Source organism: Heptranchias perlo, chromosome 11, assembly GCF_035084215.1.
Source record: "Heptranchias perlo isolate sHepPer1 chromosome 11, sHepPer1.hap1, whole genome shotgun sequence".
Taxonomy (NCBI): domain Eukaryota; kingdom Metazoa; phylum Chordata; class Chondrichthyes; order Hexanchiformes; family Hexanchidae; genus Heptranchias; species Heptranchias perlo.
In genome coordinates this window covers 55,876,759-55,930,932 of record NC_090335.1, presented here as the reverse complement: position 1 = coordinate 55,930,932, position 54,174 = coordinate 55,876,759, and the positions used below count along the sequence as shown (strand labels likewise).

At 43.4% G+C, this 54,174-nt stretch overlaps 1 protein-coding gene across 1 annotated transcript; it reads left to right on the top strand.

Moving 5' to 3' along the window:
• The first annotated feature begins 18,473 nt into the window (after positions 1-18,473).
• Positions 18,474-51,018, top strand: LOC137327366 (NXPE family member 3-like). Its single transcript, XM_067993088.1, has 5 exons — positions 18,474-18,640; positions 19,714-20,501; positions 37,287-37,360; positions 44,113-44,322; positions 48,799-51,018. Exons 1-5 carry the CDS (start codon positions 18,524-18,526, stop codon positions 49,350-49,352), a joined length of 1,743 nt encoding a protein of 580 aa, XP_067849189.1. The 5' UTR covers positions 18,474-18,523; the 3' UTR covers positions 49,353-51,018.
• Positions 51,019-54,174: the final 3,156 nt, after the last annotated feature.

Genomic DNA, 54,174 nt, shown 5'->3' with positions numbered 1-54,174 from the left:
TTAGGATAGTTGAAGTCTCCCATTATCACTACTCTATAGTTCTTGCACCTTTGTAATTTCCCTGCAAATTTGCTCCTCTATATCCTTCCCACTAGTTGGTGGCCTGAAGAATACACCTTGTAGTGTAATGGCACCTCTATTGTTTCTTAACTCTAACCAAATAGATTCTGTCCTTGACCCCTCAAGGACATCCTCTCTCTCCAGCACTGCAATATTCTCCTTAATCAATACTGCCACCCCCTCCTTTTTTTCCTTCCCTAAACACCTTGTATCCAGGAATACTTAGTACCCAATCCTGCCCTTTTTTGAGCCAGGTCTCCATTATCGCCACAACATCATATTCCCATGTGACTAATTACGCCTGTAGCTCACCAACCTTATTTACCACGCTTCATGCATTTACACACATGCACTCTAAACCTATCTTCGACCTTCTTGTATTCTCTCTTAGTCTGATCCCACCTAATATTGTATTATTTCTTATTCTAGTGCTACCTGTCTCTCCCAATCCTATGTGCATCTTGTTTCTCCTTTCTACTGCTACATCCGGGTGCCCATCACCCTGCCAAATTAGTTTAAACCCCCCTCGCTCCCAACAGCACTAGTGAACCTCCCCGTGAGGACATTGGTCCCAGCTCTGTGAGGTGCAACCCGTCCTTCTTGACGAGGTCCCTCCTGCCCCAGAACTGGTCCCATTGTCCCAAGAATCTGAAGGTCTCCCTCCTGCACCATTTCTCTAGCCACGCATTAACCTGCCTTAACTTCCTATTTCTGTACTCACTATCCTGGGGGTCACCATTGACCAGAAACTTAACTGGACCAGCCATATAAATACTGTGGCTACAAGAGCAGGTCAGAGGCTGGGTATTCTGCGGCGAGTGACTCACCTCCTAACTCCCCAAAGCCTTTCCACCATCTACAAGGCACAAGTCAGGAGTGTGATGGAATACTCTCCCCTTGCCTGGATGAGTGCAGCTCCAACAACACTCAAGAATCTCGACACCATCCAGGACAAAGCAGCCCACTTGATTGGCACCCCATCCACCATCCTAAACATTCACTCCCTTCACCACCGGTGCACAGTCTCTGCAGTGTGTACCATCCACAGGATGCACTGCAGCAACTCACCAAGGCTTCTTCGACAGCACCTCCCAAACCCGCGACCTCTACCACCTAGAAGGACAAGAGCAGGAGGTACATGGGAACAACACCACCTGCACGTTCCCCTCCAAGTCACACACCATCCCGACTTGGAAATGTATCGCCGTTCCTTCATTGTCGCTGAGTCAAAATCCTGGAACTCCCTTCCTAACAGCACTGTGGGAGAACCTTCACCACACGCACTGCAGCGGTTCAAGAAGGCGGCTCACCACCACCTTCTCAAGGGCAATTTTTAAAAGCGTGGTGACTGTTAATGACTGGGAAGCAACAAGAAATTAAATTTTTAAAATGTGGAATGTCAAATTACTCTTATTTTTATTTTTTTTGATCATTAAAAAATTTTTTTTTAATTAAAAATGTTATTTTTATTTAACTTCTGTAAGATTCATTAGATTGAATCATGTGCTTGGCTTTTTATAAGATAGGTTAAATTTTTATTTAAACGAACATACAGAAGTTTACTTTAAATGAACGATTTGTACTTGCCTGTTTGTGGAAGTGATTTCTCTTCTTGCCAAATTCTGTTCGCGTGGCTTCCGTTCCCACAGTCTCTATCGACACGAAGGAAACTGCGCTGAAATCGCAACACTGAACTGAAAAAAGTTGAAAAGGGAGCAAGTGGACGTTGGAGACCACGAGGTAAGTTTTCCCGTAGTATTTATCCGCAGGATTTGCGGACAGCCTTGCCGCGCCGGTCGGAGCAAGTTCCGGCCCAATAATCCGACTGGATTGAAGTCAAGAACAGCATCTATATTGTTTCTTACATTATTAAAAAAAAATTGTAATTTGTACAAAACCAGGAAGGAGGAAATGACCCTAGCTTCATCAGTCCTGTTTACCGTCATTCTTCACTGGTGCTTCAGAACAGAACATTGCAGTGGGAATGTGTAACCATTGAAAAGTGACATTTGTACATAAAACAGTGCTTTCAACAGAATTGTTCCAATTGTGGTTGTACTTTGACAGGTTGCAGATGGTTTTGAAGTTAATAAGGTTACTAATAGATATAACCAAATTGTATCTGAAATTGCATGAGATCAGATGCAGGACGGAATCGGAGCTACCTAAAAGGTGGTCATCTCTATTTCACCCCTTGTTATCTGAATTTTGGACTCTCAAATGATGGTGAATATGTAAACGGGCAATCCAATGTGTAATTCAGTCACCGTTTGTAAAGTTACTATTCACAAATTTTGTCTCCTTATCTCCTGAAGATATTAACTCATGTTGTGATATGATTGCATGGTTCCTAGCCATTACAGACACCCCTTCCCTTCACCCAGTATCTCTTCCAAGTGGAGATTTTTTATATATGAGCCTGAACAGTGATTTCTGGCAAGTTATTTGATCTTGGTGGACATCACATTAGATGTTCTCACCTGACATCCACATGCACAGTTTCCAGCAGAACTAGTGAATAGTGATTGAGGGAGGAACCCAAACTAATTTGTTTCCCTTTCCCCAGCCCAGAGACATTGCTGGGATGGATTTTTGTGGAATGGCGTAGCCAGCAAGTTAAGCCAAAATTTACACCTATCTTCCCCTCAGCAATTTATGCTGAAAGATCCTGAGAATCTCATTAGCATGCGCCAGAAAGTAAAAACCGGCTTAAAACAAGCAGAAATCAGCGTAAACAATTGGAATCTAAGGAAAGTGTAGAACTTACACCATTTTCCTTCTTTAAGTCCCTCTTTATTTATGAAAATTAAAGTTTGACACCATTAAACCATCATTTATGCAAATTAGGCACAGCATGTTAAAAAAAACGCAACCGTGAAAACTTATAAATTTTTAAAAGAACTCATTCCAATGCCAGAAAAACACATTCAAAGATACAGAAAATACAATGTAGATCTCAGTGAAGAGAAATTTTAAAAATGCTTTAAAAAATCTCCATAAAACAATGGAAATATGACTTTAGGACTTGCTATCCCTAAGATTTTAGATGTAAATGTACAGCCCGTCCAGAACTGGCTAAATGCAGGAAATTCACGTGAGCTGCTCCTTGGCATGGGGGCATGGAGCTATGTTAATGAGCGGCAGAGGCTTTCAGTGGAGGTTTTGCAGAATCGACATGACACGAAAGATCAAGGAAACTCGCGTGTAATGTAAAAACTGCCGTTAATCACTTACATCAGATAGTTTGCGCTGAAAATCGGCATTACACCCCATTTACACTGTAGTTTCAGCGCAAGTTTCCAGGAAATTCTGGGCCAGCGAGGCAGACTGTAACTCCCCTACCACACACTTTGAGAACTGAGACCAGCAAACTGAGCTCAAATCAGGTAATCAAACCTGTCATCTTTCTGGTCTTAACCATATGGTGCAGTTGGTCACTTTACCAGTGGGGCAGCCTTGCTTACACATTTTTAAAAAAAAGTAATTCTAATGTCCAGTTAGCGAGCTTCTATCTACATGAAAATGCACGGTGAACTTTTTTTAATACTTACAAATGTGACTGGATGTATATTTGGGATCATTTTCCTTGGGGGAGAGGGTTGGAACCTTGTCCGTGTGAATTCTGGGTGAAATGCTGTGGGCGATGGTCCATCCTGCCCAATTTTGCGTCCATTAAAATGAATGGACAGAACATCTGGATGGTTCACTTATTCCTCTGTTCACTTATTCCTCAACAGCAACAAAATTAGCTGAGCCCTTTAAATTTTCATAATTACCAAAATGCCGAATTAAATAACTGTTGAATTGGACAAACTAGTCGTTTTTTTTTGAAAAAAGACTGAACTCAGTTCTTAAATCGCTGAATCACTGAACAAAGATTTTTTTTCAGCCCATGGGAATTTCCAAAATGTCACACGTCGAGGCTCAGAAGCACAGAGGAGTTTTTTTTTAATTTTTAGGTGTAACATGAAAAGTCCGTGTAAATGTTTGCTGGTGATAAGAGCGGGGAGGGGCTACTGAAGTCACATCAAAGCTCTTGGTTTCTTCCAGACATTTTTAGAATTGAACCGGTCTTGGGCAACGATGAAAGGGACATGGTTGTAAATTACAGGTAATTCAACACTGCTGGGGACACATTGTTCAGGCTTCCAGCCCTATGCCCTAGTTAAAGAGGTAAAGTTTTAATTACTTTTTAATGTGTATATATAACATATGTGATGATGGTCACTTAAACTCTGGTGTCTCTGAAAACAAACACTGACGACCAAATAAGTCAGTTTGAGTTCTCGAGAGAGTACAGTTGGATGACGAACCGGTTGATCCGAATATTATTTAATACATTTAAGGCATAGTTTAAATCACCGGGCAGATCAAACATCAACTTCTGAGTGTCTGGGTCCAATCGCTAACTATTAATGTTTTAAGACAAAGCCCGACATTTTCATTTCTGATGGTTTTAAAATTAACTACAACTTCCTCGTTGGTGGTGCAGTTCAGTGATCAGAGTCTGGGAGGGAACAATTATATTCTCATAAAGCAATGGTTTTCAAACGTTTCTGTTTGGGGCTCTGCTGCCACTATATATGCTATGCGTTTTCAGAACCCTTCACTCACCTGACGAAGGAGGTAAGCTCCGAAAGCTTGTGATTTAAAATAAAACTGTTGGACTATAACCTGGTGTTGTGCAAGTCCTTACATTTGTCCACCCCAGTCCATCACCGGCATCTCCACATCATCAGTATTAACACAGTTGCTGGGATTCCCGGCAAGTATTGAAACAGCCCTTGCCTTAGCTTCTGAAAGACAGGGTCAGCTACTCAAAGGAGAATGGTGCAATTATCGTGGAAAACACATTTTATTGGTGTACAGCTATTTGAATAATTTGCCAGTAAGTCAACAAATCTGATGACAGGTGGAAATTTGAGGAGCTTGGGGTTCCGCTGGGATTCCATCACTGACCTTCTAGGGTTCAGGGTCTCCAGTTTGAAAATATATATGACCTCCAAGACAGGAGCGGAGCAAGAGCCCAGGCAGATACAATATAGCGTGATTGTTATTCGTCGTTTCAATAGAAAACATATTTTTCCCCAACAAGTACTATATGGGCCCCCTAACAGTCGCTACACTGTAGAGCAAAATATTAATCAGGAAATAAGGGAGGCTTGTAAAAAGGTAATGCAATAATCATGGGCGATTTTAATTTTCACATAGATTGGACAAATCAAATGGGCAAAAATAGCCCTGAAGAGGAGTTCATAGAGTGTATTAGGGACAATTTCTTAGACCAATACGTCGGGGAACCAACCAGGGAACAGGCCATTTTGGATCTGGTAATGGGTAACGAAATAGGATTAATTAATGATCTTAAAGTAAAGGATCCCTTGGGAAGCAGTGATCATAACATGATAGAATTTCACATCCAGTTTGAGAGCGAGGATCTTGGGTCTGAAACTACTGCATTGAACTTAAATAAGGGCAATTATAAAGGAATGAGGGCGGAATTGGCTAAAGTGGACTGGGCAAACAGATTAGATGGTATGATGGTGGATAAGCAGTGACAAACATTTAAAAAGATATTTTATGACTCACAACAAAAATATATCCCTGTGAGGAGGAAAGACTCCACAAAAAGGCTGAACCAACCATGGCTAACTAAGGAAGTAAAAGATGGTATCAGGTTAAAAGAAAAAGCATACAACATGGCAAAGATTACTGGTAAGCCCGAAGATTGGGAAAACTTTAAAAACCAGCAAAGGATGACTAAAAGAATAATAAAGAGGGAGAAAATAAATTATGAGAGTAAACTAGCAAGAAATATAATAACTGACAGTAAAAGCTTCTACAAGTATATAAAAAGGAAGAGGGTAGCTAAAGTAAACATTGGTCCCTTGGAGGATGAGACTGGGGAAATAATAATGGAAAACAAGGAAATGGCAGAGGAATGGAACAGATATTTTGTATCTGTCTTCACAGTAGAAGACACTAATAATATACCAATAATAGTAGAAAATCAGGGGCAAAGGGGAGGGAGGAACTAAAAACAATCACTATCACTAGAGAAAAAGTACTAGGTAAACTAATGGGTCTAAAGGCTGACAAGTCCCCTGGACCTGATGGCTTGCATCCAAAGGAAGTGGCTACAGAGATAGTGGATGCATTGGTTGTAATCTTCCAGAATTCACTAGATTCTAGAAAGGTCCCAGCGGATTGGAAAACTGCAAACGTAACACCCCTATTCAAGAAGAGCATGAGACAGAAAGCAGGCAACTATAGACCAGTTAGCCTAACATCTGTCATTGGGAAAATGCTAGAATCCATTATTAAGGAAGTGGTATCAGGACATTCAAGGAGAGTCAACGTGGTTTTATGAAGGGGAAATCGTGTCTGACAAATTTATTAGAGTTCTTTGAGGAAGTAACGGGCAGGGTGGATAAAGGGGGACCAATGGATGGAGTATATTTGGATTTCCAAAAGGCATTCGATAAGGTGCCTCATAAAAGATTACTGCACAAGATAAGAGCTCATGGTGTTGGGGGTAATATACTGGCATGGGTAGAGGATTGGCTAACTAACAGAAAACAAAGAGTCGGGATAAAAGGGTCATTTTCAAAATGGCAATCTGTAACTAGCGGGGTGCCGCAGGACTCAGTGCTGGGGCCTCAACTATTTACAATATGTATCAATGACTTGGATGAAGGAACAGAGTGTCTTGTGGCCAAATTTGCTGATGATACAAAGATAGGTGGAAAAGCAAGTTGCGATGAGGACACAAAGTGTCTGCAAAGGGATATTGACAGGTTAAGCGAATGGGCAAAAATTTGGCAGATGGAATATAATGTGGGAAAATGTGAAGTCATCCACTTTGGGAGGAAAAATAAAAAAGCAAAATATTATTTGAATGGAGAAATACTACAAAATGCTGCGGTACAGAGGGATCTGGGTGCCCTCGTACATGAAACACAAAAAGTCAACATACAGGTGCAGCGGGTAATCCGGAAGGCAAACGGAATATTGGCCTTTATTTCTAGGGGGATGGAGTATAAAAGCTGGGAAGTCATGCTACAACTGTACAGGTTGCTGGTGAGACCACACCTCGAGTACTGCGTACAGTTCTGGTGCCCTTATTTAAGTAAGGACATACTTGCATTGGAGGCAGTTCAGAGAACGTTCACCAGGTTGATTCTGGGTATGGAAGGGTTGTCTTATGAGGAAAGATTGAACAGGTTGGGTCTATACTCATTGGAGTTTAGAAGAATGAGAGGAGATCTTATTGAGACATACAAGATTCTGAGGGGACTCGATAGGTTAGATGCTGAGAGGATGTTACCCCTCATGGGGGAATCTAAAACTAGGGGGCATAGTCTCAGAATAAGGGGTCGCCTGTTTAAGACGGAAATGAGGTGGAATTTCTTCTCCCAGGGGGTCATGAATCTTTGGAATTCTTTACCCCAAAAAGCTGTGGAGGCTGAGTCATTGAATACATTTAAGGCTGAGTTAGACAAATTTTTGATCAGCAAGGGAGTCAAAGTATATGGGGAAAGGGCGGGAAGGTGGAGTTGAGGTAAAAATCAGATCAGCCATGATCTCATTAAATGGCGGAGCAGGCCGAAGGGGCTGAATGGCCTACTCCTGCTCCTATCTCTTATGGTCTTATGGTCTAACAATTATCAAGCTCAGTTATATGCAAGTTATATCATTTTAGTGTGTCTGCCTCACCAGTCAAATGCATTTAATGGCTTGAAGTTCCTGTATTTGCATGGTACATATGAACTAAACTTTCCACAGAAAGTTAGGGCTTGTCCATTTCAGTCTAAGCACCCTTTTAATGATGTGACAAGTGTTCATTACTGCCAGTCAAGCTCTCTAGCACTGAAAATTAACTATTACAAGTGTGGTGTCTCATTCCTTCAGGTTTTAATTTTTGTAGGAGATTTTTAAAAATATTTTTCCTTTGTCTTTTTTTCCTCTCTCCGAACCAAATTTTTATTTCCCTCTCTTTATGTACCTGATTTGACATTGAATTCACCATTCTAACTTACGCTTCCTTCTCAGTTCTTGCCCACAAGTAACAATCCTTCAATCTGATTGGTTATGGAGATACACAGTTGCTTGCTTTGTTCACTCAGACCCCAGATGACCTGTAGAGGGTGCTGCACCATTTCCATTTCCCACTTCCAGCCACTTGTGGTGCAAAATATCTTGGAGATTAAACGGGCAAGTCTAATTAATGGTCGGCGCTGTTTGTTGACCGGCTGCAGCAAATTCTGGGCTGATGTCTTTACTTAATTTAAATTGCTGTCATATAACACTGTCAGCTATCCATTATATGATATGTTTTAGCTACAAATTCATGTTCCAATGAGATAGTTTAGAACAGATTAAGGACTCAGTATACTACAGGTACTGGTCTTAGACATTGTAAGTTCAATTCAGACTTGACGCCAGTTTGGTTGCGATTAATCCATTATTGAATTTAAGCAAGTATCAACATGCACAATGTTTAAGGCAATAGTATTACGAAGAAGAAAATGATACTACCCACCTTCTCCTTTGGGTAATGAACACAACCCACAGAATGTCTTCCGGTCTCCACTCCTGTTTCTCTACAACTTCAAATTATCTACACTCCTGACTTATATTCAGTCTGTAGGTTCCATTTGTTTCTACAGTGGCTTTATCACTTGTTCCAGTCTCTGGAATGTTTGGGCCTTTCGTAACAAGGTCTGGACTTTCTCATTGTCTGCTTCCAAGCCTTCAGACAGACATGCAGTGTAAGCAGCTTGATGCATCTTTTGTTCAGTTATACTCTTCTGCATTATGGGTAGGTTCTAACTTGACCATTCTCTGGATTTTTGCTGTTTATATGTTAATGCTGAATCTAGGGCTCGATATTGCCAGGGCTGCGGGTTCGCAGCGGGGGGGCTACCCGCGCCCGGCGAAATCAGTCTGCCCCGCACGCGATCGCAGCCTAATTGGATCCACTTACCAGGTCTCCCGGGTTCCCCACTGCTGATCTGCGCGGCGGGCGGACTGCGCATGTGCAGTAAGATCTGTCAGCTGGAGGAGCTCTATTTAAAGGGGCAGTCTCCACTGACAGATGCTGCAACAAATAGGAAAAAATACAGCATGGAGCAGCCCAGGGGGAAGGCTGCTCCCAGGTTTAATGATGCCTCACTCCAGGTATCATTAGATGGGGTGAGGAGGAGGGGGAGGACAGAGATCTTCCCCCCGGCGGGCGGGAGGAAGCGGTCTGCCTCTGCATCCAGGAAGGCCTGGCTCGAGGTGGTAGAGGAGGTCAGCTACACCACCAACATATCGCCCACCTGCATACAGTGCAGGCGGCGCTGCAATGACCTCAGTAGGTCTGCCAAAGTGAGTACACTTACTCATTCCCCTACACTCCGTCTGCCACATCACCGCCCACATCTCCTTCTGCACTGCCAACACTACTCTGTCACATCACCCCTCACACCCACTCAAACCTCATCCTCATCTTACCTGCACTTACTCACCTCGCCAGTACTCATCCCGCCACTACCACTCAACCCAATCCTCATACAATCTCATGGCTCTCTCTCATACTCACCCTCTCGTGCATCTCTTTCATAGTCAGCCTCACTCAACCTGCCACTACCTGTGCTGCAGCCACAGGGCATGCATGACATATGTATAGAATCATAGAATCATAGAAGTTTACAACTTGGAAACAGGCCCTTCGGCCCAACATGTCCATGTCGCCTAGTTTATACCACTAAGCTAGTCCCAATTGCCTGCACTTGGCCCATATCCCTCTGTACCCATCTTACCCATGTAACTGTCCAAATGCTTTTTAAAAGACAAATTTGTACCCGCCTCTCCTACTGCCTCTGGCAGCTCGTTCCAGACACTCACCACCCTTTGAGTGAAAAGATTGCCCCTCTGGACCCTTTTGTATCTCTCCCCTCTCACCTGAAATCTATGCCCCCTCGTTATAGACTCCCCTATCTTTGGGAAAAGATTTTGACTATCTACCTTATCTATGCCCCTCATTATTTTATAGACTTCTATAAGATCACCCCTAAACCTCCTACTCTCCAGGGAAAAAAGTCCCAGTCTATCCAACCTCTCCCTATAAGTCAAACCATCAAGTCCCGGTAGCATCCTAGTAAATCTTTTCTGCACTCTTTCTAGTTTAATAATATCCTTTCTATAATAGGGTGACCAGAACTGTACACAATATTCCAAGTGTGGCCTTACTAATGTCTTGTACAACTTCAACAAGACATCCCAACTCCTGTATTCAATGTTCTGACCAATGAAACCAAGCATGCTGAATGCCTTCTTCACCACTCTATCCACCTGTGATTCCACTTTCAAGGAGCTATGAACCTGTACTCCTAGATCTCTTTGTTCTATAACTCTCCCCAACACCCTACCATTAACGGAGTAGGTCCTGGCCCGATTCGATCTACCAAAATGCATCACCTCACATTTATCGAAATCAAACTCCATCTGCCATTCATCGGCCCACTGGCCCAATTTATCAAGATCCCGTTGCAATCCTAGATAACCTTCTTCACTGTCCACAATGCCACCAATCTTGGTGTCATCTGCAAACTTACTAACCATGCCTCCTAAATTCTCATCCCAATCATTAATATAAATAACAAATAACAGCGGACCCAGCACCGATCCCTGAGGCATACCGCTGGTCACAGGCCTCCAGTCTGAAAAACAACCCTCTACAACCACCCTCTGTCTTCTGTCGTCAATCCAATTTTGTATCCAATTGGCTACCTCACCTTGGATCCCGTGAGATTTAACCTTGTGTAACAACCTACCATGCGGTACCTTGTCAAAGGCTTTGCTAAAGTCCATGTAGACCACGTCTACTGCACAGCCCTCATCTATCTTCTTGGTTACCCCTTCAAAAAACTCAATCAAATTCTATAACTCAATCAAAAACTATACAAGGCTAAAGACTGTGTAATGGTGTTACTAGGCGTAAAGACGACAATTATTTCTCTCACTGCACCGTTGCTGCTGCTCACCTTGACAGCTCAATTCATAGAAGTGATATCCTAAATAAAACTCACTAAAAGGAGAATGCAACATGCTTTTTTCACTGGTCAATTAACCCTTCAACATCACTACTTCACCTTTTCCTCAACATTACTTTTAGTATTTATCTTGTGTAGAAGGAAGCGTAAGGCAAACGTGTCGTGAGCATGAAGGGGATGCACAAGGGTGTTTGAGGGTTTGTCATGGTTTTTACTTATATTTAATTTCTGATCAACTCACATCACATATTATATTGGCACCACTACTTCCACATCTTTGCGAATCTTGTCTGGTTTGTGCAATAATGCCTTTCCTGAGGATCACTATGAAGACCCACACCTGATGCCACCCATTGTGTCACTGCAAAGTGGGTGTAGGTGTCTTTGCAGGGCTCTTTTGTGCAGACGACTGAGAGACGTCGGCGATGTCCCCGGTGGCACCCTGGAACGATGCGGAGAAGTTGTTGAGGGCAGTGGTGACTTTGACAGTGACAGGTAGTGCTCGGGCCAGCCGGGAGCAGCTCGGCATGAAGGAGGCTGCAGATGTCCATGACTACATGTCGAGTGACTCTGAGCCTCCGTGTGCACTGCTGCTCAGAGAGGTCCAGGAAGCTGAGCCTCAGTCTGTGGACCCTGTGGCGAGGGTAGGGCCCTCTGCGAAGCATCTCTCTCTGCGGTTGCCCTCCCTCCTGCTTTGCAGGTGGATGTGTCACAGCACTGTGTTGTGGAGCTCCACGTGTCAGAGGTGGATGGCTTGGCCGGCGAGGCTGGTGATGCTGTTCGCCCTCCGAGGAGGTCATGACTGCAGCTACGGCGGCCCCCATCCGGAAGATGTACATCTGAGGGGGTCCGCAAGGTAGGTACATGTCTCTGGACCCCGGGGTAAGTGTGCAAGTTGGTGAATTTGATTGTCAGGAGGAGGGTGGTGGAGGCCAAACTTTGTCCCAAGTGACAGAGTGGCCTCCTGCAATGAGTGAGGGTCTCCCCCCCGCCCCACCTGTCAAATGGACCTTTGCAGCTGCCACAGGCTGACAGCTGCAACACGTCCATTTCAACTGGGAGTGTTTCCCCCAGTATGGGAAACAGTCCCAGTTGTTTCTAAAATCCCACCCCTCCTGAAATATTCCCTTAATCAGGTCTGTTAATGACCTGAAATAGCAAGGTAAATACTCTTAAGTGGCACCCCGCTGGCTTTAATTGCCTGCGGGAGTCCCACATGCGGGGGCTGCGCGCGCACGTCGGCGCATCTGTGGGGAACCCGGAAGTGGGCGGGTTGGAGCCGGGCTCCCGACCCGCTCCGGGATTCCCCGATTTTCGGAGCCCCCCCCGCTATGAACGCACCCGATAGCGGGTGCTAAAATAGAGCCCCTAATTTCTATAAGTGTGAGCTGGTTATATGTAGAATACCTAATCTGCTGTAATTGTATGTTAACTACCTAATCTTACATTCCCGTCCATGAGGTCGAAGGAACTAGTTCCTGATAGGGTAAGATGAATTAGGGAGGAAGGAGGCTTGTGTGGAGCATAAACACCGGCATGGACCTGTTGGGCCTGTTTCTGTGCTGTACATTCTGTGTAATTCTATCTAATTCTATGACCCCTCACCCTTTAATTAAAGCAGCCAATTCCAAGTTCTGGTTTTTCTGTGACAGCTGCTTAATTGATCGTTTGAACCAACACATCGTACTAATTAGAATTATGAGGACAATTATCTGGGCTACGACAAAACCCATTGATATTATTCTAGCCCATGGATGCTGACCTATGTTGTAAACTGTCTCCTACCATTCATGGTTCCCAAGGGTAGATATTCCCTTTTCAATGTTAGCATTACATTTCATATGTACAGTCAGTCTTTCATATTAGGGCTTTTTAAATGACAGAAGTCATCGAAGAAAATGGTTTCCTTTACTACTTCTCAGTCTTAACAGCCCCTGGTGACCCCCCCTTATCTGACGTTCTCATCTTGTTAGCATCACATACCTATCTCAAGCCATTTGTTCTTCTAGTTTCATTTGGTTAATATTATATATCATGATACAGAAAATAAAATCATAATACAGTGGTACAGTGTACGATATTAACAAGAAATCATAGACTTAAAAGATCAAACAGCTCTCCTTTTACCATTATCCATATTCTGGCTAAAAATTGTTTCTCGCTAGCCCTCAGTTGTCCAAATTTAATTGTTAACTCAAAGGAAACCAACCCTGAATTTTATAAATTCAAATTCTATGTCCCTCTTTACTTTAATTTCAATCCATCTTTGATAGGTACCAGTGTGTTTAACTCTACCTTGATTGTTTCATTAATTAGACGGTTTCTCTATGGACCATGTGTTAATGCCTTGAATAAAAGATTTTCTCACTGTCCTGAGCCACATTAACCATTTCATGTAATGAACTTGTCAGCATGATTGAGCATGTCTGAGACACGTTCTTCAGTGCATCTTCTTCATGCATTCTGCATACCAGTTACCTCATGCGTAACATATCACACTTCCACGCACATCCCAAGATCATGGCACACATGACATCAGATACAGTCCATTCCTGTGCTTTCAGGCTATCTTATCAAAAGATCAAGGGGTGTCTGGCGGTCTTTGCTTATCTCCCGTTGCATGGTCCCAAATTCTCGGGTAGTGTCCAGGCTTTCAAATGCATTTTCTTTTCACTGTTCTGTAAAGGCAAGGACACAACCATCTTCAAGAGAAAGCTATCAATTAACTATTCTTAATTACACCTTCCTGACTTTCACTAGATTTTACATTGACACCAGATTGATATTTTTTGATGAATCATGCCCAGGTGATTTATGTTACTCATGGGTTCATTCACACATCCTTTCCCTAACCCCTTTGGTTCAGTTCCTGAAATTCATCCATAATCACTGAGTGTGATGACCTTAGACCTCATTCGATGATGTAATTTTCTTCTTTCTATCTTATATCCTCAATCACTTCCTCTCATCCAATTTGCACAACCCATTATATTACCATTTCAGCTCATTCATGAACCCTGGAGGAACCTTACAGTTCAATAAAATATTATCATTACCCCTTAAAACATAGATTAAAAGTTCCAATTCGGACCAAGTTATCAACACATTTTTGTTTATTTTATTTAAACTCTTATTGGACCTCTTTTTCTCCCAAAATATCCTGCTATATTCTGCCTGGGTCCATTTTATGTTTTCAAAATTATTCCAATTCAAGAGAGCAGTCCAGTCTGCAAGATGAGGGATGTTGGTTACCTTAACTCAACAGTCTCTTCCCCCCCCGGACACCAGGAATAGGTTCAAACTGGACTGGTCTTGTTGGACTGACAGGATTTGTCAATGTTTAATTTTATTTCCAAAAATAAACCTTTCTACCTTGGTACATTGTATTGGGCAGGAACCACCTAGTCTGCACTCTTTCTTTGTTTAAATAAAAAAAAATGATTATCCTATTAAACCCTTCAGGTAAACTTTCCCTTCTTGAGTGCTTGAATGGGAACTCATATCAATATATCTTATCAATTTCAATTTCAGAAACAAATGATACCCAGACTTGGTGGTTTTACAGTGGAGACAGAAATACGTGCAATTACTTTTGGAGGTAACTCCCGTCTCTTCCCCACCCCACCAAGCACTCTGTCTCAGAAGATAACAAATGACCCTGAATGGGTTAAAGCCAAGCCTTTGAGAGGCAAAGTCTTAGTCCAATTTGTCACTTTGTTGTGACTTTTGATGATTTTTACACTATTGGATCTCCTCCTTGCACCAACACCTTTCCAGCAAAGGTTGCTCCGTAACTATGTGGAGGTATTTTCACCCTGGAAGAACTACTCTCAGTAATCCTGCACCATCACCACTGATGCGGCCCCGAAAACCATGGTCACCGGTTTAAAATTTTAAAAATCCGTTGTGGCTCTTCTTGAGGGGCCAATGGGTTAATTGCACAACATGTATTTGTCAATTCCTGATTTCCTTCTGTCACTCTGGGGAAATATTCAGTCAAATTAAGAAACTTAGGGGGCTATTATTGGATAACCTCCAAAAACGGGCACTGGGATCGCGGTGCACGATTAACCCATGCCTGTTCGTTGTGATGCAGGCAGCATGTAACATAGATTGCTGCGTGCAGCCAGCGTCGCCTGCGCTATTGATTGGCTGCACGCATCAGCAGGGGGCCCCAATATTGGGAATGGCTAGCACTACGTAAAGGCAGCCTGCACCTCTTAAAGGGGAGGTGCACTGTGGCTGCAGGAAGTGGTGTGAGAAGCGATTCCTGGGCTCTGATAGTTGGAAGAATGGCTGTGCGTGCGAGAGAGCGTGCACCAAAGTTCTCGGATGATGCACTAGGGCATTGGTGGAAGAGGTGGACAGGAGGAGGGGCATCCTATATCTGCAGGGGGGCAGGAGGCCCTCCAGACATATGCTCAAGAGGCAGTGGGAGGAAGTAGCGGACGTGGCCAATGCCAGGAGCATAGCACCAAGAACATGGATGCAGTGTAGGAAAAGTTCAATGATTTAACACGAGTGGACAAGGTGAGTGAGTACAGCTGTCAAGTGGCATCTCCTACCAACTGCAACACTAGCCTCATCCACTGCTCTATGCACTACACTCCCCATCACCCACACACCAACAAACTCTTTCAATCAGTATTCAACTCTTCAAATCAGATGCTTCATCTCACCCTCACACATTACCAATGTTGCAAGCCGCACACCCACAACTCTCAGGTCACACACACCGGCAGCTATTCAACCATGATAGCCACATCACCCAAACATCTTGCAGGGCACTCATTGACACACTTCCCTCTTTCTTGCAGGAGAAGGTGGCGCATAACAGGAGGCAGCAAGAAAGAACTGGAGGAGGACAGAAGCACCTACACGTCCTAACTCCCATGGAGAAGACAATGATGGTGATCTTTGGAAGGGCCACTGCTGAGGCCGCGGCCACTGGTGGTGCTGGAAGTATTGATGATGAGGGTCTCTGCATACCGAATCCTCCTTCTCGCTTCCCACTTCTCCCTTATCCCACAATTTTTTCTGATTCAACTGCTGCAGATGATGTGAGCACGCACGTATTACTTTCACAATATTTATTAACGACTTAGATGAAGGCATAGAAAGTCTCATATCTAAGTTTGCCGATGACATAAAGATTGGTGGCATTGTAAGCAGTGTAGATGAAAACATAAAATTACAAAGCGATATTGATAGATTAGGTGAATGGGCAAAACTGTGGCAAATGGAATTCAATGTAGACAAATGTGAGGTCATCCACTTTGGATCAAAAAAGGATAGAACATGGTACTTTCTAAATGGTAAAAAGTTAAAAACAGTGGATGTCCAAAGGGACTTAGGGGTTCAGGTACATAGATCATTGAAGTGTCATGAACAGGTGCAGAAAATAATCAACAAGGCTAATGGAATGCTGGCCTTTATATCTAGAGGACTAGAGTACAAGGGGGCAGAGGTTATGCTGCAGCTATACAAAACCCTGGTTAGACCGCACCTGTAGTACTGTGAGCAGTTCTGGGCACCACACCTTCGGAAGGACATATTGGCCTTGGAGGGAGTGCAGTGTAGGTTTACTAGAATGATAGCCGGACTTCAAGGGTTAAGTTACGAGGAGCAATTACACAAATTGGGGTTGTATTCTCTAGAGTTTAGAAGGTTAAGGGGTGATCTGATCGAAGTTTATAAGATATTAAGGGGAACAGATAGGGTGGATAGAGAGAAACTATTTCCGCTGGTTGGGAATTCTAGGAGTAGGGGGCACAGTCTAAAAATTAGAGCCAGACCTTTCAGGAGTGAGATTAGAAAACATTTCTACACACAAAGGGTGGTAGAAGTTTGGAACTCTCTTCCGCAAACGGCAATTGATGCTAGCTCAATTGCTAAGTTGATGGATAGATAGCTTTTTGGTAACCAAAGGTATTAAGGGATATGGGCCAAAGGCAGGTATATGGAGTTAGATCACAGATCAGCCATGATCTTATCAAATGATGGAGCAGGCTCAAAGTTCAAAGTAACAGTGGTTCAAAGTAACAGTGTTTAAAAATGTGATGGTTTATGTCCTGTGGAATTTGTGTCTTGAATGACCTACTCCTGTTCCTATATTCCTATATTCCTATGTTCCTCTCCCCTCACCACAACTCAACCTGTGTCCCTTTGTCATTTAAGATACTCAAGAACTGGAACCTTCCCAGTCAGAGGAGACAGAGGAAGGCAACAGTGGTGATGAAAACACATCGTCTTTCAATCTTACACCCGCAGCCACCAGCTCAGAGACTGACACGGCACATAGTTTAGAGGCTAGGATGGAGGCAGGATCTGCATGTGGTGAGACACTGGGCGCAAGTGCACAGCAGCTGAGGCGGGGGTAATGGATACCGCAGGTGCCTCCTACCCCCCAACTGAGAAAAAGCCCTCCCCGCCTCTTAACCAATGTGAACTAACTAGTGTACTTGGTCTTGACTTCCTTGTGTAATGCCATGAAGCCTCAAAAAATCTCCCTGTGAAATGCTACTTATTACATCTTTTCAGTCTGAGAAAATTCTTTTTACTCCTAGCTTTTGTTTTCTGGTCTCTAACCGTCTCTCTGCGCATGTGGCCTCACTCCCTGAAGTCCATATTCTATTATCTCTGCTATCAGTCTCTTCTGTGGCACCTTTTCTAATGCTTTTTGTAAATCCGTATAAACCACATCAACTGCATGTTCTTTAAGTATGCTGTCTGTTAGAACTCGTTGACGAAATATCAGGTTGGTCAAGCATGACCTGTCTTTAAGAAATTGGTGCTGACTGGCACTGTTAACTTGTGATTCTCCAAATGCTTAGTGATATAGGTTAGTAGTTTACCAACAACTGAAGTAAGATCAACTGGCCTATAATTACCTGGCTTATCCCCGTCTCCTTTTTTTAGAGAGATGCAACATTTGCCACCTTCTAGTCCTCTGGCACAATTTTACTTTCTGGAAGATTTTGGGAAATTATAGTCAGAGGCTTTCCTCAGGATGCTCGAATGGAATCCATCAATTAAGTCCAGTAACATCGAGGATAAATCATAATGGAGTTCTATTGGCTACTGGAGATCTAATCTTCCAAATCATGCTGGTTCTTCACACGGTGACGTGTGTAATATAAGGAAATCAACTGCTGCCTGTAACACTAAACGGATAGTACTGGGGAAATTCATGCAAATATGAAGGGCTTCATTTTAAAGGCTGAGATAAAAACTGTTCTTATCTTCTCGGAAAGGGGCGTAGTATACAGCCTTGATGATGGCATTCTGTGTGACCTTTCCAACCACTTCAATTACATTTTATGATTTGATGATCTTAAATTTATTTAGCATTTTTTTTTTGCAGATTTACAAAGCCGAAGTGCTAAACAGACTGATTATGCACTAGTGCACAGTGACCTTCCAGTATGGATAAACAAGCCGCAGGAAAAGCTGCTCTTCCCTTCTCCATATCCCGATTCCTTTTCACGTTGTTGGTACTGATGGCACTGCTGTTACTGATTCTAAACTCGGGTAATATAAAGGTGTGTAGAATGGTATAACCAGCATGTATGGAGTAAACCATCATGTTGACCATGGTTCAAAGTAACAGTGTTTAAAAATGTGATGGTTTGTGTCCTGTGGAATTTGTGTCTTCCAGCTGAGTGCTGCACTTAAATAGCAAGTGACCTATTTTAAAGGGACTATCCAATTTTAAACCTTTTGAATTGTAAGTGTTGTTTCTGACTTTCTCTTTTGTAACATGTTAACAGCAAGGCAAATGTGCACTGTATTAAAGAACTGAGGTTGTGTCAACTGATTGAAGTCCACGAATCTTCAGTCTGCCCGTCTGTCTTCAGCTTTCTACACAATTAAGCTGCTGTTATTCACTGGCGGCAAAGTCCTTGGTGCTTATCGAACATTACTGACTGAGCATGCTTCAAATTGTTAAGGGTGCTCATTTAACGAGAACTGAACTAATTAAAGCTCTCAAGGTTATGAAGTGAGTTATGAAAAGTAATGCTGCTGGGATACAGTTCCATGGGTGACAAGCCGGTGCCTTCCAGCACTTAGACCAAATATTTATCATTATTTAGCCTTGACAGTGAATGTTGGAGGTCTACCTGATCTGTTGGAGGGCATCATAGTAAACCCTAACCCTATTCTTACTGTATGCCACTCATGCTGTAGCAACAGGAGTCATTGGATAGTGATCAGGAGTGGGAGCACTGACTGATTATATATTTTTACCCTCGCGGTGTTGAGGCTAACTCGGCACACATTGGGGATTAAACCTGGAACTTTCCTGGTCTGGTTAGCTTCAGATCATGGCTAGATAAGCTCAGTGAGCTGTCTGGGAGTCCATGGGCAGACTTTCTAGAGACTTGTATTCACTCCTGGTCTGAAATGCAGTTTGAAAATATAAAATGCTAATTAAAGACTGCTTCATTTAATTATACAACCCTTTAATCATGGTGTAGCAATCCTGAAGAAGTCTGTGATCTGAACTGCCCTTCCCTGCTTCTTTTTCAACTGGAGGAGGATGTGTGCTAGGAAATAACATGTCTGCGATGGAAACAGGAAATATATTCATTAAAAATGTTCTTCCTTTTCATAGTATGATAAATATTCAATTTCTGGATCAGATTCCAAATGGAGGCGTTATCCAACTCCAAAGTTTTATCTGGCAATGAGGCAGAATGTGGAAACAAGGAAGACCCCTTGGACACACAAATTGGTGCAGTGTGGCTACCAGAATCAGAGCTTCACCCCTGAAGAGAGGTCAGAGGGGACATTCCTTATGAAAATGATTGAATGGCCAAAACCACCCAACCCTGCTGTGCCCTTTCTAAAAAGCAGCGACCCATCACATGTTCACTTTGTTATTTTAAATTCTGCAAAGACTTTCTATGTTGGAGATCAGTTACAAGTGACGCTGCGTATGATTGATTTTGAAGGACACCCAAAGCAATATGGGGGTGATTATCTCCAAGGTCGCATCCATACCCCAGCTTTAAAAGCCGGTTCAGCAGGAACTGTCATAGATAACCAAGATGGATTTTACTATATAAATTTTAATTTATCTTGGCCAGGGAAAGTTGAAGTGTCTGTTTCCTTGGTTCATCCCAGTGAAGGGATCCAAGTACTTGAAAGGCTACGCAAGGAACGGCCAGATAGAGTGTATCTAAAAAGTACCTTCAAAATAGGGGGTACATCAGAGACCACTGTGTGTAATCTTTGTTTGCCTCAAACTAAACCGCTCTGTAACTTTACTGATCTCAGGAATGGGGAGCCTTGGTTCTGTTACAAACCAAAGACCCTCCCTTGCACTGCTCGTATCAACCATGCTAAAGGAGGATATGAGAAAGGCCTCTTAATTGGAGAAGAGAGTCGTTATTTCCAAAGGTATGTCACATAACATTCTTTTATTTATATTTTGATTTTCTGTCTCTCATTCTGACCCAGATTGTGATATATGTACGAGGTATAGAACCAGACTTGCTAACACTGGAATGTCAATTAAAAATTTGAAAATGAAATACCTCCTAGAGCATGACATTATTTAAATCCTTTTTGGTGCATTCATTTGGAGCCCTCATTAATTTAAGAAATTTCAGGTTGCCCTATCTTTCTCCCGCATGGCACATTCCCACGTGGGAGAAAGGTAGGGCAACAAAAGCCAAAGCTCCCTGGATGACAAAAGAGATAGAGACTAAGATGAAGCAGAAAAAAGGGGCGGATGACAGATGTCAGGTTGATAACACAAGTGAGAACTAGGCTGAATATAGAAAGTTCAGCGAGGAAGTGAAAAAGGAAATAAGAGGGGCAAAGAGAGAGTATGAGAATAGACTGGCGGCTAACATAAAAGGGAATCCAAAAGTCTTCCATATGCATGTAAACAGTAAACGGGTAGTAAGAGGAGGGGTAGGGCCGACCAGGGACCAAAAAAGAGATCATCTGATGGAGGCAGAGGGCATGGCTGAGGTACTAAATGACTTTGCATCTGTCAAGGAAGAAGATGCTGCCAGAGTCTCAGTAAGGAAGATGTAGTTGAGATACTGGATGGGCTAAAAATTGATAAAGAGCAGGTACAAGAAAGGCTAGCTGTACTTAAAGTAGATAACTCACCCGGTCTAGATGGGATGCATCCTAGGTTGCTGAGGGAAGTAAGGGTGGAAATTGCAGAGGTACTGGCCATAATCTTCCAAACATTCCATAGGGGTGGTGCCAGAGGACTGGAGAATTGCAAATGTTATACCCTTGTTCAAAAAAGGGTGTATGGATAAACCCAGCAACAACAGGCCAGTCAGTTTAACCTCGGTAGTAGGGAAACTTTTAGAAACGACAATCCGGGACAGAATTAGCAGTCACTTGGACACGTGTGGATTGATTATGGAAAGCCAGCACGGATTTGTTAAAGGCAAATCATGTTTAACTAACTTGATAGAGTTTTTTGATGAGGTAACAGAGAGGGTAGATGAGGGCAATGCAGTTGATGTTGTGTATATGGACTCTCAAAAGGCGTTTGATAAAGTGCCGCATAATAGGCTTGACATCAAGATTGAAGCACGTGGAATAAAGGGGGTAGTAGCAGCATGGATACAGAATTGGCTAAGTAACAGGAACAGAGAGTAGTGGTGAACGGTTGTTTTTCGGACTGGAGGGAGGTATACAGTGGTGTCCCCCAGGGATCGGTACTAGGACCACTGGTTTTCTTGATGTATATTAATGACTTGGACTTGGGTGTACAGGGCACAATTTCCAAATTTGGAGATGACACAAAACTTGGAAGTGTAATGAACAGTGAGAAGGATAGTGATAGACTTCAAGAGGATATAGACAGGCTAGGGAAACGGGCGGACACGTGGCAGATGAAATTTAACGCAAAAAACATGCAAAGTGGTACATTTCGGTAGGAAGAATGAGGAGAGGGAATATAAACCAGAGGGCACAATTCTAAAAGGGGTACAGGAACAAAGAGATCTGGGGGTATATGCGCACAAATCATTGAAGGTGGCAGGGCAGGTTGAGAAAGTGGTTAAGAAAGCATACGGGATTCTGGGCTTTATAAATAGAGGCATACAGTACAAAAGCAAGGAAGTCATGATTGACCTTTATAAAACACTGGTTCGGCCACAACTGGAGTATTGTGTCCAGTTCCAGGCACTGCACTTTAGGAAAGATGTGAAGGCCTTAGAGAGGGTGCAGAAAAGATTTACTAGAATGATTCCAGGGATGAGGAACTTTAGTTACGTGGATAGACTGAAGAAGCTGGGGTTGTTCTCCTTGGAACAGAGAAGATTGAGAGGAGATCTGATAGAGGTATTAAAAGTCAAGAAGGGTCTAGACAGGATAGATAGAGAGAAACTGCTTCCATTGGCAGAAGGGTCAAGAACCAGAGGGCATAGATTTAAGGTGATTGGCAAAAGAACCAAAGGTGACATGAGGAAAAGCTTTTTTTACCCAGCAAGTGGTTAGGATCTGGAATGCACTGCTGGGTGCGGGGGTGGGGGTGGGGGTTGGTGGTGGAGGCAGATTCAATTGTGGCTTTCAAAAGGGAATTGGATAAGTATTTGAAAGGAAAAAATGTGCAGGGCTAAGGGGATAGGGCGGGGGAGTGGGACTAGCTGGATTGCTCTTGCATAGAGCCGGCACGGACTCGTTGGGCAGACTGGCCTCCTTGCATGCTGTAACCTTTCTATGATTCTTCACTGTGAAGGATGGGATATTGAATGGCAAGTTATTGTCTTTCATACAACTCTAAGGAATGTTCCAAGTTCAGGATTGGCAGAGGCTGTAGAACTGATCCACTTCTCAAACTGGGAGTGGTATGTGGTATAGAGGAATGTTTAAAAATTTTCTATCACGGATAATATTCCAAGCCAATATGCCAAAAAAATCCGCATATTAATATAAGATGTGTAATTGGTAATTGTATAATTTTTTTTGAATTCCGGTGATGGTAACTTTATAGCGCATGAGTGTGTTAAAGTTTCAGTTGTGTTCAATTAATTAATTTCTTTTCTATGTTAAACATTGAAGGCGTTTAATCTGCTGTGATATTAATATGGAATATACTAGGATCTTAAATGTCTTAAAATTCTCCTTAGAGTTGCAAAATTATTCCTTTTGTACCCTCTGGCTATATAGAACAGTATTTAAAAAAAAATTTACCTCCTCTGCTGAAGGCAGCAACACACGCTGAGGAACAGTTACAAAAGGTCTCACAGCCTTCCAGTACCGTGGCCAAGTTCCAGTTGTTAACATCTGAGCTTTGAAGGATATTCAACCAGTAGAGCATCATATCTGATTCTGTCCTTGTCTGATACACTCGCACTTTCTAACAGAATAATTTGTTAATAATCAGGAGGAAGGCTTCATGTAATTGAGAGCGTTTGTTGAGAATAAAGAGACCTGAGATATATTACAGGACCCTTCCAATGAATTTCCAGTGAAATCATAGACTTTGGGCAGATTGTGAGAAGTTTATAGCTGTCTTCTAGTAGAGATACTAATGCAATGTGCTGAAGCACTTGATGCTCTAGAATCTGCCCTGTTTTATATTGTGGGATGAATTTCAGAGCAGCAATGAAAACGCAAAAACAACTGAGCATGCACAAACAAGTGCATGAGCAGTGACTTAAAAGTAGCAGTCTTTGGGAAGGTCCATACAGACCTGTAGTGTAAAAACAATATTATTGGCCTAAACAGATGTATTGAACTCTCACGCTAACTGCAGGCAGAAAAAAGGTATCTCATATTGCTGCCACAGTTGATATTGGGCCATTCATGCTAGCTGGCAATGACGCTATGCCTTTGACAACGTGGGGGGAAGGGAGGGAGACAAATCACCTCTTTAATGGTATTCCATGCTGCTGAGGTACATCATTGATGTTAGAGGTCTGCTACTGATAGCAACTATGCAATATAATTGGAGGTACATAGTTGGTCAATGATTGGCTTGTTATAAGAACATAAGAACATAAGAAATCGGAGCAGGAGTAGGCCAATCGGCCCCTCGAGCCTGCTCCGCCATTCAATAAGATCATGGCTGATCTGATCCTAACCTCAAATCTAAATTCATGTCCAATTTCCTGCCCGCTCCCCGTAACACCTAATTCCCTTTACTTCTAGGAAACTGTCTATTTCTGTTTTAAATTTATTTAATGATGTAGCTTCCACAGTTTCCTGGGGCAGCAAATTCCACAGACCTACCATCCTCTGAGTGAAGAAGTTTCTCCTCATCTCAGTTTTGATAGAGCAGCCCCTTATTCTAAGATTATGCCCCCTCGTTCTAGTTTCACCCATCCTTGGGAACATCCTTACTGCATCCACCCGATCAAGCCCCTTCACAATCTTATATGTTTCAATAAGATCGCCTCTCATTCTTCTGAACTCTAATGAGTAGAGTCCCAATCTACTCAACCTCTCCTCATATGTCCACCCCCTCATCCCCGGGATTAACCGAGTGAACCTTCTTTGTACTGCCTCGAGAGCAAGTATGTCTTTTCTTAAGTATGGAGACCAAAACTGTATGCAGTATTCCAGGTGCGGTCTCACCAATACCTTATATAACTGCAGCAATACCTCCCTGTTTTTATATTCTATCCCCCTAGCAATAAAAGCCAACATTCCGTTGGCCTTCTTGATCACCTGCTGCACCTGCAAACTAACGTTTTGATTTTCTTGCATTAGGACCCCCAGATCCCTTTGTACTGCAGTACTTTCCAGTTGTTCGCCATTAAGATAATAACTTGCTCTCCGATTTTTCCTGCCATAGTGCATAACCTCACATTTTCCAATATTGTATTGCATCTGCCAAATCTCCGCCCACTCACCCAGCCTGTCTATAACCCCTTGTAGGTTTTTTATGTCCTCCTCACTCTCTACTTTCCCTCCCATCTTTGTATCATCTGCAAACTTTGATATGTTACACTCGGTCCCCTCCTCCAAATCGTTAATATAGATTGTAAAGAGTTGGGGACCCAGCACCGACCCCTGCGGAACACCACTGGCTACAGGTTGCCAGTCCGAGAATGTACCATTTATCCCAACTCTCTGCTTCCTGTTAGATAACCAATCCTCCACCCATGCCAGAATATTACCCCCAATCCAGTGATTCTTTATCTTGAGCAATAATCTTTTATGTGGCACCTTGTCGAATGCCTTCTGGAAGTCCAAATACACTACGTCCACTGGTTCCCCTTTATCCACCCTGTACGTTATATCCTCAAAGAACTCAAGCAAATTTGGCAGACATGACTTTCCCTTTGTAAAGCCATGCTGACTTTGTCCTATTAAATTATGTTTATCCAAATGTTCTGCTACTGTCTCCTTAATAATAGACTCCAAAATTTTACCCACCACAGATGTTAAGCTAACTGGTCTATAATTTCCAGCCTTCTTCCTACTACCCTTTTTAAATAAGGGTGTTACATTGGCAGTTTTCCAATCTGCCGGGACCTTTGCCGAGTCCAGAGAATTTTGGAAAATTATTACCAAAGCATCCACAATCCCTACTGCCACTTCCCTCAAGACCCTAGGATGTAAGCCATCAGGTCCAGGGGATTTATCCGCCTTGAGTCCCATTAATTTACTGAGTACCAATTCCTTATTGATTTTAATCGTATTCAGCTCCTCCCCCCCTAGAGCCCCCTGTTTGTCCAGTGTTGGGATATTCTTAGTGTCCTCTACCGTAAAGACTGAAACAAAATATTTGTTCAGCATTTTTGCCATCTCCATGTTTCCCACCATTAATTTCCCGGTCTCATCCTCTAAAGGACCTATGTTTGCCTTAGCCACCCTTTTTCTTTTTATATAACTGTAGAAACTCTTGCTATCTGTTTTTATATTTTTTGCTAATTTATTTTCATAATCTATCTTCCCTTTCTTAATCAATCCTTTCGTTACTTTTTGCTGTCTTTTGAAGACTTCCCAATCTTCTATCCTCCCACTAAGTTTGGCTACCTTATATGTCCTTATTTTTAGTTGGATACTATCCTTAATTTCTTTACTTAGCCACAGATGGCTGTCATTTCTTTTACACCCTTTTTTCCTCAGTGGAATATATATTTTTTGAAAGTTGTAAAATAACTCCTTAAATGAACACCATTGCTCATGTACCGTCTTACCCTTTAATCTATTTTCGCAGTCCACTTTAATCAATTCCGCTTTCATACCATCATAGTCTCCTTTATTCAAGCTCAGTACGCTTGTTTGAGAACCAAACTTCTCACCCTCTAATTGGATATGGAATGTAACCATGTTATGGTCACTCATTCCAAGGGGATCCTTAACTAGGACATTACTAATTAATCCTGGCTCATTACACAGGACCAGGTCCAAGGTTGCTTGCCCCCTTGTTGGTTCAGTTACATACTGCTCAAGAAATCCATCCTTAATACACCCAATAAACTCGTCCTCAAGGCTACCCTGCCCAATTTGATTTGTCCAGTTAATATGATAGTTAAAATCCCCCATAATTATAGCTGTTCCCTTATTACATGCCCCGACTATTTCCTGATTAATACTTCTTCCAGCAGAGTTGCAACTATTAGGAGGCCTATATACTACGCCCACGAGTGTTTTTTGCCCCTTATTATTCCTTATCTCTACCCAAACTGTTTCATTATCCTGATCCTTTGTCCCAATATCTTTTCTCTGTATTACAGTGATTCCTTCCCTTATTAACATAGCCACCCCACCTCCCCTTCCTTCCTGCCTGTCCTTCCTGATTGTTAAATACCCTAGCATATTTAATTCCCAGTCGTTGTCATCCTGCAGCCATGTTTCTGTAATGGCCACAAGATCATACCCATACGTAGTTATTTGTGCTGTGAACTCATCCATTTTGTTACGAATGCTACGTGCATTCAGATAAAGAACTTTCAAATATGTTTTGTGACACTTAGTTCCTGCTTTTTCCTTTTTTAACACTTTACCTTTTACTCCATACCTTCTGTCCCTTCCTGATATGCTTTCCTCTGTCTCCCTGCTCAGGTTCCCAACCCCCTGCCACAGCTTTGATGCTGGGTTAATCGCCTTACGCCTTCTAGTTTTCATTTTATCTGTCGTGCCTATAGTACCTAAAGTGCCTAAAGTACACTTTCTTTCCACTGCTCTATGCTTTTCCCTTTCACTTGTTCTTGAACAACTGTTTGTACTATTTGTATTGTAGATTTCTCCTGGGTCTTCCCCTCTCTTGCTGCTCTCAACTTTATTCCCTTCTGACTCCCCGCTCAGGTTCCCATCCCCCTGCCACTCTAGTTTAAACCTTCCCCAACAGCACTAGCAAACACCCCCGCGAGGACATTTGTCCCGGTCCTGCTCGGGTGTAACCCGTCACGCTTGTACAGGTCCCACCTTCCCCAGAACCGGTCCCAATGTCCCAGGAATCTAAATCCCTCCCTCCTACACCATCCCTGCAGCCATGCATTCATCCGGTCTATTCTTCTGTTCCTATACTCACTAGCACGTGGCACCGGAAGTAATCCTGAGATCACTACCTTTGAAGTCCTGCTTTTTAATTTATCTCCTAACTCCTTAAATTCATCTTGCAGGACCTCATCCCTTTTTTTACCTATGTCGTTGGTACCAATATGGACCACGACTACTGGCTGTTCACCCTCCCCCTCCAGAATGCCCTGCAGCCGCTCCGTGACATCCTTGACCCTAGCACCAGGGAGGCAACATACCATCCTGGAGTCACGTTTGCGGCCACAGAAACGCCTATCTGTTCTTGTAACGGAGTGGATGAAAGCTTGAGTGGTGCACTTTCTCCTGCAATTTTCTTCCCTATCCTGCTCTCCAGATGGCATTGACTCTTTCATTGAGATACATTCCCACGCAGGCATTTGCACTGATCCAAGTGGCCATTATTCATGTGTGAGCTTTGACAATGAGTCAAAGCTATCTCTGACTTGGAGGACAGCAGAACTGAGCCTAATCCTGTCCCCACCCAGCTTCCGCACACAGGCACTTCCAGTAGGGGGTCGCTGGGTAGTTATTAGGAGCAGGAACTCTGGCCGATTTTTCCCTTTACTAATCCAAGGCTGCTGTGGTCAATTATTTTGTCCCTACTGTTATCTCAGTCGTGAGCTAACTCAGGACAGACTTACCTTCTTATGTGGCTCAGAGATTGAGAAATTGCTTCTGATCTATCAGGATGGCTAACTTTTAAACCTCCCCGTTGAAATAACTTTAAGTTAAGAGGAGGTACTTAAAAGGTTAGAAACATAGAATCATAGAAAATTTAACGGCACAAAAGCAGGCCATTCGGCCCATCATGTCCACGCCGGCCAAAAATGAGCAACCCAGCCTAATCCCACTTTCCAGCACTTGGTCTGTAGCCGTGTAGGTTATGGCACATCAGGTGCATATCCAGGTACTTTTTAAATGAGTTGAGGGTTTCTGCCTCTACCACCCCTTCAGGCAGTGAGTTCCAGACCCCTACCACCCTCTGGGTGAAAATTTTTTTCCTCAGCTCCCCTCTAACCCTTCTACCAATTACTTTAAATCTATGCCCCCTGGTTATTGACCTCTCTGCTAAGGGAAATAGGTCCTCCCTATCCACTCTATCTAGGCCCTTCATAATTTGTACAACTCAATTAAATCACCCCTCAGTCTCCTCTGTTCCAAAGAAAACAATCCCAGCCTATCCAATCTTGCCTCATAGCTAAAATTTTCCAATCCTGGCAACATCCTCGTAAATCTCCACTGTACCCTCTCTAGTGCAATCACATCTTTCCTGTAATGTGGTGACCAGAACTGTACACAGTACTCAAGCTATGGCCTAACTAGTGTTTTATACAGTTCTAGCATAACCTCCCTGCTCTTATATTCTATGCCTCAGCTAATAAAGAAAAGTATTCCATATGCCTTCTTAACCACCTTATCTACCTGTCCTGCTACCTTCAGGGATCTGTGGACATGCTCCCCAATGTCCCTCTCTTCCTCTACACCTCTCAGTATCATTTATTGTATATTCCCTTGCCTTGTTTGCCCTCCCCAAATGCATTACCTCACACTTCTCCGGAATGAATTCCATTTGCCACTTTTCTGCCCACCTGACCAGTCCATTGATATCTTCTTGCAGTCTACAGCTTTCCTCCTCACTATCAACCACACGGCCAATCTTTGTATCATCTGCAAACTTCTTAATCATGCCCCCTACATTTAAGTCCAAATCATTAATATATACCACAAAAAGCAAGGGTCCTAGTACCGAGCCCTGCGGAACCCCACTGGAAACAGCCTTCCAGTTACAAAAACACCCGTCGACCATTACCCTTTGCTTCCTGCCACTGAGCCATTTTTGGATCCAACTTGCCACTTTCCCTTGGATCCCATGAGCTTTTACTTTTTTGACCAGTCTGTCATATGGGACCTTGTCAAAAGCCTTGCTAAAATCCATGTAGACTACATCAAATGTGTTACCCTCAACGACCCTCCTTGTTACCTGCTCAACAAATTCAATCAAGTTAGTCAGATACAACCCTCCTTTAACAAATCCATGCTGAGTGTCCTTGATTACTCCGTGCTTTTCTAAGTGACGGTTTATCCTGTCCCTCAGAATTGATTCCAATAATTTGTCCACCACCGAGGTTAGACTGACTGGCCTGTAATTACTCGGTCTACTCCTCGCTCCCTTTTTAAACAACGGCACCACATTAGCAGTTCTCCAATCCTCCGGCACCACGTCTGTATCCAGTGAGGATTGAAAAATGATGGTCAGAGCTTCCACTATTTCCTCCTTTGCTTCTTTTAACATTTCATCCGGGCCTGGTGATTTATCTACTTTTAAAGGTTGGCAGAATTCAAAGTAAGAATGTCGCCCAGTCTGATGGGATGCATACTAGGTTGCTGAGGGAAGTAAGGGTGGAAATAAAGGAGGCTGTGGCCACAATCTTCCAATCTCCTTAGATATGGGATTAATGCCAGAGGACTGGAGGGTTGCAAATGTTACACCCCTGTTCAAAAAAAGGGGAGAGGGATAAACCAGGTAATTACAGGTCAGTCAGCTTAACATTGCTGGTGGGGAAACCTTTAGAGAAAAGAATCTGAGACAAAATTAATTGGAACTTGGAAAAGTATGGGCTAATAAATGAAAATCAGCATGGATTTGTTAAAGGCAAATTGTGTTTGACTAACTTGATTCAGTTCTTTGATAAGTAATGGAGAGGGTTGTTGAGGATACTGCGGTTGATGTTTGTGTATGGACTTCCAAAAGGCATTTGATAAAGTACCATATAATAGACTTGTTAGCAAAATTGAAGCCCATGGGATTAAAGGGGCAGTGGCAGCATGGATACAAATTGGCTAAGGGAAAGAAAGCAGAGATTAATGGTGAACAGTGGTTTTTCAGACTGGTGGGAAGTATACAGTGGTGTTCCCCCAAGGGTCAGCATTAGGATCACCACTCTTAATATATATTAATGAACTGGACTTGGATATACAGGGCATAATTTCAAAGTTTGCAGATGACACGAGGCTCGTAAAAGTAGTAAACAGTGAGGAGGACAGTAGCAGACTTCAGGAGGACATAGACAGACTGGTGAAATGGGCAGACACATGGCAGATGAAATTGAACGCAGGGAAGTGTGAAGCATTGCATTTTGGAAGGAAATATGCGAAGAGGCAATATAAACTAAATGGTAAATTTTAAAAGGGGTGCAGGAACAGAGAGACTTGGGGCTTTGTGTACAGAAATCTTTGAAGGTGGCAGGACAAGTTCATAAGGCTGTTAAAAAAGCATAGGGGATCCTTGGCTTTATAAATAAAGGCATAGAGTATAAAAGCAAGGAAGTTATGCTAAAGCTTTATAAACACTGGTTAGGTCTCAGCTGGAGAGTTGTGTCCAATTCTGGGCACCACACTTTAGGAAGGATGTCAAGGCCTTGGAGAGGGTGTAGAAGAGATTTACTAGAATGGTACCAAGGATGCAGGACTTCACTTACCTGGATAGACTGGAGAAGCTGGGATTGTTCTCCTTAGAGCAGAGAAGGTTGAGTGGAGATTAATAGATGTTCAAAATCATGAAAGGTTTTGATAGAGTAAATAAGGAGGAACTGTTTCCACTGGCTGAAGGTTGGATAACCAAAGGACACAGATTTAAGGTAATCCATAGGTATGAAGGTTGAGTTGGCTAAGATAGATTGGGAAATTAAATTATAGGATATGACGGTTGAAAAGCAATGGCAAACATTTAAAGAAATATTTCAATATTCTCAACAAATATACATTCCATTGAGAAATAAAAACTCCACGGGAAAAGTGATCCACCCATGGCTAACTAAGAAGTTAAGGGTAGTATAAGATTAAAAGAAGAAGCCTATAATATTGCCAAGAAGAGTAGTAAGCCTGAGGATTGGGAGAGTTTTAGAAACCAGCAAGGGGTGACCGAAAAATTGATAAAAAGGGAGAAAATAGAATATGAAAGTAAACTAGCAAGAAACATAAAAACGGATTGTAAGAGCTTCTACAAGTAATTAAAAAGGAAGAGAGTAGCAAAAGTAAACATTGGTCCCCTAGAGGCTGAGACAGGAGATATTATAATGGGGAATAAGGAAATGGCAGAGGCATTAAACAAATATTTTGGCCCTGATTCTAGAATTGAGGCGGGATGGCAGCTGGGGGGGGCGGGGGGTGAATGGGTTTGTGGGTAACCCGACTAATAAAATATGTCCGTTTCACAAGCGATCACAAGTGAATTGGTGCCACTTAACGTGGCTTCCGGGTTTGCCGTCTGAAAGCTGCACGGTGGGCGGACTGCGCACCCGCATGACAGGCTGTCAGCTGGAGCGGCTGCATTTAAAGGGCCATTGCTCCAAAGGCTTTTGCTGCAGGAAAGACCAGAAAACACACAATATAGAGCAGCACAGGGGCAGGGCTGCTCTGAGATTTAGTGATTCACTGCAGCAGCTACAGAACGGGGTGAGGAGGAGGGAAGCCTTTTACGCCGCGGACAGGAAGATGTGCCCTGCCTCTGCCACCAAGAAGGCCTGGCTCGAGGTGGCAGATGAGATCACCAGCAGCAGCAACATCTCCCGCACCTGGATCCAGTGCAGGAAGCGTTTCAATGACCTAACTAGGTCAGCAAAGTGAGTACACTTATTAATTCTCCTGCATTTCATGTTCCACATCACCCCCCCCCCCCCCCACCACCCCTAGCTCATTCTGCACTGCCAAGACTACTCTATCACATCACTCCCCACACCCACTTAAGACTCATCCTCAACTTACCTGCACTCCCTCAGCACTTCCTCACCTCCCCATTGGTCACCCCACCACTACCACTCACCCCAATCCTCATCCAATGTCATGGCTCTGTCTCAAACTCACCCTCTGATGCATCTCTTTCATGGTCAGCCGCACCCAAACCAATGCATTCATCGGTTGTTCACTTCACCATCACCCACTCCCATGTCTGTTCTTTGTCCCCTTCTAGGAGAAGAGAGTGCAAAATACACGCGAGAGGGTGAGGACTGGAGTGGGGGCCGCAACAACTAGTGGTCCTCACAGACGTGGAGCAGGAGGCGCTGGAGATCAGTAGCACCCTCGAGTGCCTGTCCGTCGGGGACGCCGAGATCGGCACCCCACAAACGTCTCGTAACACAACTTTAACATTCATCACACACAACATGAATTGATGTTAACAATGATTGCCATGTTCAACACCTCAGTATGCTCATCGCAACATGACACATCTGTGATGATGCTTAATATTGCCTTCTGTTCTTTTTCAGGCCGTTCAATGACCACAGTGAAGGGAGAGGGTGATTCCTCAGAGGACCAGCCAGCATCTGAGGGTGCACCGTCACATCTTAGCGAGCCATCCACCAGAGCAGATACTCACACCTCGGTGGATCCAAGTAGTCAGTTAGTTGGGTTGGCACCTAATGAGTCACCACAAACAAGTGAGCACGAGCAGACACTGGTGGCAGGGGCAGCTATAGAGAGTCCGTGTTGGTGGGAGCACTCCTCCCCAGGCTCTGCTTAGCTGTGCACATATGTTGAACCCCGGGGACCATCCTTTAAAAGGAGAATGATCGAGGGACAGCAGCACATTTGCGAGGTGCTGGAACAGGTGCCACGCACACTCTCCACAATAGCGCAGAGGATGGAGGAGTCCAACTCCTGCATGAGTGGAATGATGGCACAGGTACATGAGGGAATCTTTGAGATAGTGTCGCAGGGACGTGAGCAACTGTCTGAGATAGTGTCGCAGGTAAGTGCGGGAATGTCTGCGATGGAGAGAAGGCCAGCCTACATTGAGCTTCAAGCATGGCTCACAAATGAGTCCATTCAGGCCCTAACAACAATTGTTCGTACTCAGGGTGAACAACATCCTGCTGCCTTAAACAGGCAGACAGATACTTTACAACTGGGCTTCCAAGGCATCATACATGTCTTCCAAACTGTTGTCCAGCAGGGTGGTAGGAGTGATGTGGGCCTGGTCCAGGAGAGGGACGATGGCGAAAGGGGACATGGAAATGGGGACGCCACTCAAAGCGCTCCCACCTCTCACCCGTTGCCCCCCTCTCAACCAGTACCCGCAATGCTGTCTCCTCTCCAGGTGGCCCTGCACAGGTGCAGGGGGAGCAGTCTTTGGAAAGGCCCTCGCAGGCTCCAAAACCCTGAGGGCATAGGCTGAAAGCATCTAAGCAGTCAGGGCATGAACATGAGCAACCTGCCACTACCTCTGCTGCAGCCATAGGGGATGCACCACGTAGAAGCGGTAGAAAGAAGAAGCCTAAGGATTTGTGAACACGAAGGGTATGCTCAAGGGTGTTTTTCATTTCTATTTGTTTTTTGTTAAAATCACATTAAGTGATATCATTCTCAGCACTACTGCCACGTCTTGCCTATTCTTGACTGGCTTTTGTGATAGGGCCCTTTCATGAGCTTCACCATGAACGGCGACACTTGGTGCCACCCATTGGGTATATGTGTAATTGCAGGACTGTTTTGTGCAGGGAGGGGTGGGGGGTGCTGGTGTGGGCACTGTTCTTTCTAGGTGGTGTGAGGACTGGACTTTTCACACTTTCTGATGGTAGCACTATAGCATGCTCAATTGTAGACCTTGTGGCGATGTGGCTGTCATTACATCAACGCTGTTGCCCGGTGACGGGGTTCCTCAGAGGTGTCATGAGCCATGTGCGCAGGGGGAATCCCTTGTCCCCGGGGAGCCAGCCCTTAAGGGTGTTCGGTGCATGGAAGAGGGGCGGGCTATTGGATTCCCTCAGAATGAAGGAATTGTAGCAACTGCCAGGGTACCTGGCGCACACGTGAAGGAATCTTTTGCGGTGGTCACAAATGAGCTGAGTGATGATGGAGTGATAACCCTTTCCGTTGATGAACCTCATGTGGAGGTGCTTGGATTGCCATATGGGTGCGATCGATTGCACTCTGCACCCGTGGGAAGCCAGCCAAAGAGTGGAATCTCACTGCCCTCTACGTCTGGCTGAGGTCGTCCATGGGGAGGTTGACGTACTGCGAGGCTCTGCGAAACAAGCCGTTGCTCGTCCTTGGATGTAGTGGTGAATGCAGCCATGGCACCCCCCCATCCTGTTGGTGTCAGTTTGAGGGGGGTTCAAAAAGTTGGTGAATATATGTGAACAGAAGAATTCTGAGTGGAAACTAAGAATTTTCAGTAAAAACACAAAGATCTCCCAGCCAAAAATTTGTCTGAAAGAACAGAGTGCCCTGCTGCAATAACTTACCTTTTATCCCTGTCTGTCAAACAAGCATTTCAATGTCCAACTGGCTGCTGGCTGAAACACATCTCTTGCAACATGGAGTGTTTCCCACAGCACAGAAAACACGCTGAGGATGTTTGAAAATCGGACCCCTGCCTCAGTGTGCACAAAATGAAGTACTTCAAGTACTTCAACTATCTAAACAACTCTCTAAATAACTCTCTTAAGTATCATCCCGCCGGCTTTAATTGCTGGTGGGACTTCCGCATTCGTGAGACACGCATGCACCCAGACGCGTCAGTGGGAAACCCAGAAGTCTGTGGGTTGGAGCCGGGTTCCGAACCCGCTCGGGGTTTCCCCGATTTTCAGAGCCCCCCCACCCCCTACGCACCCGCTACTTCATTCTAAAATCAGGACCTTTGTATCTGTCTTCACAGTAGAAGACACAAAACGTTTACCAGAAATAGTGGGGAACCAAGGGGCTAATGAGATTGAGGAACTTAAAGTAACTATTATCAGTAGAGAAAAGGTACTTGAGAAACTAATGGGACTAAAAGCCAATAAATTGCCTGGACCTGATGGCCTACATCCTGGGGTCCTAAAAGAGGTGGCTGCAGAGATAATGGATGCATTGGTATGATCTTCCAAAATTCCTTAGATTCTAGAATGGTCCCAGCGGATTGGAAGGTACCAAATGTAACCCTGCTATTCAAGAAAGGAGGGAGAGAGAAAACAGGGAACTACAGGCCAGTTAGCCTGACATCAGTCGTCGGGAAAATGCTGGAATCCATTATTAAGGAGGTGGTAACAGGGCACTTAGAAAATCATAATATGATTAAGCACAGTCAACATGGTTTATGAAAGGGAAATAGTGTTTCACAAATTTATTAGAATTTTTTGAGTATGCAACTAGTAGGGTAGATAAAGGCGAACCAGTGGATGTAGTATATTTGGATTTTCATAAAGCATTCGATAAGGTGCCACATAAAAGGTTGTTACACAAGATAAGGGCTCATGGGGTTGGGGGTAATATATTAACATGGATAGAGGGTTGGTTAAATGACAAAAAACAGAGTGCAGGGATAAATGGGTCATTTTCAGGTTGGTAGACTATAACTAATAGGGTACCTCAAGGATCGGTGCTCGGGCCTCAGCTATTTACAATCTATATTAATGACTCAGATGAAGGGACCTAATGTAATGTATCCAAGTTTGCTGATGATACAGAGGTAGGTGGGAAAGTAAACTGTGAGGAAGACACAAAGAGTCTGCAAAGGGATACAGACAGGTTAAGTGAGTGGGCAAGAAGGTGGCAGATGGAGTATAATGTGGGGAAATGTGAGGTTATTCACTTTGGTAGGAAGAATAGAAAAACAGAATATTTTTTAAATGGTGAGAAACTATTAAATGTTGGTGTCCAGAGAGACTTGCGTGTCCTCGTACAAGAAACACAAAAAATTAGCATGCAGGTACAGCAGGCAATTAGGAAAGCAAATGGCATGCTGGCCTTTATTGCAAGGGGGTTGGAATATAAGAGTAAGGAAGTCTTACTACAATTATACAAAGCTTTGGTGAGACCACACCTGGAGTACTGTGTACAGTTTTGATCTCCTTAGCGAATACTTACGTTAGAGGCTGTGCAACGAAGGTTCACTAGATTAATTCCTGGGATGAGAGGGTTGTCCTATGAGGAGAGGTTGAATAGAATGGGCCTGTACTCTCTGGAGTTTGGAAGAATGAGAGGTGATCTCATTGAAACATATAAGATTCTGAGGGGGCTTGACAGGGTAGATGCTGAGAGGTTGTTTCCCCTGGCTGGAGATTCTAGAACTAGGGGGCATATTCACAGGATAAGGGGTCGGCCATTTAAGACTGAGATGAGGAGGAATTTCTTCACTCAGAGGGTTGTGAATCTTTGGAATTCTCTACCCCAGAGGGCTGTAGATGCTGAGTTGTTGAGTATATTCAAGGCTGAGATAGATAGATTTTTGGACTCGAGGGGAATCAAGGGATATGGGGATCGGGCAGGAAAGTGGAGTTGAGGTTGAAGATCAGCCATGACCTGATTGAATGGCAGAGCAGGCTCAAGGGGCCATACGGCCTACTTCTGCTTCTATTTCTTATGTTCGTTTGTTCTGATGTAATTGGCAAAAGAGCCGGAAGTGAGATGAGGAGAATTTTTTTTACCCAGTGAGTTATGATCTGGAATGCACTGCCTGAAAGGGTAGTTGAAGCCGATTCAACAGTAACTTTCAAAAGGGAATTGGATAAATACTTGAAGGGCAGAAAATTGCAGGGCTATGGAAAAAAGCAGGGGAGTGGGATTAATTGGCATAGGCATGATGGGCCGAATGGCCTCCATCTGTGCAATAGGATTCTATGATTCTAGTTTTGAGGAGTAGGATAGCTGAAATTAGTTTTGGGCTATCTCCTGTATGTATTCACTTTTTACAATGATACAATAGCTTACCCTATGATATATTTACATTTTCAGTGGAGTCAACATCAAGAAGCCCATATTACCCAGTGCCGCAGATTATATAACCGTAGAGCCTTTACCTCGGGCAGGTAAGATAATTGTAAATTCATGACAAGTAAATTGAAGTTTTGGTGTATCAGAGGGATTATGAGTAATCAGAATGGTAGAGTAAATCCTCGCTGTAAATGCTCAGGAATTTGCGGCTTTTTCAAATAAAGTGTAATTTAATGTCCCATTTAGCTATTTACTGAAGTAGATCAACATTTTGGGTACAAGCTTATTTAGAGCAAGTAGGGCTTATGCAAGGAAATTGTATTGTTTTGTGAATTTGTGGTATCAAGAAACAGCTGAGTGCACTGGATACGGCAAAGACTATGGGCCCCGACAACATCCGTAAGAACATAAGAACATAAGAAATAGGAGCAGGAGTAGGCCAATCGGCCCCTCGAGCCAGCTCCGCCATTCAATAAGATCATGGCTGATCTGATCCTAACCTCAAATCTAAATTCATGTCCAATTTCCTGCCCGCTCCCTGTAACCCCTAATTCCCTTTACTTCGAGGAAACTGTCTATTTCTGTTTTAAATTTATTTAATGATGTAGCTTCCACAGCTTCCTGGGGCAGCAAATTCCACAGACCCACCACCCTCTGAGTGAAGAAGTTTCTCCTCATCTCAGTTTTGAAAGAGCAGCCCCTTATTCTAAGATTATGCCCCCCTAGTTCTAGTTTCACCCATCCTTGGGAACATCCTCACCGCATCCACCCGATCAAGCCCCTTCACAATCTTATATGTTTCAATAAGATCGCCTCTCATTCTTCTGAACTCTAATGAGTAGAGTCCCAATCTACTCAACCTCTCCTCATATGTCCGCCCCCTCATCCCCGGGATTAACCGAGTGAACCTTCTTTGTACTGCCTCGAGAGCAAGTATGTCTTTTCTTAAGTATGGAGACCAAAACTGTATGCAGTATTCCAGGTGCGGTCTCACCAATACCTTATATAACTGCAGCAATACCTCCCTGTTTTTATATTCTATCCCCCTAGCAATAAAAGCCAACATTCCGTTGGCCTTTTTGATCCCGGCTGTAGTGCTGAAGACTTATGCTCCAGAACTAGCTGCGCCTCCAGCCAAGCTGTTCCAGTACAGCTACAACACTGGCACCTACCCAACAATGTGGAAAATTGCCCAGGTATGTCCTGTCCACAAAAAGCAGGACAAATCCAATCCGGCCAATTACTGCCCCATCACTCGACTCTCAATCATCAGCAAACTGATGGAAGGTGTCGTTGACAGTGCTATCAAGTGGCACTTACTCACCTATAACCTGCTTACCAATGCTCAGTTTGGGTTCCGCCAGGACCACTCGGCTCCAGACCTCATTGATCCAAACATGGGCAAGAGAGCTGAATTCCAAAGGTGAGGTGAGAATGACTGCCCTTGACATCAAGGCAGCATTTGACCGAGTGTGGCACCAAGGAGCCACACTCGGTCAAATTGAAGTCAATGGGAATCAGGGGGAAAATTCTCCAGTGGCTGGAGTCATACCTAGCACAAAGGAAGATGGTAGTGGTTGTTGGAGGCCAATCATCTCAGCCCCAGGACATTACTGCAGGATTTCCTCAGGGCAGAGTCCTAGGCCCAAGCATCTTCAGCTGTTTTATCAATGACCTTCCCTCCATCATAAGGTCAGAAATGGGGGTGTTCGCTGATGATTGCACAGTGTTCAGTACCATTCACAACCCCTCAGATAATGAAGCAGTCATGCAGCAAGACCTGGACAACATCCAGGCTTGGGCTGATAATTGACAAGTAACATTCAAGCCATACAAGTGCCAGGCAATGACCATCTCCAACAAGAAAGAGTCTAACCACCTCCCCTTGACATTCAACGGCATTACCATTGCCGAATCCCTCACCATCAACATCCTGGGGGTCACCATTGACCAGAAACTTAACTGGACCAGCCAAGTAAATACTGTGGCTACAAAAGCAGGTCAGAGGCTGGGTATTCTGCGGCGAGTGACTCACCTCCTGACTCCCCAAAGCCTTTCCACATCTACAAGGCACAAGTCAGGAGTGTGATGGAATACTCTCCACTTGTCTGGATGAGTGCAGCTCCAACAACACTCAAGAAGCTCGACACCATTCAGGACAATGCAACCCGCTGGATTGGCACCCCATCCACCACCCTAAACATTCACTCCCTTCCCCAACAGCGCACCGTGGCTGCAGTGTGTACCATCTACAGGATGGACTGCAGCAACTCACCAAGGCTTCTTCGATAGCACCTCCCAAACTCGCGATCTCTACCACCTAGAAGGACAAGGGCAGCAGGCACATGGGAACAACACCACCTACACGTTCCCCTCCAAGTCACACACCATCCCGACTTGGAAATATTTCGCCGTTCCTTCATCATCGCTGGGTCAAAATCCTGGAACTCCCTACCTAACAGCACTGTGGGAACCTTCACCACACGGCCTGCAGCAGTTCAAGAAAGCGGCTCACCACCACCTTCTCAAGGGCAATTAGGGATGGGCAATAAATGTTGGCCTTGCCAGCGACGCCCACATCCCATGAACAAATAAAAAAAATCACATATGTTTAATACTGATCCAAAATTTTGTACATATTGTATCTATTACTGTACAAGCCATTCAATGTCATGCATAGAAACATAGAAACATAGAAAATAGGAGCAGGAGTAGGCCATTCAGCCCTTTGAGCCTGCTCCACCGTTCAATATGATCATGGTTGATCCTCTATCTCAATACCATATTCCCGTTCACTACCCATACTCCTTGATGCCTTTTGTGTCTAGAAATCTATCTGGCTCCTTCTTAAATATATTCAGTGACTTGGCCTCCACAGCCTTCTGTGGTAGAGAATTCCACAGGTTCACCACCCTCTGAGTGAAGAAATCTCTCCTCATCTCATCCCAATTGTCCTACCCCATATCCTGAGACTGTGACCCCTCGTTCTGGACCCCCAGCCAGGGGAAATATCCTCCCTGCATCCAGTCTGTCTAGCCCTGTCAGAATTTTATATGTTTCAATGAGATCCCCTCTCATTCTTCTAAACTTGAGTGAATACAGGCCTAGTCGACCCAATCTCTCCTCATACGACAGTCCTGCCATCCCAGGGATCAGTCTGGTAAACCTTCGCTGCACTCCCTCTATGGCAAATATATCCTTTCTTAGGTAAGGAGACCAAAACTGCACACAATACTCCAGGTGTGGTCTTACCAAGGCCCTGTATAACTGCAGTAAGACATTCTTGTTCCTGTACTCAAATCCTCTTGCAATGAAGGCCAACATACCATTTGCCTTCCTAACTGCTTGCTGCACCTGCATGTTTGCTTTCAGTGACTGGTGTACAAGGACACCCAGGTCCCTCTGTACATCAACATTCCCCAATCTATCATCATTTAAATAATACTCTGCCTTTCTGTTTTTCTTTCCCAAGTGGATAACTTCACATTTATCCACATTAAACTGCATCTGCCATGTATTTGCCCACTCACTCAATTTGTCTAAATCGCCTTGAAGCCTCTTTGCATCCTCCTCACAACTCATGATCCCACCTAGTTTTGTGTCGTCAGCAAACTTGGAACCTATGCATAATACTGGAGACTTGGTTGTTATGGTATATTTTAACTACCTTAATTTGTGGTTTGAAAATATGATTTAAAACAAACCCCTTTTCCTCAATACAGTCTGAGATATGACATTTCATTCTGTGTTTAGATTTGGAGCCACTGAACTTTCGCTCCAACTTCGGTGGGGGTGTAAAACGGGCGGTAGCAAATCAGCCGCCTATTAGACACCCAGCCTGAGCTTTCCTTCTATTGACTTCACCTAACCAGATCTCTATAGAAACAGCAGTGATGAATTCCAAGTATTGACTTCAATCAAAAGGAAAATTGGACCGGTCGTATAACTGGCAGTTGATCTGCTGCCTTCCGTTTTACACCCCTGCCAAAGTTCAAAGTTGAAAGTTCAGGCGGGGATCTTAGCAGGGACGAAGTATTCTGATAGGATGAACATCTACATCCACTTATTATTCATAATGTCAAGTTTCACAAATATATACTGCTGTTGGCCATGTTGAGGATAATTGGCTTGTGCTTTTGATGCAGAAATCCTGCTGAAGTAAATAGAGGATAAGTGTTGCTGATTGATAAACTTGGTACTAACCTCTGAATATTCATCAATTCAATAACATCAATGCAGCATTTGTGATAATACGTGGCTTGTCTGTCTATCTGCTTCCAGTGTGTTTCCTTTGAAATGAAAAAAGCAACAATGTTGCTCTCATATTTTGCTTAGTCTCTTCCACCCACCCCCCCCCCCCGACTTAGTATATCCAACATATAAACAAATGGTGTCCCAAAGAATACAGTTGTGCATTCTGAGTGTGGGAGGTCGGGGGGGGGGGGGGGTGGTGGGGGGCGGGCAGCGGAAGTGTGGGGAACTGGAATGACAGGTGAGCCTGGCCATGACAGTGCACATGTTATTGTTTAAATTGGATTACATGCTTAACACATTGCAAAAGGTTGCTAGATTATCTGAGATTACTGATGTGCACTGTTGCCTTTTTTAAAAAAAAACTCATTGATTAGAAGAACATTCAACTGAAATTTCAAGTTTTCTACCTAGAAAATTGCTCTTAAGTGATGTGAATGTTATGGTTTTTGGAAATGTAACGTGCGTTTCCTGCAGGATAGCAAATCCAAACTTTAAATTTCTAGTCGGATATTACAAAGAGTAATCAGAGAAATTAATGAAATTACATAAAGTTCCTAACCACATCTCTGAAGAAATGAATGTAAATCTGGTTTGGTGCAGAAATACTACTGCTATTTAGAAGATTATTGGGGGTAATTTTCACTTCGGGCACAGGCAAAAAGCTGGGGGTTATGCATCAGCCACCTGTTTTTGATGTCAATGGAAAGGGAAATCATCAGGTTGTATAATGGGGGGCCGATCCACTACCCCCTTTTTCTACCACAGTTGAAAGTGAAAATCGTCCCCACGGAGTCTGTTTCTGGAGAGCAGGTATGTAGGACATCAGCAAGACAGCATCAAAGTTTCTGCCAACAATCCCTCTGTGGTTCTGGGAGGGTGTTACATTGAAAATAAATTATGGACTGCAACTTCAGTTAGGTATTTAGCTAAACACTTGGAATCTGTTGCTGCTGTTGCTATTCAGATCTGGGTACGTGCATTCAGAATGCAGAACACAACTTTGGTGGTAACAGATAGCTGTGGTTACTCAAAAATAAATGGAAGGGAGACATTCCTGGGCTTTGGATTGAATACATAACCATCTGTGAGATATCCCATGAACAATTTATATTCTCTATATTCTATAGCAAGGATAACAGGTTGGCAGCAACTTTCCTGGTCTCTATTCTTAGGGGGAGTAGGGTAGACTTGGACTAGAAACTATTCCAAAGAAACCAGCAGTTAGGAGTCAGGGTGAGGTGCTACTTTAAAGTTTTATTTCCTCGTTTCCTTCATCTTTTCTGGAGAAAGTAAAACATTTTAGTTGACAGTCATATATACAAGAGGCTGTACTTAATGGGACATGACTATATGGTCCACATAATGTCTTATGTAGCGGCTCTACTACCACTCAGCTAAGACGAGCTATTTTGTAGGATTTAAACCCCTACTTTCAGGATTATAATTTAATCCAATCCAAGGACTGGTTTGTGACAACACAAGACCACCACGGTACTGGTTTTATGGTTAAAGGCAAAACAGATTTATTAAGCACATCACAATTAATACAAAGAATGTGATATTTAACAAAGAGAAATAGTCACAGTCTGTTCCTTGAAACCTTGGAAGTATCCCTCCAAGTGACTGCGGTGTGGTCTCTCTCTCTCTCTCTCTCTTGCTGTGTTCTGTTTTCTGAAGAGTTCTTCTCTTCCTTGCCAAAATCTTGCGTGCCTTCCTCAGCTTTTGAGGTCTCTTCTTATACCCTTTTTTTTAGTTTATGTGGCAGTTCACAATCACATTCACATCTCTCAGCCTTACCATTAATCATGTGTCTCACCCTTTAGAAGTTACATTCCAAGCAACTCCTGGTACCATCTGTGCCTTGTTGTTACAGACTTAACGGTACCTTATCTTAGAATTTGCATTGCCAGCCTTCACAGCACCATTTTTTATAAACAAACTTCTATTCACTAGCTTGCGGGACTCGAGATAGAGCCTGTGTGACTCCTTGATTTATTTCACTTTCAGTCCCTTTATCTACATGTCTTTAGACACTATGCTATTACAGCCCTCAGCGCCTGTGATTTTCTCCAAGGTCTGTTAGTTCCCACTTGAATGCTGTCAGCATTCTGTTAGTTTTAATTGCAAACTTGACTATAATAACCATCATGCATCCTTCTCGGCCCACCAGCATTTTCTTATTGAATACACGTTACATGGTTCATACTATATTAATACACAGTACAGTCTACACTTATAGATACATAGATTCATAATACATTTCATTCTACTTCTACTGTTGTGATGATTTTACTAAATTATATCTGTCATTGGGTTAATTCTTACAATCTCAGCATGAGCAAATGTGGGACCTCCACACCTAGATAGCTCAGCGCCACACCAGGTGGTGGATTTACCCATAGGCACAACATTTTTCATAAAACTGCATGGATTATTTTTTGCTTTCTGTATGTGTACACTCTGTGGTAACAGCTAATGGTCCTGCTGGGATTTGTCATTGCCATGGAAACTTTGATTAGCCAATTAAAAATATATTGATAACCTAAGGAATAATGCATCATGATTCTTGTATCTTGGTTCTTTTTATTTTCAGCCAAAGTTCTTGGAGAATGTGTCCGGGGAAAGCCTATGTTATCACCATCTGGCTATTATTATAAGGATCAGTGGATGTCAATGACCTGCAATATTCGCCGCTTTGACACTCCTGCAAGAATTATAAACTGCCTTCGAAGAAAAACAGTTGATCTGTTTGGAGATTCTACCATACGTCAGTGGTTTGAATATTTGACTCAATTTGTTCCAGGTTAGGTTGGTTAGTCAGTCTATCTATCTATCTATCTATCTATCTACCTATAGCTATCATCTTGCTTATAGCATGGATCACAGATTAAATGCATATGTGACACTTGAAATTTCTCTGTTATGCTTTTATAGTTGGCTCAGGTACAAACCTGAACCAAGAAAAACAGTTAGAAAACTACTGGTGAGAAACTTCTAAGGAATAATGAAAACAACCAATCTTAAATGGCTTATCAGGAGAACCCACCAATAAAAAAAGTGAAGGTGAACCAATCAAATAAATCCAAATACTTTTAGAAAATTGTTTTGGTCTGCCATTTTACCCCCTTAATCTACTGACTAAAGGCCCAAAAATAACATTTTAAATAGAAAAGAATACATATTACAAAATAACATGATTTAAACTTAACTATAACATTGTCTTCTGTCTTTGAGTACTTTTTATTAATGCTTTTATTTGAAGGTCTCGGCCTCTCTTGAAAGTTCTGAGCTTGGACTTAATGTGGTAGATTTTCTTGCCCCTTGTCCTGAGGGAGTGATCATTTCCCCGGGTGCAGAGAGCAGGAACATTGGGCGGTTTTGACAGGTCTCTGGCCCTTCTAATTGCCCCAGGATTTCCAGTGCTTATCTGATGAGAGGAGCTGGGCCTATGCCTGCAGTAATGCACACCAGCGATGGGCCTGCTAATGAAGTGGGAGCTGGGATTCCCAGCCTCACACTTCACTTTGCCGGAGGAACGTCCAAGATGAAGGTGAGGTCTGCCTCTGGACCCCACTGATCGAAAGGGGTCCCAGGGGAAGGCCAAAGACAGGCAGGTAAGTTTCACTTCTTAAGTGTTTGTAAACCCCATGATGTTATGTTGCTTTTGGTGCCTCCAACAGCAGCAAGAAAGCCCCGATCTTGGAACCTGATGCACAGCTGCAGGCCTGAGTTGCAGACCTGGGTAGAGGTGCCCCCGGGTCATGTCACTGGCTCAGGACTGTAAATACTGGCAGTCCTGGTCCTGGACAGGAGCATTGCACTTCAAGGATTACAGATTTCAAAGAATAATGGACAGAATTGTGGAGTTCAACCATGAGAGAATCAGCAAAAATCTAGAATACCATCTGATAAAAATACAACTTGACTTATTCAGTCTCATAGAGTCATAGAGTCATAGAGTTATACAGCACGGATAGAGGCCCTTCGGCCCATCGTGTCCGCGCCGGCCATCAAGCCCTGTCTACTCTAATCCCATATTCCAGCATTTGGTCCGTAGCCTTGTATGCTATGGCATTTCAAGTGCTCATCCAAATGCTTCTTGAATGTTGTGAGGGTTCCTGCCTCCACAACCCTTTCAGGCAGTGAGTTCCAGACTCCAACCACCCTCTGGGTGAAAAAGTTCTTTCTCAAATCCCCTCTAAACCTCCCGCCTTTTACCATGAATCTATGTCCCCTTGTTATAGAACCCTCAACGAAGGGAAAAAGCTCCTTAGTATCCATCCTATCTGTGCCCCTCAGAATTTTGTACACCTCAATCATGTCCCCCCTCAGCCTCCTCTGCTCCAAGGAAAACAAACCCAATCTTCCCAGTCTCTCTTCATAGCTGAAGCGCTCCAGCCCTGGTAACATCCTGGTGAATCTCCTCTGCACCCTCTCCAAAGCGATCACATCCTTCCTGTAGTGTGGCGACCAGAACTGCACACAGTACTCCAGCTGTGGCCTAACCAGTGTTTTATACAGCTCCATCATAACCTCCTTGCTCTTATATTCTATGCCTCGGCTAATAAAGGCAAGTATCCCATATGCCTTCTTTACCACCTTATCTACCTGTTCCGCCGCCTTCAGGGATCTGTGAACTTGCACACCAAGATCCCTCTGACCCTCTGTCTTGCCTAGGGTCCTCCCATTCATTGTGTATTCCCTTGCCTTGTTAATCCCTCCAAAGTGCATCACCTCGCACTTTTCCGGGTTAAATTCCATTTGCCACTGTTCCGCCCATCTGACCAACCCATCTATATCGTCCTGCAGACTGAGGCTATCCTCCTCGCTATTTACCACCCTACCAATCTTTGTATTATCAGCGAACTTACTGATCATACCTTTTACATTCATATCCAAGTCATTAATGTAGACCACAAACAGCAAGGGACCCAGCACCGATCCCTGTGGTACCCCACTGGCCACAGGCTTCCAGTCACAAAAACAACCTTCGACCATCACCCTCTGCCTTCTGCCACTAAGCCAGTTTTGTATCCAAAGTGCCAAGGCACCCTGGATTCCATGGGCTCGTACCTTCTTGACCAGTCTCCATGAATGGGTGACCATGATAATACGTTGGGCCGGAATTTGCTGAAAAATAACGGCGTGTGAACGACGGACACCATTATTAATGTGCAAATTGGCCAGCAACTTGTGGTGAGGAAGAGATACCCCGTGAATTGCGAATCGCGACAAGTTGCTGGCCGATTTGCGCCGCTCTGCCGTTAGCTTCGTTAAAACGGCATCTCGCTCTTAACCTCCCCATGAGTATCATGAAGTTTCTGCATTTGCACATTAATTGTCCATTAAACTCACCACAGAAAGTTAAGTCTAGTAATTAATAAGATAAGTACAATGTGATAATTGTTAATGACTGCCAATCAACCTCTCTTGCCCAGAAAGTGAACAATTAAAAGTGTGGAGTCTCATTCCTTCAGGTTATGAGTTGTTGGAGATTTTAAAAATGTCAAATTTAAAAGTTAATTTTTTTCTTCTTTTCCTTTCTGCCTCTTTTCTCTCTTTCTTTCCCTCTTTATTGCTTTCTGTACCTGATTTGACATTGAGAATACCCATTCTAATTCATCCTCCTTCTCAGTCCTTCCTGTTTATTTCTTAATCCTTATATCTCATTGGTTAGGGAGATATACTTTTGGTGCCGTCATTCACCAAGGTCCCAGATGCCCCGTTAGCCTTGTCGCACTTTTAGCAACTTACAGTACAAAAAGATTTTGAGCTGAAGGGTACAGGAAAAAATCTAATTAACTGGGCATGCAGTGAGATGCCCTGCTTCAGCAAATTCCAACCTAATGTGTGTTACATGGCATTACACTCCATTATATAACAGCACATCTTTCAAATTACCATAAGCAATATCAGATATCCACTGGTGTAAATACTTTCTGCAAACTTAAGTCCACCTTTTGTTTCTGTAGCACGTGCCATGACATATGTGTGTGTGTTTTTGTTTTTAACCCACCCCCCCCCACCTAATCTTCTTTCCTCTCATGTTGGGTTTGGTTCCAAAGTCATTGGCAACACTCCACTAGGCAGCCCAAGTATCATCCTTCCTGTGTTAGCGTAGATAGTGAGTGTTGACAAGCCAATCAATTGTGATTGGCATCACAACCAAACCCAATACTATCCTCGTACAACATCCTGTGCACATGAACTTCCCAGCGGCGGGGGGGGGGGGGTTATTGAATTGCAATTGGGCAGGTTTGTTTCATTTTGTCCTCCCCTCTGTAGCCCAAGGTACAGAGGCTAATTGTAGTACCCCATCTCTCTCCAGCTAAGATCAACTCATTTAACGAAAGCTGGAACCTAGAAAATTTCCTGATCCGAGTGACTCAGTACTCCACCAGGTGGTGCTGTTACTCATTGAAAAAATGGGGAGCAGTTACAAACAATTCTAACATTTGAGGCAAAAAGTTATGTTAAAGTTGTAAACTCTGTATCTCTGAGGCAGCCTCCCCACTGTTTCTCAGTCACAGTCTCAAGTTCCAGTCCCTGATCCCAATCTCCCTCCCAACGCCACAGCCCAAGTTTCTTTTCTTTTGACTGTATGTTTTGCAGTGGTTCCCACATGTCAGTAGCAGTTGGGGCAATTGCTCTGGACCCATTCCGACAGTGACAGAAAGATCTTCTGGTCTCAGCCCCAGGCCCTGGTCTTGATCCCTGCTCTGTCTCAGTCTGTGCATTGCCTCCCCTCCCAGCACAAGTTATCTCATTGATGTGTGTTGCTGCAGCTGTCAGGCCACCACCGTCTTGTCCTCTCCCCGAACGGTCCTCATATCAACATCTCACCCAGTCCATGTTGTCTGCTGCTTTGGTGTTTGTCCTGGGCTTTAAAAAAGGTTAAAGGTACAAAATAAATAAATCAGTAAAATGGCATATATGAGAGGTATCCAAAAAGGTGGGAGGCGCACAATAGAGGAAAAAGAGAAGACTTGCAGAATAGATGGAAGCAAACTAATATGATATAGGTGGTATACTCTTATTTGCCAGTTTGCCAGTCTGTGACAAGATTCCACTGCATGAATTATGTCTCTTAGCTCATCTATTTCACTGGCATGCTGCTAAATCTGTGGCTCCATTTTGGTGCTCTGCTGTTTGAAATGATTGTCCATCACCAGCATCTCCACATCACGTTTGAAATGATGTGCGCTTCCCAGTTTCATACCTGTTAACATCAGCAAAATTATGGCTAAGCATGTTAAATAATGTTACGCTTTCTTTTTAGGTCTCAAAATTTTTGATCTTGGCAATCCGCAAAAAGTTGGCCCTCTCTGTGCTCTGGACTTGGCAAACAACATCATGGTGAAATATCGTCCTCATGGCCCACCGATCCAATTCAACACCATTTGGAGCCAGCACTTACACTACATTGCAAATAAACTGGATGAAATTAAAGGAGGAAAAAACACAGTAATAGCCATCACCTTATGGGCCCATTTCACCACTTTTCCAGTAGAAGTTTATATCCGAAGGCTACAGAATATCCGGAGATCAATTCTACAGCTGTTAGGCAGGAGTCCGGATACAGTGGTTGTAATAAAGACGGCCAATGTCCGAGCACTTCCACAAGATGTCAGTCTGTACAACAGTGACTGGTATTCCTATCAGCTTGATTTAGTGCTGAGAAAGATGTTCACAGGTATCAACGTGGCATTTGTGGATGCATGGGAAATGACGATAGCACATTACCTGCCACATGACATACACCCCCAGCAAGTCATTATCAAGAATGAAATAGATGTGTTTCTTTCATATGTGTGCCCTTTTGAAAAGAGATAAATACTGTATTAGATCTGTTCTAAGCAGGTTTTGATTATCATGTGATTCAAAATCTAAACAATGCAATCAGAACTCTTAGGTTTGTGTAACTGCCTAAAATTAATGTGCATTCTTTAACATGGACACCAACTGTCTTTTTAAAACAAATTTTTGACTGATTCAAGAGTAGGAATAGACATTGTGGTCAGAAGGAGGGACAGAGAAAACAGGGAACTATAGGCCAGTTAGCCTGACGTCAGTAGTCGGGAAAATGCTAGAATCTATTGTTAAGGATGTAGTCACAGGGCACTTAGAAAATCATAATATAATTAGGCAGAGTCAACATGCTTTAATGAAAGGGAAATCGTGTTTGACAAATCTAGTAGATAAGGGGGAACCAGTGGATGTAGTATATTTAGATTTTCAAAAGGCATTCGTTAAGGCTCATGGGCTTGGGGGTGATATATTACCATGGATTGAGGATTGGTTAATGGACAGAAAACAGAGAGTAGGAATAAATGGGTCATTTTCAGGTTGGCATGTTGTAACTAGTGGGGTGCTGCAAGGATCGGTGCTTGGGCCTCAGCTGTTAACAATCTAAATCGGTGACTTGGACGAGGGGACCGAGTGTAATATATCCAAGTTTGCTGATGATACAAAGCTAGGTGGGAAAGTAAGCTGTGAGGAGGATGCAAAGAGTCTGCAAAGGGATACAGACAGGTAAGCGAGTGGGCAAGAAGTTGGCAGATGGAGTATAATGTGGGAAAATGTGAAATTATCCACTTTGGTAGGAAGAATAGAAAAGCAGAATATTTTTTAAAAGGTGAGAGATTAAGAAATGTTGGTAGTCAGAGAGATTTGGGTGTCCTTGTACACGAATCACAGAAAGTTAACATGCAGGTACAGCAAGCAATTTGGAAGGCAAATGGTACATTAGCATTTATTGCAAGGGGGTTGGAGTCTAAGAATAAGGGAGCCTTGCTGCAATTATATAGGGCTCTGGTGAGACCACACCTTGTGTACTGTGTACCGTTTTGGTCACCTTACCTAAGGAAGGATATACTTGCCTTAGAGGCGGCGCAACAAAGGTTCACTAGATTGATTCCCGGGATGAGAGGGTTGTCCTATGAGGAGAGATTGAGTAGAATGGGCCTTTATTCCCTGGAGTTTAGAAGAATGAGAGGTGATCTTATTGAAACATATAAAATTCTTAGAGTGCTTGACAGGGTAGATGCTGAGAGGCTGTTTCCCCTGGCTGGAGAGTCTAGAACGAGGGGTTATATTGTCAAGCTAAGAGAGTGGCCATTTAAAACTGAGATGAGGAAAAATTTCTTCATGCAGAGGGTTGTGAGTCTTTGGGATTCTCTACCCAGAATATACTCAGTTATTGAGTATATTCAGGTTTGAGAGCGATAGATTTTTGGACACTAAGGGAATCAAGAGATATGGGTATAGGGCAGGGAAGTGGAGTTGAGGTAGAAGATCAGCCATGATCTTATTGAATGGCGGAGCAGGCTCGAGGGACCATATGGTCTACTCCTGCTCCTATTTCTTATGTTCTTATGTTAAAAGTGCATTCATGGTGTGAAAATGTGTCCTGCTATTCTAAAATAATGAAAACTAAAATTAATTTTAAAAACTGCTTCTGTAAATAAATAGATTGGGATAATCCTGATCATAGCTACCATTTCTGCTTTGTTTCTGAGGTTGTGCATTGAAGCATGATAACTTTCAGCTCCTTTTAATATTGTGGGCAGGATAACAAGGGAAGTTGCCCTATGGCAGCTCACCTCTTCTGTGCATATACGGAAGAAGTGATCCACAATGGATAATGGGGCTACTTCACAAGGCTTGTTTTCCAACCTCCAGAGTCAACATTGTGACAAGGAGCTGAAAAAGATGATATCCACATAAAAAGCGAACAGATTGGCACGTAATGGCAGAAATTTCTGCATGTGACTGCAACTCCATTGCTGGAAATCTGAGACCTCAGAGCTGATGTGGAGGTGGTGTGGAGGAGTTGACAGCCACTTACACATTTTTTGAACCTGTTCTAAATTTTGAGTTTTTTGGACTGTGGAGGTGGTCAATTCCGTATTACTCTTGAGCCCAATCCACTTAATTGCATTTTTGGGCTCCCTGTTGAAGTTCCCCTGGACTCAAGCATTGGGTCATTGTCCTTCCTTCTGCAGCACGACACTGTCTCCCATCGCTCCAGTGCCAGATTGATTTGACTTTCCAATCTGCTGCGATAAACATGTCATTCTAAGAAATTCTTTTAGGTTTCTCAGGGTAAATTTGGTTCCCCTCTTTTAATTATGGTGCTTGTGATTTTGTTCGTGCTTTGTGGCATCTTGTGCAAAACATTGGGAAAAAAAGACTGAAGAGCACTCTGTATGTGACTACCTCCATGTACAGTCAGAGACGATGCCAAAAATGTGTGAGATAGTTTTTCTTTTTTTTGTTTTTCACTGTAAATATGTTTTCACAGAGCAATGTGGTCTGTAGAATTGTCCATTATTGTGATAAGCATATGATCTTCTCTCTCACCCTATTGAGTCTTGATGGTCTTCCTCTCCCTATCCACCTGACTATAGATGAAGTTGCCTGCTGGTTTTAGTCAGCATGCATTCCGCTCAATGGCATTCTAAACAAGACCCTGTTTAAAATTAGAGTTCTAAATTCAAAGTGTGGGTGAGTGAAGCATACATTGATCGTAACGCCTGCTGGAGTTATTAGCAATTCGAAATGTTCACTGGTTATGTAAATCAGGCTTTCACTCCCAACTTCCCAACAAGTCAAATAGCTTGTTTATTACATTCTCGACCCCTTCAAGTTGTAGATCATGTTTCTACAATCTTCTAGCTCTTTTGAGTGAATGATTGTTATAAGATAAATTAATGAAATGCAGAAATAAAAATGACTTGAAGGCATTTACTTCAGAAAATGATTCTATGTAAAACTGACTAAAGTTTGGATTCCCCTCTCTCCATAACATCTTCCTTTCACTCTCTGTGAATCAAGTCACATGAATTCAATAACTTAAATAAAAAGAACGAATTCTAAATATTGCCATACACTTGATAGGCCACAGTGGCATGCTGCCATGTGTGCTAATACTGTACCTCAATTTGAAAATAAATGAGTGAACAGAAAGCAATAAAACTATAAACCATTTTGTAGAAGCAGAATAATTCCAACCCAATTATCCTAAGTGTTGACCAGTGTGAGAAGGCTTGTGCTTCCTGAATCAGGCTCGTCAGCACCAGCAGATGCTCTGGAAGACACAGGAAATCTATGATGATGCAGTCATTTTTGCTAGGAGGGGCAGCTTATATCATGGACGAAACCTGTAAAGCATATATTACAAATGTGAGCATAATCAGAAATGAGAATGAAAGAGAAAATTGTTCAGGAAACTAAATCAATATGAAGAAGCACCAACATTGGCGGCCATACCTTCAGCTGCCTAGATCCTAAACTTTGTAATTCCCTCCCTAAACATCTCTGCATCTCTACCTCTCCTCCTTTAAGATGCTCCTTAAAACCTACCTCTTTGACACCTGTCCTAATATCTCCATATGTGGCTCGGTGTTAAATTTTGTTTGATAATGCTTCTGTGAACTGCCTTGGGATGTTTTACTACATTAAAGGCGCTATATATATGCAAGTTGTTGTTGTTGTTTATTGTTTCTTCCATTTAAAAACCAGGAAGGAGAAAATGACCCCCGACTCACCAGCACTGTTTGCCGACATTGTTCACTGCTGCTCCAGACAGAACATTGCAGTGGGAATATGTGACCATTGAAAAAGGATATTTGTACATGTACATTGGCCCCGACAACATCCCGGCAGTAGTGCTGCAGACTTGTGTTCCAGAACTAGCCGCGCCTCTAGTCAAACTGTTCCAGTACAGCTACAACACTGGTATCTACCCGACAATGTGGAAAATTGCCCAAGTATGTCCTGTCCACAAAAAGCAGGACAAATCCAATCCAGCCAATTACCGCCCCATCAGTCTACTCTCGATCATCAGCAAAGTGATGGAAGGTGTCGTCGACAGTGCTGTCAAGCGGCACTCACCAATAACCTGCTCACCGATGCTCAGTTTGGGTTCCGCCAGGACCATGCGGCTCCAGACCTCATTACAGCCTTGGTCCAAACATGGACAAAAGAGCTGAATTCGAGAGGTGAGGTGAGAGTGACTGCCTTTGACATCAAGGCAGCATTTGAACGAGCGTGGCACTAAGGAGCCCTAGTAAAATTGAAGTCAATGGGAATCAGGGGGAAAACTCTCAAGTGGCTGGAGTCATATCTAGCACAAAGGAAGATGGTAGTGGATGTTGGAGGCCAATCATCTCAGCCCCAGGACATTGCTGCAGGAGTTCCTCAAGGCAGTGGCCTAGGCCCAACCATCTTCAGCTGTTTCATCAATGATCTTCCCTCCATCATAAAGTCAGAAATTGGGGTGTTCGCTGATGATTGCAGTGTTCAGTACCATTCGCAACCCCTCAGATAATGAAGCAGTCCGTGCCCGCATGCAGCAAGACCTGGACAACATCCAGGCTTGGGCTCATAAGTGGCAAGTATCATTCGCGCCAGACAAGTGCCAGGCAATGACCATCTCCAACAAGAGAGAGTCTAACCACCTCCCCTTGACATTCAACGGCATTACCATCGCCGAATCCCCCACCATCAACATCCTGGGGGTCACCATTGACCAGAAACTTAACTGGACCAGCCATATAAATAGTGTGGCTAAAACAGCAGGTCAGAGGCTGGGTATTCTGCAGCGAGTGACTCACCTCCTGGCTCCCCAAAGCCTTTCCACCATCTACAAGGC

Excerpts from the sequence above, each read along its gene's own strand:
- LOC137327366 (XM_067993088.1), top strand. The coding sequence starts at position 18,524 with ATGGATAAACAAGCCGCAGGAAAAGCTGCTCTTCCCTTCTCCATATCC. Across the intron at positions 20,502-37,286 it reads GAGAGTCGTTATTTCCAAAG|TGGAGTCAACATCAAGAAGC; the intron begins GTATGTCACATA and ends TTACATTTTCAG. Across the intron at positions 37,361-44,112 it reads AGAGCCTTTACCTCGGGCAG|CCAAAGTTCTTGGAGAATGT; the intron begins GTAAGATAATTG and ends TTTTATTTTCAG.